Source organism: Papaver somniferum, chromosome 10 (genome assembly GCF_003573695.1).
Source record: "Papaver somniferum cultivar HN1 chromosome 10, ASM357369v1, whole genome shotgun sequence".
Lineage (NCBI taxonomy): Eukaryota > Viridiplantae > Streptophyta > Magnoliopsida > Ranunculales > Papaveraceae > Papaver > Papaver somniferum.
Window position 1 is genome coordinate 13,830,952 of NC_039367.1, and position 72,089 is coordinate 13,903,040.

At 36.8% G+C, this 72,089-nt stretch overlaps 2 protein-coding genes across 3 annotated transcripts; both read left to right on the plus strand.

The window, feature by feature from the left end:
• The first annotated feature begins 28,571 nt into the window (after positions 1-28,571).
• Positions 28,572-32,239, plus strand: LOC113318808 (rac-like GTP-binding protein 3). Of its 2 annotated transcripts, none has more exons than XM_026567059.1 (8): positions 28,572-29,028; positions 29,195-29,282; positions 29,426-29,535; positions 29,629-29,692; positions 30,960-31,024; positions 31,145-31,210; positions 31,332-31,432; positions 31,915-32,239. In XM_026567059.1, the coding sequence occupies exons 1-8, from the start codon at positions 28,924-28,926 to the stop codon at positions 31,955-31,957; spliced, it is 642 nt and encodes a 213-aa protein (XP_026422844.1). In that variant the 5' UTR covers positions 28,572-28,923; the 3' UTR covers positions 31,958-32,239. The 2 variants fall into 2 exon arrangements, with proteins under 2 accessions (XP_026422844.1, XP_026422845.1); XM_026567060.1 differs by having other exon boundaries at positions 28,573-29,028; positions 31,918-32,230.
• A 23,396-nt stretch (positions 32,240-55,635) lies between these two features.
• Positions 55,636-61,683, plus strand: LOC113319234 (alpha-dioxygenase 1). The gene is made up of 10 exons (XM_026567506.1): positions 55,636-55,778; positions 55,879-56,142; positions 56,277-56,426; positions 56,533-56,666; positions 56,756-56,969; positions 57,108-57,253; positions 57,419-57,646; positions 57,826-58,028; positions 58,111-58,354; positions 61,300-61,683. Exons 1-10 carry the CDS (start codon positions 55,656-55,658, stop codon positions 61,523-61,525), a joined length of 1,932 nt encoding a protein of 643 aa, XP_026423291.1. The 5' UTR covers positions 55,636-55,655; the 3' UTR covers positions 61,526-61,683.
• Positions 61,684-72,089: the final 10,406 nt, after the last annotated feature.

Sequence of the window (72,089 nt, forward strand, 5' to 3'; positions counted from 1 at the left end):
TGGGGACTTCTAACCACGTCATACCTAAGGGGGACTGAGCTCGACAACACATTGATCGATACAACCTCTGACTTCAATATCATCACCATCAAGACTCTGAGAGCTGCAGGAATTTTGAAGCAAGAGGCTACCCACTCCCCAACCACGGTCAAGAATTCGGAAGGAGAAGCAATGAACGTGTACGGCTACATTAACCTCAAAATCAAGGTGGGAGACGTTATAACGCATAACAAATTCCACATTATCAAAGAACTAGGTTATGACATGATCCTGGGGCGCTCGTGGGTATTTGACAACGAAGAAAAATTGGGAGCATCCCCTCTGCCAGTGTCGGCACCCGAAATAGTTTCCAACAAGCCGTCCAACCTGCTGCCGTATCAATAACTTACCAATGGAACTCGATCACCCGGAGAAAGCCCGCTGGCGCTCGCTCATAGATTCCAAACATAAGTAAGCCTGGTCAAACAACCTTCTCTACAACCAGTCACTTCTTCTCTTAGCCCGTCATGGGGACTTGGTCCAATTATCAGTACGGACATTGTTAAGAGATGTGAGTGGGATGTTGGGCCTTTCAAGCGCTTCACCAAGGATTTGAAAGCCGCAATCGAAGATGACGATACCAAGAGTCAAGCGGTTACATGACGCCCAAAGTTTCAAATTGGAAACATGGTAGTCAAGGCAACCTTATTTCAAGTCGGAAACATAACGGTGAAGATAGTTTTTCGGACTGATTCACCCTAAGAAAAGGAAGACGACCATATCTGGTGGCAGATGTTCTTTTGGGCGGTTACTGCAAACTCATCAACACTGACAAGTTGGAAGGCATAACAGTTCACTTGGGATGGCTCAAGCCCTTCAATACCTAAAGCACGGTGCTACTTCCTCCTCCAGCGTTCTCCCTTTAGTATTTTCTTCAGCAATTTCCCTTTCCACTCAATATTTGTATTACCTCCAAGATGAATGCGCCGCTTGCATTCTTAATTAGGTTTCCGATTTCTATTTGAAGCATACTTTTCCTTTCAAATGAGTTTTCTGGATAAAAAAAAAACAAATAAATCCCGAAACATCGTGAAACCATTACCCATCAAATCACGACCAGAAAAGCCGAAACCCTGCAAAAGATGCCTTACTCGAAACTTTGAAGGGAATAATATACAAGGAATCATCAGACGACATGAAAGGTATGGAATATCAAACAACCTATTTTGGTAAAGGTTTTGGATCCTTTCGAAAAAAGTATTCAAAGAAGCTAAATAAGCGGGATGTTATTTGGCGAAACCCTAACTTCGCCATGAATACAAAGAAGATAAAAATGAGTGTGAAATATCAAAGCGGCTACACGCCTAAGAGAAACGGCAAAAAGGGAAACTGGTCATCAAAAGCAGACGCCAGGATCGCCAACACCTCTGTCAGAGCCCCTTCAAGCACATTCCCCAACAATCCTTCAGACAACAAACGTTCCATTCAGAAGCCGCCTCCGTAACAGCAACTCCAACATCCCACCCGGAAACCGCCTCAGCAGCAACAGTTTCCTCCTCCTGTCCAACGCTCACTTCGAAAACCGTCTCAGCATATGCCACCACAGCTTCCCCAACGTCCCTGACAGCAGTTTCGGCGTCCACTCCAAAAGCTTCTTCGGTTTCATCAACCACAACGGCATCTTCCTCAGAAGCTTTCTCAGCAGGCTTTCGAGGATGTCTCGGTTTATCCGCACCAGAATCAAGGATTATGACACCATCTCGGGTAGGGAAATTAAGCTGGCTCTCCCCTAGAAGTTTCACTAACTCATTCTTCCGCCGTTTCAACCGAGAGGCGAGTCGTTCAGCCCTAGCACTGGGCTATGAAGAAGTTTCGTTGCCCTGAGGCATCTCAACGCGCTGGGATACTTCACCATCTCCCTGCTTTTCCTCCATGTCCACCAGAGTCTTGAAATCCTGAGCATGCATCCGCACTCCACATAAATAGGTGGAAGGCATGTCCTGAATAATTTCGCTAGCTTCACGAAACAGAAAATTAGTTTTGTCCAATGCCTCCTCATGAGAAGAAGACCAGTTTTCGTCGATCCCAAAGATTCTCCCCGAAGAGTCAGAGGTACGGTTGTCACTGGAAGATCCCATTATGTACTACAAAATCAAAAGATGGGATTAGTTTTCGCCCTATCTGCACCAGTAATCTACACGAACAAGAAAAAAGAGTGAGGAACCAGGAGAAAGCACGAGACGATACCTGTAAAGAGGATATACGTGATTTCAAGACGATCTGTACGAACGAAGGATTCAAGATCGCCTCTTATATTCAGCAGAGCGATGAAATACGAAAAAGGAAAGCTTTCTACTAGTCGTGAATTAAGGCGTGATATCGGCTGGAAAAGATATTTATCAATGCGTGTCAATTAGGGCTTGATAAAAAAAACGTAGAAATACGTGTTTGGAACACGCTGGCCTGCGTTATCGCTTCTGCTCAACTGCCAGCCCCGGAACTTGGAAGCAAAACCGGCAGTATAACATGAGGAGGAGAGCTAACACCTTTCATATGGATGTGATACTTTAAGATATGAATAAGGAAAGGATTTCCTATCTGAGCCACGCATGGAAAGAGGCAATCAGACCTACAAGCGACGCCAAGCCAGCGCCGTGCCAAGTCAGCGCTCATCCCAAGCTGATCCAACAATAACGGCTCCATTCCAAGCCAACCAACGCCAACGGCTCCGTTTTAAGCCACATCATTCCAACGGCTTTCCAAGCCATGCCGGAAACGCCAACAACTCCGTGTTCCCCAGCCTAGCCAAGCTGACGCCAACTGTTTGCATCCCGGACAGAAACCACCACTACCACTCCGCGGCCTAGCTAGCAGCACCACGACCAGAATCTACGCAAAGCCACCAGCGCAAGAATCACGAATTCTCCTTACCTCCCGAAAAAGGTTAGACGGATCTTCCTGACCATCTCTTCATGACTTGCCGTTTCGATTTTGTCCTTGTATGTCATCATTTTATGCTTACCTCGCAACAAAGTCCATGTTCCGAGCTAAGCAGGGGACTTAATGTTGATGGTGGTTTTTAGCTTAGGGTTAAAATCGTAAAACCTTAGTCAAACAGTGACGTCAAACTTGAGTAATAATGTCTCCACTAGCACATTTATTGAACCGTCCAGCATGTCTGCGTAAAATTACCGGGGTACCTTTTTTTTACGTATATGTCATGCTCCACGGTAGAGCCCTCGGTACTGACTTGCATCATCTCTACACATGCCAGCCACACATGCTACCCAAACGTGCCAATGGCATGCTATGCCAGCCACATCTCCGCGCCAAGGCATGCCAACCATGCCAGCCGCACCACGGTGCCAATGGCATACCATGCCAGCCACATCTCCGCGCCAAGGAATGCTAACCATGCCAACTGCACCACAGTGCCAATGGCATACCATGCCAGCTGCACCACAGTTCCAATGGAATACCATGCCAGCCACATCTCCGCGCCAAGGCATGCCGACCATTCCATCCGCCCCATAGTATCAATGGCATACCATGCTAGCCACATCTCTGCGCCAAGGCATGCCAACCATGCCAGTCGCGCCACAATGCCAATGGCATACCATTCCAGCCACATCTCCGGGCCAAGGCATGCCAACCATGCCAGCCGCGCCACAGTGCCAATGGAATTCCATTCCAGCCACATCTCCGCGCCAAGGCATGCCAACAATGCCAGCCGCACCACAGTGCCAATGGCATACCATGCCAGTCACATCTCAGCGCCAAGGCATGCCAACCATTCCAGCCGCGCCACAGTGCCAATGGCGTGCCATGCCAGCCACATCTCCGCGCCAAGGCATTCCAACCATGCCAGCCGCACCACGTTGCCAATGACATACCATGCCATCCACACCACGGTGCCAATGGCATACCATGCCGGACACATCTCCGTGCTGAGGCATGACAAGCATGCAAGCCGCACCATATTGCCAATGGCATTCCATGCCAGCCACATCTCCGCGCCGAGGCATGCCAACCATGCCAGCCGCACCACTGTGCCAAAACCATGCGGCCCTACCACCATGCCGCTGGCTGCCAAACGGATGGTTGCAATAATCAACAGCTACCCTTCCATCTGAGATGCAGATCTCATCCATACAAGTTCGCCACCTAACGCATGGCAACTTTCGGCCCAAGGCCAAAAATCACAGTTTATGCCAAAACCCTAATTTTGGCCGCGCCTAAAACATGCCAAAGCCATGCGGGCCTACCACCATGTCGCTGGCTGCCAAACAAAGGGTTGCAACAATCAACGGCTACCCTTCCATCTGAGATGCAGATCTCAGTCGTACAAGTTCTCCATCTAACGCGTGGAAACTTCCGTCCCAAGGCCAAACGTCACGGTTTATGCCAAAAACCTAATTTTGGTCGCGCCTAAAACATGACAAAGCCATAGGGCCCTACCACCATGCCGCTGGCTGCCAAACGAAGGGTTGCAACAATCAACGGCTACCCTTCCATCTGAGATGCAGATCTCAGCCGTTCAAGTTCGCCATCTAACGCATGGAAACTTCCGTCCCAAGGCCAAACGTCAAGGTTTATGCCAAAAACCTAATTTTGGTCGCGCCTAAAACATGCCAAATCCATGCGGCCCTACCACCATGTCTCTGGCTTCCAAACGGAGGGTTGCAATAATCAACGGCTACCTTTCCATCTGAGATGCAGATCTCAGACGTACAAGTTAGCCACCTAACGCATGGAAACTTCCGGCCCAAGGCCAAACATCACAGTTTATGCCAAAAACCTAATTTTGGTCGCGCCTATAACATGCCATATCCATGCGGCCCTACCACCATGCCGCTGGCTTCCGAAGGAAGGGTTGCAACAATCAACGGCCTCCCTTCCTCCTGAGATGCAAATCTCATCCGTACAAGCTTGCCATCAAACGCATGACCACTTTTGGCCCAATACCAAGCACTAATTTTGGCCGCACCTAAACTATGCCAAAACCCTAGTTTTGGCCGCGCCTAAACAACGCCAAAATCCTAGCTCGGCCGCGCCTAAACCATGCCACTGGCTGAAAACGAAGGGTTGCAACAATCAACGACCACCCTTCCTCCTGAGATACTAATCTCAGCCATACAAACTTGCCACCAAATGATTTATGGAAATCTCTTGGCCACGGTGCCAATTCTTGGCCACGACGCCAAAACCTAATTTGGCCATGCCAAGAGCATGCAAGCGCTGCAACCATGCCGCCGGTTGCCAAACAAAGGGTTGAAACAATCTATGGATACCCTTCCTCCTGAGATGTAGATCTCATCCGTACAAACCTTCCACCAAACGACTCGTGGCAATGTCTTGGATGCGATGCTAACTCTTGGTCACGGCACCAACTTGGCTGTGATGCTAACTCTCTGGTCACGGCACCAACCTGGATACGATGCCTATTCTTTGGTCACAACACCAACTTGGCTACAAACGCCAAATCCTTTGGCCATGCCACATGTAGCAACATGCTACACGTTTTCCACGAAAACACTCGAGACATCAAAACATGTCATAAGTTTGGGGATGCTCATCAGGGTATTGGTCTGGCGGTTTACAGCGTGTGACGTACATTGCGCCCGTTACAGGAAAGTGTCATAAGGGTGAGGCGGTTAGTATATACAAGAAGTAATGGTGAAACGTTTCCTTCATTATGGAAACATCAATTCCATGCGTTACCCGTTACCATTTTCTTCAATTTACTCAACCGTTCCCACTTCTTACGAGACCAGGGTACGTTTCGTTGCGACTTGTATAAATAAGTCTCACCTATTTCCACCAAAGACAAGTTTTGTCCAGGAGAATACAACACTCAGTAATCACTTGTTATCTTTCCCGTATGTTAGCTTTCCACTTTCTGGTACAAGTCGTCAAACAACTACTCTTCCCGAATCAACTATTATGGTCTCAACACTCTCTTCGCTTCCCTCCCTAGACCAACCCTTCTCCTTCACTTTGTGACCGAAGCAAGTCTGGAACGGACATTTCTTGGTTTAGGCCGGATTTGTACAAATTGATCTCTCGAATCAAAGTACTCTCTTGCAGTACATTATTTAGGGTTTAGACTCGTTTTTCTCACCCACACACTCGAAATTACCGAACTCCGCAGAAACCGTTTTCACCCTCAAACAGTATGGTCACACAAACCTAAATAAACGTGCATTTCATTTGTGTGTAACAAGCTAAGTTTCGATCTAACGGTTGAAAGATATTAGCTTGATTCTAATCAGGTTTTCCTCTAACGGTGAATATCGAATGCTTTGTTACTAAGCTAACATTAATTGGAAACCCTGATTTGAAAGACTATATAAAGGAGAATTCTAACAACTGGGAAACCTAATCCCCATACCTCCTGTGTGATACTAGTTGTATTAGATATAGTCGATTCTCCTTTAACCTTAGGTTTCTATCGAGACTCTGTAGGTTAACAACTTGAAGACTTCATTGGGATTGTGAAGCCAGACCGATACTACTTTTCTTGTAGTTGTGTGATATGATCTTGTTGTTTATATCGTATTAAGTACAATCGTAAGATTGGCTTGAGATTGATTTCTCCGATAGGCAAGATATAAAAGAAGTCACAAACATCTTCGTCCCATCGTTTGTGATTCCGAAATATCTTCTTTCACTAGTCTATTAAGATTATTGTGAGGTGATTGATAATTCTTGGTTGTTCTTCAGGAATATAAGTACGGGTTATCAATTGGTTCCTGTTCACCTTGATTTTTCAAAAGACGGAACAAAAACTCACTGGTATTTCTGTGGGAGACAGATTTATCTATTATCGTAGACTTTTCTGTGTGATACAAATTTGTTTATTAAAGTCTTCGACTTTGGGTCGTAGAAACTCTTAGTTGTGGTTGAGATCATCTAAGGGAATCAAGTGTGTAGTATCCTGCTGGGATCAGAGACGTAAGGAGCGTAACTGTACCTTGGATCAGTATGAGATTGATTGGGGTTCAACTAAAGTCCAGACCGAAGTTAGTTTGTAGTAGGCTAGTGTCTGTAGCGTCTTAATACAGTGTGTGTTCAATCTGGACTGGGTACCGGGGTTTTCTGCATTTGCGGTTTCCTCGTTAACAAAACTTCTGGTGTCTGTGTTATTTCTTTTCCGCATTATATTTTGTTATATAATTGAAATATCACAGGTTGTGCGTTGAATCGATCAATTGGAAAATCCAAACTTTGGTTGTTGATTGAAATTCATTGATCCTTGAACGTTGGTCTTTGGTACCGTTCAAGTGATTTCTCTTGTATTCAGTTAGACTCGCAGATTTCTATTTGCTTGAGTAAGTATTGAATTGAGAAAGTGAGATATAACTCTTTGATATAATTTCATAAAGATTGAGTCTGACTGTCTAGTTGATTCTCTTAAAAGTACATTGGAGTTAGTCCATACAGATTGCTAATCGAAATATTGGGTGTGGTTGTTAGACCCCCACTTTTTGAATTGGTATCAGAGCAGGAAAACACGTTTAAAGACCTTACAAGTCTATGTTTGTAGCGATCTGACTCTATGGACAAGAATTTTATCTCGATAAACGTACCACCAGTCTTCGATGGCTCAAACTACTTATGGTGGAAAATTTCTATGCGTGCTTTTCTTCAAGATCGTGATTTTCAAACATGGGTACGTGTTGTTAATGGCTATGATCCTCCGGTTAATACAGAAGGCTATGTATTTACACCGAAGGATATTTGTAGGTATAGTCCAGAAGAAATTCTTGTTGCAAAGAAAAATTCTGACGACTTAAATGCTATCATACATGCTATTACCCCCAGATCTTCAGCACCATGTGACTACGTGCACCAAGTATAAAGAAGCTTGTGATATCTTAGAAACCGTATTTGAAGGAAATACCAGTGAGAAAAAATCTAGGCTTCAAAACCTAAATTCTGATTGGGAAAACCTTCGTATGGCAGATGAAGAATCATTTGATGAGTTTAATCACAAAGTGTCTGAAATTGTTTATGCATCTTTTGCATTGGGTAAGACTATTCCTGAAAAGGACATTGTGACGAAAATTCTCATATCGCTTCCACCTAGATAAGATTCTAAGAAGTATGATCGTTGAAGGAAATAATCCCGCAATGCTATACAGAAATACTCTGGTTGGGAAGCTAAAGATCTTTGATCATAATCATACGTCCAAGTCTGGTAAGGATGCTGCTTTCAAAGCACTAAAGAACACTAAATTACTTGATAAAAGTAAAAGTGTTTACATCTCTGAAGATGATCTTTCTGAGGCTGATTCTTCAGATGAATATCTTGACAAGTCAGTCACGTTGATCACAAGACAGTTTAGGGATCTTCTTTTGAAGAGAAGTAAACGGTTCTCCAGAGATAAATCCAAGTCATCAGATAAACCACATAATCGTGTTCCTCCTAAAAATAAGGATAATGATGATGAAGAGGATATGCCTTAGTGCTTTAAGTGTAAAGGCTTTGGTCATTTTGCAAATGAGTGTCCAAATCTAAAGAAATACACTGGGAACAAAGGTATTGTTGCAACTCTTGATGAAATGTCTGACAACTATGATTTTAATGAAGACAAAAAATCAAGTGTTGCACTTCTTTGTGAAAATATTGATTTTGATAATTGTAGCAATACATACATCAATCTTGATATTCTTTCAGAAGAAAACTCAACCAATCTGGAAGATAAAATTGACCTTTCTTTTGGAAGCTCTGTGTATAATGTTTCAGGTTCCACTATGTGTCTAGCAGCTTGCACATCTCAAATTCCTAAATTATGTCCAGGATTGACGTTTTCATATTGTTCACTCAAAGGTCATGAACTATCAAAGTGCTACAAGTACAAACACAAGTTGAGACATGTCAACAAACTTCAACGAAGAGCAAATCGATTGGCAAACAAGCTCAAACTTACTCAAAATACTGCTAAGGTATGTATGATTGTATCTTCGTCTAATAATTTAGTTTCCAAGGATAAAACAAGACCATTAGAGAAGAAAGTATGGTCCAATTGTTTTGATAGACAGAGGTCTATGGATTCCTCTCAAGAGGAACACGGTGGACAGATTGTTGTTCACCGCAACACAACTTGATTGTGTTGATCTTGTCACATGTTCCTGATCAAAAGAGACAAGGTTTTGCACCTCTCAGGCTTTAGGAAAAGTTTGTTTTTATTTTTTCTTAGTTTTGAAATTGGAATTCCTTGTCTATCAATAAAGGAGGGTTATTCTCGACAATTCTACTCTTTCTAGGGTTCAGAATTGTGCGTGCACGAACCTGTTAAAGGTTGCGTAACCCTACATTCCTTTTTTCCTTCCCTGAAACTTCTTTTATCTTAAGACTACTTGTTGAGTTAAATTGTGATTTCCTCTCACAAAACAATACTCTTATGGATACTCCAAGCATCATGTATTCTGATGGAAAGGATGTTAATATGATTGTCAAGCCATCAATCATGAAGGAAAAAGAGAAATCTCCGTTTCCTCCAACTTTGAAAAGGAAAAGAAGGAATGTGAGGAAGCCAAGAGTTGTTCCTTAAAATTCTCAGAATTTTTCTGATGTTCTTGAAGTATTGAAGAGACACGAAAGGAGATTCAACAAATAAAGTCTTTTGTGCTTAAGACTCATGAGATTCAGAAGGCCCTGGTTCGACATCAGTCAAGAAGGTTTATTGATATTAAATCATATTTTCATGAACCTTATGTCCCAATGGTTGTTGACGACAAGGAGTTTGGGGACGATAAAGAATTCTTCAAAGGTCTTAACATCTAGTAAATCTTCTGATGAAAATTTTATTCTTGTGTTTTTAGGAAGAATAACTAGTTTTTGGAATATCCATTATTGTGATTACACACAGCTATGTCCAACGTTTTCATCTTCATGTTTTTCGGTTTATTTGTTTAAATTCTAAAAGTTGTTTGGAAGATGATTTTTGCAGTATTAATATTTTTGGTTTTACATATTGCAAATTTATTATAGGATATGTGTGTTTGCGTCCGTGAATTATGATTGTCCCATAAAGTTAAGTCATTCATATGTCGATATGCATGTATTGATAAAAGAATGAATGAACTTTTGACATTACAAAAGTTTTAAACCTATTATATGCCAGTATGCAAATATTGATGGGAGATAGGATGAGCTTTTGCTTATGAGGATTATGTCTATTGCATGTCAATGTGCAAATAGTGATGGAAAATAGAATGAATCCTTGTCTATTCCGCAGTATTGATTTTCCCTAATCCATATTTTATGTATATACTGTCGGCTCCGTAAGTTCTCTTATGTTGAGCATTTCCGATTAAATTAATCATGGGTCTACTTGTGGTTAATTTAATTGAGTATTTTTTGGATTCAAATTCATATTCGTATGTCATTTGTTATGTCCAAAGAAATTCTTCTTTTCTTATGAAGATAAGGTCGCTCTTGTTTTTCTTTTGGGAATGACATTTTATGGGGGAGAGTTATTAATTGAACTTGCGCTTAATTGCCAAATCTTTGTGGGGAGTGCGGCTGTGGAATATTATAGGAGTTATCTTGTATCTTTATGAACTCCTTGATGAAAGCATTTAGCTTCGGCTATATGATTGCATCTAAAAAGTTGATATGTGCTTTCTTTTGGACTTGAAATGTCTCTATGGAAATTTCATCAGGATCCCACTAGTTTTCGTACCTTTGCCAATTTAATTGACAAAAAGGGGGAGAATTAATGTGTAGTTCACACTACAAATACATATGGTAGTCGGATTATTATGTAAGGGGGAGTGGTTTCCATGTGAGATGGAGTATTAACTAAGGGGGAGTTATACATATCACCATAGTATTGTTGTCGAAGTTGTGATACAATTGAACTTTGATGTTGTGTAATAATACTATGACATTGCGTAACAACGATTGAGAATTCTTATTTTCTCATTGTTATAGCTACGGATTTCCAACAACGATGATACTAAACTTACAACCTTTGGGATCATTGGAGTATTTGGAAGTGACGAATATTTCGAGTAATGTTTAAGAACCAAGAAGATCAGGCACGTGGAAGAGAAGCTACAAAAGTTTATTTAGCTATTTTTGTATTCCATATGTATTGATAGTTTTGTCACTAAAATTGACAAAGGGGGAGATTGTTAGAGTACTGCTCGGTCGAACTTGCATGCGTTGCTATCTCAAGCATGTTTGTCAACGTTAGTGATGAAAACTATAAATCTTGATTTCTAGTCTACTTATAGCTAAATCTCGGACTAGGATAGAAAGTTTACTTGATCTCAAGACTCCATGGATATCATCATACAAAGACGAAGAACTACTCAAGGAACTAGTGGAACTTCATCGACTAAAAGGTATGTGGAGACTTGAACTTATCTATCACTCAAAAGTCTATCTACTCTATCTCATATCTTGAAACAAAAGTCGTTTTGCTATATAGACTTTGATTATACACATTTGCTATTTTGAGCCGAGATTATCTCTCTTATCTATTTCTCGAAATATGTGTTGGTAAGCTTTCGCTTTGGCCAAGTTCATCTTTACTAGTGAAGAAAGTCATATTAAGTTTCAATTACTTGAAAATTGCTTTGACGAAAAATAGTGTGTGAATAAAAACTATATAACGTCCTCTAAGAATGTTTCAATGATTAAAATGAGAGTATAGATTATATAACCATGGTGTGTGGTAACTCATACGTGTATAAGTCCTTATTCCTTGAACCAAAGTATGCGTACTTTGCTGCTCAAGAAAACCAGAACTAGAGTCCGCGTAGCAAGATCGTGTACTGTCGGAACTTCACATCCCATGAATTTCTGCTGGAGTTTGTGAACTGAAAACAAACTTATTCCGGGTACTTAAGTCCACGTACCAGTATGCATACTTAAGTTGGTTATTTTCTACAAACGATTATTCGTGAACTTAAACTTATATAAACTAAGGAATACAAGTTTGCAAACCATGGCTATAAAATTCATGAATTGATTCGAGTGAATCAAATCGTTTTTGCTTCGATTGTGTCTTGTATACTTCTATAAGATCTAATCAATTGAACAACTCTCTAACTAGTTCATTTGAGTCATTTGAACTAGTTATGGTAAAGAAGAATATGGTTGATATGAAAGTGCTCATATGGCTAACCATTTGGTTAACTACTGTTGAACCAACTAAGTGTATGTGTTTGGGGACGGTTATACAAATCTAAATAAACGTGCATTTAATTTGTGTGTAACAAGCTAAGTTTCGATCTAACGTTTGAAAGATATTAGCTTGAATCTAATCAGGTTTTCATCTAACGGTGAATATTGAATGCTTTGTTACTAATCTAACATTGATTGCAAACCCTGATTTGAAAGACTATATAAAGGAGAGATCTAGCAACTGGGAAACCTAATCCCCACACCTCCTGTCTGATACTATAGTTGTATTAGCTAGAGTTGGTTCTCCTTTAACCTTAGGTTTCCGTCGAGACCCTGTAGGTTAACGACTTTAAGACTTCATTGTGATTGTGAAGCCAGAACGATATTACTTTTCTTGTAATTGTGTGATCTGATCTTGCTGTTTCTATCGTACTAAATACAATCGTAATATTGTCAATGTTAGAGCATTGCTCGGTTGAACCCACCAAGCGTTGGTATGTCAAGTTTGGTTGTCATATTTTAGTGAATCAAAACTCATGTTAAGAGTCGCTAGATTATGTACTAGAGTCAACTTCGTATAGGTTATCTTGAAAGTATTAGGATATGAGACATTACAAGTATTGCGAAGACTTGAAGATGTGAAGAAGCAAGGAGCTACAACGACAACAATCATCCTTCCACTTGAGCTTAGTGATATTTGACTTGAACTGTTTCATTCCCTAACGTATCTTTCAAGTCGTGCATATTGAAAACATAACTGCGAAGCATATTTGAACTCTAGATAGACATAGTATTAAGGAATATAATACGAGGTTTATTTCTTAGCCATTAAAATTTGTAGATAAGACATCCCCATAATCATTTGAATGCTATTGTGAATATGTATTGGTATGAGGTGAGGATTTCATCCTAGGGAACAATGTTTTACATGTGTTCTAAGGAAGTAAGTTCATAAACTTGTTTGTGAACTGAAAAGGAAATTTCCAGGTGTTATTGGTTTTGTTATTCGTTGCATATCTTATGAACAACCAATATGTGTGATTGAGTATAACCGCTCACAACTTGTTTGTGTTCTTGGAAGAACTATTCACAAAGGCCTGACTTATGTATTGGTATGACTTTTGTTAGTGAAACCGATCTTAAGTAATCTCCTGAGATGGTATGATCAAGTTTGTGTTTTGTCTGACAAAATATGGGAAAGGGGAACCGATCCTAGTAAGAGGTGTAGTACATCACAAAGAGGAACCGATCCTTGTATGAGGTGCAACAAGTTTTTTATAGCAGAAAGGGGAATCGATCCTATGGACATGTGCAACACGTTTTTAGGCAAAGGGGAACCGATCCTATGGACATGTGCAACACATATAAGTTAGATACCATATATATGTGGGGAACCGATCCTAGTACCTAGTCAACCGAATTTTTGGAAAGCTAGTGTGACTATGCACAATACTCACATGTAGGTAGAACCAAAACTTATTTTGGTAGAACCGTTAAACCCATGATTGTGATTAAATGTTTGTTTGATCAATCATATAGTTCTTGAAAGTCAGATGAACCAATTCTAAACTTGTTTGGAAGTGTGGAAAATCGGTTTCAAGGCTGTAAGTGTGAAAGAGAAGTTATAAAGTAAGGATGTCGACATACTTTGAACACGTGCTCTGAATGTTTATTTCTTTAATTGTTCAAAGTTATTCCTTAATAGCTAAAGGAAGAAAATCACAGGATCGAAACATAACTAAGTTAAGAATCTTTTCATTAAGGTTATTAATTTCATTTTGTAGGGAAATATAAGAATTAGTAATGTGCATTTACTAATTATATTTTCCGAGAGATATCGATCATTATTTTTGGACAGACCATTTCCAGGAATTATGGAAACCGAATTTGTTCTTTTATGAATATCTTGAGAATATTTTTGGTTTTGGAAATTCCTTGGTGTCCAAACTTCCTTGTCTATAAATACTTGAAGTTTGCCTTTCTACCAAACCAATCCTTCGTAACAACAGACTTCCTCTTTTGTTGTTGTTACTGGTGTAGCCGCCTATTCGGAGAGGAGAGTAACCTAATTAGGCAAAATCTCTTACGAACGCGCAGTTTAAAGTCTTCTTTGGGATTGGGAAGCTCTAGTGTGTACCGTTGGTGGGAAACTAGATAATTGCGATTTATCTTTTATTTTCGATTGATTTGATTGACTAATGGTGGTTGAAATCTGATTGCACCTAATTTGTTTATGCTTGAAGATCTTCTCTTCTGATATAAGATTCACTCAAACTAGTTCAAAGTTTCGACAAGGATCTTTAGATTGTTGTTAGTTCTAAAGACGATCTTGTGATAATCCATTGTTAACAGACTCCGCTCTGTGCGTGATTGATAACAAGAGATTCAAGTGATTGTGTGCAGGTTTTTATTGAAGATTTAAGAAGATTTGAAGACAAAGAAGATATTGAAGATCTGACTTGGGTTTATAATATTTGGTGTGCATAATATTTGTTTCGGTTAAAGAGGATCCAATTAATAATCGGTTTATCCTTGTGGTAGATTGGATTGATTAATTGAGTAGATCGGCATCAACACAATTCTTTGGATTAAGAGTGTTGTTGGATTAATCTTAAACGATTACTTCGGTAATTGAACATAAGATAGATCTAAGTACCTGACGAAGGAGTTTATGTTAAGATAAATGGAAGGGCCTTTGTCTGACTCATATCACTTGGTTGAATAGAGTTGCTACCAAACAGATTTGTTGTTCCTTTACTCTTTGGAATACGAACCAAAGGAATTGTTCTAAGTACGTGACTTATTTATAAGTTGGAGGTGTGGGAATATAGACGGACCTAGGTGAACTATAGGTTTAGTTGCTTGGTCTCAACTATACGAAGTTAGGTGTAATTTTGTGTAGCGGCTTAATTATGAGAGTATTCAATTATGGACAAGGTTCCGGGATTTTTCTGCATTTGCGGTTTCCTCGTTAACAAAATCTTGTTGTGTCATTTACTTTATATTTCCGCATTATAATTATTTTATTATAATTAAAGTAAATCGCACAGACGTTAATTCTTATTTACTTGATAAGCAATCTTATTGTGTTTGGTTAAGTCCGAACCTTTGTATCAAGTAAACATACTTCGTTGTTGTATTGTCTCAATCTCGTATCCATAGACGATCACACGAAGTGTGAACCGATTAGTTATATTGTCTCGACTCAGTCCATAGACAATCACTTTCGGAGAAAGGACTTATAGGTAGGAAAAGTATTAGCATGAGGTATATTTGGGTACCCTCGCCTTTTCAATTGGTATCAGAGCAGGCAAACACGAAAAGATCTAATATTCTGTGTTTGGTGCAATCCAACCTATAAGAATGAATCTAATGAGTGATTCAGTTAACGTACCACCAAGATCTAATGGGACTAATTATCCATTATGGATATCGGCTATGAAGGATTTTCTTCAATCCCGAGATTTTAATTCATGGTTATTAATCGAAGACGGATACCAACGTCCGATAGATTATTCGGAGTCTGAGTTTAAACGCTTAGCGTCTTATACTCTTGAAGAAAGAGTTCTTGCAAAGCAGAATTATGATGGTTTGAATGCCATCATACATGCAGTTAGTGATGATTTTCTACATCATGTTCTGACTTGTAGAACTTCTAAAGAAGCGTGGGATATTCTTGAGACTGTATTCGAGGGAGATGAATCTGAAAAAGAAGCTAGACTTCTCATCCTTTAATTTGAATGGGAACATCTCAATATGGATGATAACGACACTTTCGAGGAGTTTAAATCTAAACTTTCTGAGTTTGTTAATGCATCCCTTTTCCTTGGAAAGGCAGTACCTGAAAAGGAAATAGTGTGTAAAATTCTCAGATCGTTACCATCCATATACGAGTCTAAGAAAATGCCATAATAGAAGGAAATGATCTTTATACACTTTCTCGAATCTCTCTTGTAGGAAAGTTAAAGATCTTTGATAGAGAAATTCCGCTGAAGAATCAAACTGAGAAACGTCGCCAAAAGGCTAAGGCACCCGTTGAAAAGGAGATTGACTCAACTATTGTGCTTCTAGCGCAACAGATTAAGAACATTTTATCTATTGATGAACATGTTCCTGATACATTATCAGTTTGCTATAAAAAGGGTAATGATGAAGTTCAATGCTTCAAGTGCCGTAGATTCGGACATATGGCAAAACATTGTCCCAGCAGAAGAACTAGAAAGTGCAATAGGACGTATGTCTCCACTCTTGATGATACTCCGGAGGAAGAATCCAATGAAGAAATATCTAATTGCAATGCATTTCTTGCCAACTCTAATTGTGATGATTCCGGTGAGTCTAATCAACTCCTAGAAAAACTTGAGTTGGGAAGTAAGGAAAATAAAAGGTTAAGCCTGGAACTTAAAAACCTTTTGAAGTTTCCTTCAGATAAAACTTGTATGGTAAAATCTGAAAAAGAAAAATTTGGTGAAATTCCAAAAGTATCAGAAACAAGTACTTCTGATAATATAACATCACGTTCTTTAAATGGAGGAAATAACCACACCACAATCTCTCGTGGAAACCTCCATCAAAACAAATTTATCAAGACTCTTCTTAAGGGGATAAAGTTTTTGAAGGCTGATAAGTTTATTAGATCTCAAAGAGAAATTGCAAAATATTGCAATCACAAGAAAAAGAAAGAACGCAAGGAAGCACAATCTATTGTGCTTATAAGTCAGCCAAAGGGTGTCTTTGTTACCTATGGTGAGAGTGATTCTTACCTCAACACACACTGATTGTGTTGAGTCTTGCATCCTCACTTGTCGCCCAAAATTCTGATTGTGAAGAAGCATAAATCTGGGCAAGTTATTCATGTTTGTTTCTTTAGTGAAAAATAATGAATATTTCGTATTTTCGAAAAAAAATAGTTTCGGTTTCCATAAACCAAATTATTCCTTGATATTCTCCTATCTTATATAGATTCTTCCTGTCTGAAAGAAGTATCTTACTGCAATGGAGAAACCAGTAAAAGAAGAGTCATCTCTTGATGATTTAGCAATCTGTGTATCATTTATGACTGAAACTCATGATGTTCCTCTTCATGATAACTCTCAAGACTCTCTAAGAAAGCATATTCACTCTGTCAAAGGTTGTGTTAGATATCATGCGCTGATGATAAAGGATTCAAAAGAAGTACTAGATAATGTTCATTCTCAACTGATGGAGATGAACAAATCTACTGAAAAGGGAAGTGCTCAAAGGAATTTGAATCCAGTTTTTGAATGCAATCTTCACAAAAATTGAGAGAGAAAGAATAAACATCAATTTTTGATTTCTTTCATTGATTGTATTGGTCTATTATGAATAAAACTATTATGAATAAATTTATTTGATTGGTAATTTTTCTTGTGATAGTTTTCGACTTAAATAGAATGTGCTTAAATGCTTTTATCTTATTTCTATGTATGTTTATGGGATGTTTGATTTCGGTTTTACTACCTTAATATTTGATCTCATATATTGTGAATCCTTGTGGTTTGGGTGACTTTTTGATTTAGCGGGATTAAGTTCTAGCCCATATTGGTAGGCATAATCAAAGAATCATGAGGGGTTCTGGTAGAAACAATATGTGAAAAAGTCACAATATGTTGAATCGGTTTTGGTTTAGCATAAAAGCATATGTGTTTTGACGATTTTCAACGTTTGCTTGCAATTGTTTAAAACGATTTTCAACCTTTCTCTGATAAAGGTTGGTTGTTGTTATTCTTTTGTTTATGCATAAGGATGACAACATGATGATATTTCGATATGAATTCTCCCTGGACGAAGATCCAAACATATTGGAAAAGTGGATGCGAAATTTGAGGTAACAATCTTGTTAGTTAATTGTTTTCCTGTTTAAGAAAAGCTTGAGTTTATATCATATATATTTATTGCTTTTGCTTAACAAAATTTCGGTACAATTGATGTTTATTCCATGATGTGTGTGTGGATGTGTGTGATTCAATTGGTTCCGGTTAAGAAAAACTATTGTTATCTTGCGTTTGTATGGTATCAATTGTTTAGGCTGACAAAATTTTGGTGCAATTGCGGTGCTTTTAATTTCTATGTTGTTTCAATTGCTTCCGTTGAGGTGAATAATTATGCAAGTTGATTTATGTTGGTTTTTATGAATTATTTATGGTTTAACGAAATAAAAGGTGTACTGGATGAGTTGTTTAGTCCAATTCGACTCCGGATAAGAGAAACTAAGTTAATTCTGATCTTAGTTAGACTTATCGAGGTGAGGTTTCGGTTATTCAAGTCTAATCGAATGCCTTAACAAGAAATGCTAGTTAACTAACCTCGTACTTGTCTTGTTTAAAATTGAAAGGTCTAAGTTTATGGATAATTAGAACCTGATGAGAAAAATAGAGTTATCTTTATTTTGGTCTTATCCAATTAAGCGGTTGTTTTTGAAAAATCGATTTAGCAAAGGGACTAAGGTGCTTAGTTGATTTTTGTTTTGCTAAACTAAAGTGGAAAAATTGTTCCGGACAATTGTTTCCTTGGTAACATATAAAAATAAAACTACGTGTAGTTTCGGATTTGATATTGGTTATCAGAACATGATGTGTGGAACCCTCGTGCCTAACTTTACAGGTTGCAAGTCTATTGAGATTTGTAAGATTCTTTTCGTGTTGTCCTTTATTTTTTCGTTTCTTTGTTATTTTTGTGACAAAAGGGGGAGAAATATATGAAATAAACAGGTGATACTGGCATCGATTTTATATTGATTGGTGTCGCTAAGGAAAAGAACAGTGGTGCTTGAACATTTATCTAACGAAAGAGTGAAAGCACAGACTAAGGGGGAGTAACATGTCATATGAATTGGTATAACAAAGATGTGCGGATTGAATATATACCTATCTTCCTTAGGGGGAGTATTTGATTTGTTATTGTAATGTCAACAACGACATTTTCAAGGATTCAATGTAAGCAGTTTTACTGTGCTGTTGAGTTCAGGAATTAAGCGTATGTGTAATGAATTCTTGTAATTTGTTTATCTATATGATGTAAGAGTTCTGTCACTAAAATTGACATGTGCAACACATATAAGTTAGATACCATATATATGTGGGGAACCGATCCTAGTACCTAGTCAACCGAATTTTTGGAAAGCTAGTGTGACTATGCACAGTACTCACATGGAGGTAGAACCGTTAAACCCATTATTGTGATTGAATGTTTGTTTGATCAATCACATAGTTCTTGAAAGTCAGATGAACCAATTCTAAACTTGTTTGGAAGTGTGGAAAATCGGTTTCAAGGTTGTAAGTGTGAAAGAGAACTTATAAAGTAAGGATGTCGATATACTTTGAACACGAGCTCTGAATGTTTATTTCTTTAATTGTTCAAAGTTATTCCTTAATATCTAAAGGAAGAAAATCACAGGATCGAAACATAAGTAAGTTAAGAATCTTTTCATTAAGGTTAACAATTTCATTTTATAGGGAAATATAAGAATTAGTAATGTGAATTTACTAATTAGATTTTTCGAGAGATTTCGATCATTATTTTTGGACAGAGCGTTTCCAGGAATTATGGAAACCGAATTTGTGATTTAATGAATATCTTGAGAATATTTTCGTTTTTGGAAATTCTTTGGTGTCCAAACTTCCTTGTCTATAAATACTTGAAGTTTTCCTTTCTAGCAAACTAATCCTTCGTAACAACAAACTTCCTCTTTTGTTGTTGTTACTGGTGTAGCCGCCTATTCGGATAGGAGAGTAACCTAATTAGGCGAAATCTCTTACGGCCGCTCAGTTTAAAGTCTTCTTTGGGATTGAGAAGCTCTATCGTGTAACGTTGGTGGGAAACTAGATAATTGTGGTTTATATTTTGTTTTCGATTGATTTGATTGACTAACAGTGGTTGAAATCTGATTGCACCTAGTTTGTATATGCTTGAGGATCTTCTCTTCTGATATAAGATTCACTCAAACTAGTTTAGAGAGTTTCGACAGGGATCTTTAGACTGTTGTTAGTTCTAAAGACGATCTTGTGATAATCCATTGTTAACAGACTCCGTTCTGTGCATGATTTATCACAAGAGATTCAAGTGATTGTGTGCAGGTTTTTATTGAAGATTTAAGAAGATTTGAAGACAAAGAAGATATTGAAGATCTGACTTGGGTTTATACTCTTTGGTGTGCACAATACTTGTTTCGGCAAAAGAGGATCCAATTAATAATCGGTTTATCCTTGTGGTAGATTGGATTGATTAATTGAGTAGATCGGCATCAACATAATTCTTTGTATTAATAGTGTTGTTGGCTTAATCTTAAACGATTACTTCGGTAATTGAACATAAGACAGATCTAAGGACCTGATGAAGGCGTTTATGTTAAGATAAACAGAAGAGCCTTTGTACGACTCATATCACTTGGTTGAATAGAGTTGATACCAAACAGATTTGTTGTTCCTTTACTGTTTGGAATACGAACCAAAGGAATTATTCCAAGTACGTGACTTATTTTTAAGTTGGAGGCGTGGGAATACAGACGGAACTAGGTGAACTATAGGTTTAGTTGCTTGGCCTCAACTATACGAAGTTAGGTGTAATTTTGTGTAGCGGCTTAATCCTGAGAGTATTCAATTCTGGACAAGGTTCCGAGGTTTTTCTGCATTTGCGGTTTCCTCGTTAACAAAATATTGTTGTGTCATTTACTTTATATTTCCGCATTATAATTGTTTTATTATAATTAAGTAAATCGCACAAACGTTAATTCCTATTTACTTGATAAGAAATCCTATTGTGTTTGGTTAAGTCCGAACCTTTGTATCGAGTAAACATACTTCGTTGTTGTATTGTCTCTATCTCGTATCCATAGACGATCACACGAAGTGTGAACCGATTAGTTGTACTCACTCCAAAGACAATCACTTTCGGAGAAAGGACTTATAGGTAGGAAAAGTTTTAGCTTGAGGTATATTTGGGTACCCTCTCCTTTTCAGGAAAGATATAAAAGAAGTCACAAACATCTTTGTCTCATCGTTTGTGATTCCGCAATATCTTCTTTCGCTAGTCAATTAAGATTATTGTGAGGTGATTGATAATTTTAGGCTGTTCTTCGGGAATATAAGTCCGGGTTATCAATTGGTTCCTGTTCACCTTGATTTATCAAAATACGGAACAAAAACTCGCAGGTATTTCTGTGGGAGACATATTTATCTATTATCGTAGATTTTTCTGTGTGATACAGATTTGTTTATTAAAGTCTTCGACTTTGGGTCGTAGAAACTCTTAGTTGTGGGTGAGATCAGCTAAGGGAATCAAGTGTGTAGTATCCTGCTGGGATCAGAGACGTAAGGAGCACAATTGTACCTTGGATCAGTGTGAGATTTATTGGGGTTCAACTAAAGTCCAGACTGAAGTTAGTTTGTAGTAGACTAGTGTCTGTAGCGGCTTAATACAGTGTGTGTTCAATCTGGACTAGGTCCCGGGGTTTTTATGCATTTGCGGTTTCCTCGTTAACAAAACTTCTGGTGTCTGTGTTATTTCTTTTCCACATTATATTTTGTTATATAATTGGAATATCACCGGTTGTGCGTTGAATCGATCAATTGGAAAATCCAACCTTTGGTTGTTGATTGAAATTGGTTGATCCTTGAACATTGGTCTTTGGTACCGTTCAAGTGATTTATCTTGTATTCAATTAGACTCGCAGATTTCTATTTGCTTGAGTAAGTATTAAATCGAGGAAGTGAGATATAACTCTTTGATATACTTTTATTAAGATTGAGTCTGACTGTCTAGTTGATTCTCTTAAAAGTATATTGGAGTTAGTCCATACAGATTGCTAATCGAAATATTAGGTGTGGTTGTTAGACCCCACTTTCTCAAATTGGAAATAGGAAAACCGAAATTAGTTACTTTATTGTTATCTTGAGAATATTTTCAATTTTGGAATTTCCTTGTTGTCCAACAAACCTTGGTCTATAAATACTTGAGTTTGCATTTCTTGCAAACTATCCTAAGAGCCAGGAAAACTTCATTCGTGTTGTTTCTGGTGGAGTCGTATATCTGGAGAGGAAAGTACCCTAATTAGGAGAATTCTCTAATGACAGCTAGTTTAAAGACTTCCGTGGGATCAAGAAGCTCCACGAATACCGTTGGTGGGAAACTAGATAATTGTATTGTTATTTTAATTTTCGATTATTGATTTGATTGATTAACGGTTATTGAAACTTTGATTGCGCCTAGTTTGATTATTCTTTAGATCCTTCTCTTCTGACATAAGGGTTACTCAAACTAGATCAAAGTATCGACGGGATCTTTAGAACTGTTTTTACATCTAAAGACATCTTGTGATTATCCATTATTAACAGACTCCATTCTATAAGTGATTGATGACAAGAGGATTCAAGTTTGTGTTGGGCAGGTTATTTAAGAAGGTAATTGAAGATTTGAAGACGAAGAAGATTTATCTAATTAATTTATGTATCTTGTAAATTTGTGCACATATCTTGATTGGCTGAGATCCAACTAGATCTTGTTTATCTTTGATAAACTTGTCTTGTTAGTTGTGTAAGATCGACATCACTTTATATTTTCTCTTTGAGTTATATGTTGTTTGATTCCAAATCCGAAAATTAATTATTTCGGTAATTAAGATTCAATTGACATAACCATACAAAGGAGTTTATTAGATTAAACATAAGAGCCTTAATTTGTCAACGACTCAACATATCTTTTCTTAAAGATTGAATAGAGTGGTTACCAAACAGATTTGTTCCTTTAGTGTTTGGAATACAATCAAAAGGAGTTGAGTACATAAAGAATTTACTTGGTAAAGCAACTCGAGATAATGAATTATGTCTTGAGAATCACGTGAGTGACGAAAAGGTCGAAGACACGGGGATAATGAGGGAACTAAGTAACTATGGTTAGTTTACTTGGTCTCAACTATATGAAGTTGGCTTTTGTTTTTTGTATAACGGCTTAATTCTGAGAGTATTCAAAACTGGACTAGGTCCCAAGTTTTTCTGCGTTTGCGGTTTCCTCGTTAACAAAATTTTGCCGTGTCATTTATTTTACTTCCGCATCATAATTGTCTTATTATAATAAAGTAAATTACACTTGTAGATTAATCATAATTACTTGATTTTGATCATATAATCAATCGGTCTTGTACCGTAACTATTGTCAAATGAATATCAAGTTGTCATATAGTCTAGACTTTGTCCATAGACGATCACACTTGATATCGTACTTATAGGTTGAAATAAAAATATTATGGTGTATTTGGGTACCCTCGTCTTTTCACTCCGATACATAATCTTCTACTAATCTTGCTCCTTATCGGTAGCTTTGTAATTTTACAAAAATTTGTAATCTCTTGGTAGAAATTTTTTCGCAATAGCGTTCTCATTCTTTTCCAAGTACATACCGGAGGTTTGTCATATTTAACACGATCTTCACAAAGTTTTTCCCACAAGAGCCCCTCCTTTGAGTTTATAAGCAGCAAGTTTCACTTTTGAATGGTCTGGAACTTCCATAAAGTTAAAGAATGCTTCTACCTCATAGAACCAATCCAATAAATCCTCGATTTTGAAACTTCCATTGAAATTTGGAATGTAAGCTTTCAATTTATATTATGGCAACGTTCCATGCGGACTTTTTCCCGATCCACCTCTTATCTTGTTCATCTTCATGGTAATCATCCTCATCACTGTCAAGTTGGGACAAAGATCTCTTATTGTTTCCATAACTAAGAAAACTTTCATGTTGTTTCTTCTTTACCAGACGAATCCTCCTCGTCATCAGTACTTATATTCCATAACTAAGGAATTTGGAATATCCGTATTATGAACAAATTTTTTTTATGTACCTTACTAGACGAATCCTCGTTGTCATCAGTACTTTAAGATTTATTTTCTTCAATTCTAAGATGTTTCAGAATCTTAGTAATAGAGGATTGAATATCAGTTCTAAGATCATTTTTTTTTGTCTGACTTCTCGATTTTGATATCAACTGAATTTTCTTCTCCCATAGTTGTGAAGGTAAAATATGTTTAGGAAAGAAATAAAGTTAGGGTTTTCAAGGAGATAGATTTGCGAAAGCGATTACGAAAGACCGAAAATCTAGATGAGATACTAGAAATATAGTCTCTGGATACCAACTAATGCAGCACTGTACTAAGAAGAAAGCAATACGGAGATTGTTGGGATGCGAAAGAAGAAAAGGGATGTGAAAGGGATGAATAATAGTAGCAACAAAAGAGATTTAACAGTTTTAATGTATGATAATAAGATATCTAAGCACGCAACAAGATCTTGTTTATATTTTCATAAACTAGAGATCTACAATAACTCTAAAACTAAAGAAAGAAAGAACTAAAATAAGGCAGTAAGCTGCCGACTTCTAAAATTAGGCTATTAAAGCAAACTTCTATCCTGCAAACAAGAGATGCTCTACATCAAAATTAAATGAAGATGAGGAGTATAATTATTGATGGATAAGGGTATTTGTGAAGTCCGTGATTAGATATTATTCGGAAAATTTCTTGTTTGGTGGTAAGCCCATACGGTTATTTATAGTAGGTCCAACCGGATTTTACCCTTATTCTAGGGTCCAAAGTTCTTTGAAAACATGGAAATGACTAATATACCCTACTGTTTAAATACGTGTGAAATAACATACTTCTACCAAATCAGGATTTTATTTTATCTTGAGGTCCAAATTTAATTAAAACATATAAAGGACCACAAATTTTAGTACATATATGCTATACTGTTTACAAATTTGAGTACATATCTGCCATACTTCTTACAAATTTGAGTACATATCTGCTAAACTGCCTACAAATCTGAGTACATATCTTCTACACTGCTTACAAATCTGAGTATATATCTGCCGCACTGCTTACATATAGAGTATGTATCTGTTGGACATACTGAACCTGTAAATGTAACCAAAATATAACAATATTAAAACATAGCAACAAAACTAGCATCCGTTTCAGTATTTCGCATACGTACTCATGGATCAAACCAAAATAAAATGGCAAAACTATGAATAAAACAGAATCAAAAGAAGTTTTATCAGTGCGACATATACGTATTGCGGATTCATAAATTAAAAACTCGGTTGCATGTCAAGAAGTGATGAATCCATGAATATAACCGAATCAAAGCACATACTTCAGTATTCCATATATGTACTCCCGGATCAAACCAAAAAAAAAAAGAGAAAACCTATAGATTCATAGTAAATACAAAAAGAAAACAATACGTCATGTATGTACTGATGGTTAATACACAAAAGAAAACTGAAAAACGAATCAAAAACCATAAAAATATCAGATCTACTAATGAAATAAACATAAAATGATTTTTTATTTAGATCTGAACTTGTTTCATCAAAATCCACCAGTATATCATATACGTACCATGATTAATACACAAAAGCAACTCAAAAGCATATCAAAAACAACCAAAATGAAACTAAAATCAGCTGCATGTGAAAACCAAGTAATGAATCTATAAAAAACAGAACCGAAACACTTTTTTTTTCAGTATTCCATACATATACTTCTAGATCGAAGAATAAAAATATCCAAAACTACAAAAATAACAAAATTAAAGCATAATTTTTCAGTACACCGTCTATGTACTGCTGATTCATAATCTAAAATTCAGCTGCATGTGAAAAACAAATAACGAATCTATGAAAAATAGAATTGAAACACTTTTATTTGAGTATTCCATATATGTACTTCTGGATCAAACAAGAAAAATCTCCAAAACTAAAAAACAACAAAATTAGAGCAGTATATTTCAGTATAACAAATATGTATGTTGATTCATAATATAAAAATCGGCAGCACGTGAAAAACAAGAGAACATCATGAAATCGAACTACCAAAACCGGAAAAAGAAAATGAAAACATCATGAAATCAATCAGATCTTCAGAATTCAGTTGAGAAACAAAACAAAAACAAAGAAGAACTGGAGATAAGATTATATAACATACCCGTAAACCACGAAACATCTTCGGAACACCGCTGAATTGGGGGTCCCGGAAAATAATTAGGGGCCCCTAGCTACAGGACAAAAAAGGTCATGAAATAGTAAATGGTGGTTATCCCTTATCCCAATTTTTTTAAATGGTTAAACTACCTCCAAATCATTAGTGGTAATTAAGTTAATTAGTTGTTAATTAATAGTTAGATTAAAATCAGATTTAGGGTTAAAATTTTGATAAAAGAAAAATTGTGTTTTTATGTTGTGGAGAAGAAGAAGGTGATTTTTTGGGGGAAAACTTAGGGTTATTCAATTTGAGTGATTCTAGTGGAGGAAGTGATGTTGTGAAGGTTTAAACAACACACATGATTGTGTTGATGGTAATGGATTGGATATATGATGAAGACATGTTAATAGAGGAAGCTTTGAATAATGGTGCAAATGAAGATCTTGTTGCTCAAAATGAAGGAACCAATCCTCAAAATGAAGAACCCGAAGCTCAAAACAATCAGGTAAACTTCCTATACTCTTCAAATTGTATGAATGATGCTCCAAGTTGACGATTCATGTACTCTATGCAATTACTCAGAGTGAGGGTCGTTAAGTCGAGAGGGTGATAAACGAACGACTTTAAGGAGTCGTCAATTACTTGACACAACCTTTGACGACTCAAACCTGCAACTTTTGCAGGTTATGAAAAATCGTCAACCAAATGTGATATAATTGACGCCTCCAGCTAGTTAGGTCACATAGAGTCGTTAACTTAATATGTTCAGAACCCAAGGACTCTAAAACTTTTTACTCTGTGAAGATGTTACTCTTAGGGTCGTTAATTTGGCATTCCTATATGCTGACGACCCTAGCGAGCCATTTCATAGTATAGTCGTCATTTCATAGATCAAGGGTCGGCAGGCAAAATTTATAAAACCAAACGACCCTTCAACATCGTTAACGACTTCAAATATTTGACATGACGACCCTTCAACATAGTTAACGACTATAACCATTTGACATGACGACCTTTCATATCTTTTAAACAGAGAACAAATTTTGTATCATATAGAGTCGTTAGTTTCATAAGGGGGTCGTCAAAATAAAAATCGTTAATGCTTTAGAAATATATTGACGACACTATCACTATTTGGGACAGAGAGGTGGTTCTGCATAAGACAAAGTCGTTCGTATTTAAAAAGGGTCGTCGAGAAGAATCGTTAACGATTTAGAAATTCCTGGACGACACTATACTCGGGATGAAAACCAGGTTTAAGGTCGTTATCTACTACACCCTAATGGTTAACGATTTTTCATCAATTGAACATGCATATCAAAAATCATTAAGCAATAAAAAATCGTGGTTAACGACCCTGGAACTGTAACTGCAATTTTGCAGTTGAAAACCTAATTTTTCAATCAACAAATCAAATTAAACGCAAACCCAACTTAGATTAGGGGGTTTTAGTTCACTTACGACGATAAATCAGTGAGATTTTTTTTCTTCTCAGAAGTCGTTAATCGAATGGGAGACAGAGGGAGGGAGGGAGCGGAGAAGAAGAAGAATGGGAGGAGAAGAAGTTTTGATTGAAATGAAGATTTGGGGCCAAGGTTAGTGGTTAATGAGACTTTTAGGGTAGTTATTAGAGAAGGTTAAATTGGTATTTTCACAAACATTTTGGAAGCCTTCTATCTTTTATAGGGGGTATAAATTGGGTGAGTCCCCTAATTATTTTCCATGGACCCCAATTAAGCCATGATATTACCCTAGGTCTAACATTCATAAACGACATCAACAGAGAAGAGGAGAGGGAGACAGAGAGAGAGCAAATCTGAGAATAAAAAGAATATGGAGAAAAGCTGGCTTATATTTATAGTGAAGGCTATTTTGAGAATTATTAAAATGCACGTAATAGATTACACATGTGTATAGGACTTGGGCGTAAAAAATTTGGTCCATTTTCTTTTTCTTTTAATTATGGACCTCCGATTACTGGGCTTTAATGGGTGGACCTGCCACTAACTAAGAACACTACGTATAGGTAATTCTTACATATTTTTAGTCTTTGGATTTTTTAGTTTCACTTTTTTTCTTTCTTTTTGGTTGTTGATTTGGACCAGATTTGTTCGTTCCATGAATGGATTCTTGTAAATTGCTTTCCTTTTTACTATATATGGTAACACTTTGAACTCAAAAAACTAAAAAAGAGAAAGAAAAGTTTTGAAAGGATAACTTAATTTTTACAACTGATCGTATCAAAACAGATTTTTTTTTCTGCAACTGATACTTCAAACAGGTGCAACCTCAAAATAACCCAAAGGAAAAATAAAACGTCACGGACGACGCAATACCACTGGGAAGTTCCCTTAACGATTCTAGATGTTTTATAACATATATGAGTACAGAGAATCAGTGGGTAAAACCCGATCCACAATGAAAGCTCCTTTACTTGTAGAGTACACACTACACACACACTGTATAGTTATGCATTTCCCTACCACCATTCCACCACCACCTGCAATTACCCACCTCTCAGGTTTCATACTTTTTTGTTCTTTACAATCAATTCTCTCTCTCTCTTGAACAGAAAGAGAACCCAAATTCTGAAATTTTTTAAAAACCTTTCAGTAAAATCATTTACCAGAATCACTAATTATATCTACAGAGACTCACACGGAAAGTGTCAAGAATCATGTGATCTTTTTCTACCTTCTTTTTTTGTATTCTCTCTCTTTTTCTTAAAAGTGAAAAACACACCCACAACCACACCCATTGTTTCCCCTTTTCATTTTTCTTTTCTCTTCTTATTCCTCTTCTTCAATGGCTTCCAGTGCGTCTAGGTTTATCAAGTGTGTTACTGTTGGTGATGGCGCTGTTGGTAAAACTTGTATGCTTATCTGCTACACTAGCAACAAATTTCCCACTGTAGTTATCTCATCTCCTTCTCGTATTTTCTTTATCTTTAAATTTCAGAGTTTTTATGTGTTTTTGGCCATTTCTGGTTTTGGGTTTTGCAAATTTTTATGATTTTTTCAGTTTTGATTGGTGGGTTTGTTTCAATTTGTTGAAATTATGTTTTACTTGTTTTCAGGACTATATACCAACTGTATTTGATAACTTCAGCGCGAATGTAGTCGTCGAAGGAACGACTGTTAATTTAGGCCTTTGGGATACAGCTGGTAAAATCCTACTCCATTTTAATGTTAATTACTTTCCTTCTTAGTTTAGCTAGTTACCAATTTTTTGAATTGATTTGAACCCTTGAAAAATTCTGTTTTTGTTTTTGAACTGTTTAATAAGAACCTGGTACTTCTCTTTTCAGGGCAAGAAGATTATAATAGATTAAGGCCTCTCAGCTATAGAGGAGCGGATGTTTTCGTCTTAGCGTTCTCATTAGTTAGCCGTGCCAGCTATGAAAATGTACTTAAAAAGGTAACCACTTCATGAAAATCCTGCAATATGGTGTAGTGGTTAAATGTGTTTGTAACTATGCTTAGCTGATTCTCTTACTAAGTATTATTACAGTGGATCCCAGAGCTTCAACATTTTGCGCCTGGAGTTCCTGTTGTTCTTGCTGGTACTAAATTGGGTAAGTGCAGAAAAATTGCTTATTGGTTTGCTTCACGTCGTGATGTTTTACTGCATAATTTGCTTTGTTAGATCTGCTATTACGGTTACCACTTATACCTGATATCCCCCTCCTAACTGGATTATAATCTGCCATTCTGATAGGATTCCTGTTTTATCATGTTATTTTGGAGTGAATTAGTGTTACTAGTTAGCTACAATCTTGTGGGTGTTATCACACTTATTAAGACTCAATTTTTCTTTCTCTTTTATCTGCTTCACAATCCTACTATATATAGTATGTTGTTAAATAACGTGAGAATTAGAGAAGTAGGAATTACCAATCGGTACTAATATTACTAAAACTTCGGTTTAGGAAATACAGCTAGCGGTATAAACTTATGCGTATGACCAATCTGAAAAGGCAGGTCTATGATGCTATTGCATATGTTTTGCTTTCTAATATTTTGGTCAAAAAATTTCCCTTTCTGAACTCACATTTATAGATATCATAAAGAATTACTTGAAAGATGGTAATCGCAGCAAGCTCCTTTTTTGTCCTTGATTTTACATCATCAGTCTGATACCTTGACTCCAGCTTTTTTCATTGTACCGGGCTATCTACGAAGCTTAAACATATGTACACCACTCTTGGTTCTCGTCACTATGCTTATTATACATGCATATATGATAAACAATTTGTTGAAAGGTTGTCCATCTACTCCGACCTGAGTCTCGCAACTAAACAACCACATAATGTAGGTCTTGGATCTCTACTCTACTAGTCATTTGTGTAGGTAATTTGAACTGCAAGTCCTGGAGAAGTATGTTAGTGTTTTTCTGTTTTTTACCAGTTACACGTTTAGATGTTGGGGGAAGATATAATTAAAGACGTATTTATTGGATCAAACTAACAGGGCACCAACCTTAGTGTAACTAGGTGATGAACCATGGAAGCATTGTCTGTATTTCTCACAAGTTCAACAACAGTCACTAATTCTAGGCTTGTACATGTGCAAGAACAAACCATCAGGTGTTGAGCAATTTTGCCAATTCGATTGGTCACCTTCTCTCGTACCATATCCCTACAATACCATATAATGCTTCTTCTAAGTCAGCTTTAAAGGCTATTTAGCACTAGTGGACTTAGGTCTAGCCTATCATTATGGTCTGTTAATGTGTTAATAATATGTATTGATGCTTAATGGGTTTGTCCTTGCTCATTGCGGATATCTATGTGAAATCACTATATCCAGTTTCGATGAATTAACGCTTTAAAATGGACACAGATCTTCGCGAAGATAAGCATTATATGGCTGATCACCCAGGATTGGTTCCCGTGAGTACTGCACAGGTGTGATTGCTGCTCCATAAGTTCCAGTTTTAGATGGGGTGAACATTTATGGTGTGGCCACTTCTTGTGATGACTTGTGTCTTTGTCGAATTTGAGAATAACAGTGTTCACTACTATCAGGGTGAAGAACTAAGAAAACAGATAGGGGCGGCTTATTATATTGAATGCAGTTCAAAAACTCAGCAGGTAACAGTATTTTTTGTCGTTTCCTTGACCACATCAGCATCAAACTGCAATATGTTGCACGCCAATCTTCTGGTAGTACATCTAAGTTCTAATTGGTATCCTTTGCTCTCCTAATGAACAGAATGTGAAAGCAGTTTTTGATGCTGCAATCAAGGTAGTGATAAAGCCACCACAGAAGCAAAAAGAAAAGAAGAAAAAGCAACGCCGGGGATGTTCACTACTGTCAGTAACTCCCAATTTCTCCTTTGTCGTATACGTTTATGTTGTTACTTCTCTCATTGATGCTACTATAGTTTCTAACCTGGAACTGGTTCCACTCCATTATTTATCATTTTGATGGTTAGGAGCTATGTGATACAGTGATATGCTTATTTACTTATAGAGCCTTGTCCATCCTCTTGCAATTTAAATTGGATGATTGACGACTTGTAGTACATATGCGGGTGTGACTGCTTAGTGTTCCACCCCAATTTACTTGCACCTATTGCTTAAGTTATGTAGATCAGATCAAAAATCTTAATGAAGGATTGCTTTCTCCAAACATGCATAACCTTTGTACAGGAAGGACCAGAGATGTCTGAAGTATTTCTGTAACATACTTTTCGAAATTGATCCTCACACTTGTCTATTCTCTTTTCTTCCTGAATTATGGATTACCATATAGCATGATTTGCTAAAATAGGCCTTTTTTGTTTCACTTCTAGCAGGAGTGTCGTTTGTGGTAGGAAGCTCGTGTGTCTGAAATGAGGTTTTCTATCCCGATCTCTAATCATCTCAGTTGGGATTTCCACGACCTGTCGTCGCAAGTTTGGATTTAACTTCCATCTCTCCTTTTGGTTAACACTACTTGATGATTGGTTTGGGCCTGAACGGTTTCATGCTATATAGTTCTAATCTCTCATATTATGATCCTTGCAATTGGCTTTGTTTGAAACACTAATCTTTATGTATTATTTGATTTTTGATGTAATTAAGTGATTACCTTGTTATCAACTAAAACAACGTCCACTAGATTCTTTACTTTCATCGTAGAAGACGGGCTGGCTATGTATCGATTTGTCTTTTCTAACGTTAGGACCATTGCGGGAGAGCTAGTTCGCGGGGAGGCCTCACCTAGATACAAATGTGCGTTCCTATGGATGCGCATTTTAGCCCGAGAAAGGGAAAATTGGCATGTTGTTAAGTGCATAAAACTATCCTCCTTGAGCCCAAGACGTGACAAACAACCTAACGGTTCCCGGCGTCTTAATTCTCAACTGGGGAAGAGTCTTTACCCACAATTAGTAACTTTAATGCGTTTGGTTTACCACGGATATACTAATACTCCCTCGGTCCAAGACGCCAAATCACTTAGATTAAGAAAACAATGTGAATTTTATAAATATCCACTGTCTTTCCTATTTTACCCCTTATTTTCGATGAAAACTGAATTATTAAATTGATGTTAGTGTAATACTACTATCATAAATAGGGGTTTATTTGGAAAAGTTTTATAGGAACTAGAACTATGCCTTTGTAGATGGACAACCAGAAATTAGTTCTCCGCTTATATAACCTGGACAGAGAGGTATCTTGCTTTTCATGGCAAAGATAGATAAACTTATGTTAGTTGATGAAGTCGACCGGTCCTTGTGATTGCACATAGACCTTTGGAAATCCCTCTAACGTCATCTCAATCCAGGACCGTAAAGATGCAGCAGGCCAGGAAATGAGTAAGTTTGGTGTTACCTTAGAAATCCCTCTAATCCAAGGTCGCCTAAGATCGTAAAGATGCATGCTTGAAATTGAGGAAGTTGTTGAGATTATTAGTCCCACATTGTTTGAGTTATCTAAAATCCAGCGATTTATAATTTTTAGGGCCACTCCACTTATTGCCAATTGGTTTTGAGTTGGATGCCCATATTCTAACAGAAGTTTAGGAATCTCGTCTAAGAAATTGTTTTTTCTTTCTTTTTTTTTTTTTGCTAGGAAAAAAAATGTATATTGAATAATTCTTAGGCTACGCTGTCATTAAAAGATCAAAATACCATTAAAAGGTACTAATGAAGAATAACTCGTGAAGAGACGTAACAGAATACCAACAAGAGTACTAAGCGATCCGCAGATTGGACGAATGGTTTTTGGGATTATAATCCAACCATTTGATAGGGTTTTTTCTTCTTGAAAAAGAGATCTTCTCGTAAAAATATGAAAATAATATGCATAAAGTCTTGAATCTTGGTCACCATACTTAAATTTCCACCTCATTAAAATCATAAATAAACACCATGAGAGTGCATAGAGAATCTCCATAAAGGAGAAGCTACAAACTAAAGGGGTGAAAAGACCCATAAGAACACCATAAAAATCTCCTAAAAGCAATGGAGATTGAAGAAAATACTTAAACTAACCTAACCTAAACTACTTGTTAACTAAAAAAACAAGAAACAGATAGAAATCTGCTCAGATCTGGGGAGGAGCCAGAGAGGAGAGGGAATGGATAAGTATTTTCCCATCGTCATTCTCAATTCATGCCTTCAACCATTCAGCAATGTTTCCACCCTAAAAAAAATACTAGTAACTTCATTGCACGCCTATTTAGCTAATAGGTGCGCTACATTATTACTAGATATCCAGGCTTTCAAAACAACTAAGCAAATTTAAACAGTCTAGGATGACTAAGTTTGTGGTCCACTTCGCAGCACTACTCTTTCCATTTAATGCCTCTGTTACATTGTTAACAAGTAGAGTGAACGTGCTTTGCACGTAAAGCACAGAGTTTCAGATACACCTTCACTTAAGTTAGACCTTTTGCTTAGCATGATATGCAAGCACGTTTACTTTGCTGCATAAGTAAGCCACAGTTCCTTTTCCTTAGACAAATGTCGCAACCAAGGTTTTAAAAAAAATAAATCGGTCATAGAGAAAATCAAGTGACTGCCTTGCTTTCTTCACAAAGGTTGAGGGAACCGCAACCACAACCGAACAACTATTCAAATATTCTTCGATATTACAGTCTTCACTCGGGAGAGGATGAGTTTGACTCTTACGTTCCTGCCTTGTTTGGAGAAAATCCTTAGCAAATTTCTACAAAATTAATTTAACTTAGTAAGGCTGACATATTCACAGTTTGGAAAGATGAACCTTAGGCTCTCCAAGTTAAGTCCACCAACAATAGGCTATCTCGTCACAGTTTTCAGGCCGAAGGCCTTGGCTTCTCCCTGGAAAGTTTGAACTTGGCAAGCGAAAAGATGGTCCATGAAGCGACACTGTGAAGGTGAAGCTCGTCTCGTTGCACATGGAATCAGCCAGGATTAACCCGGAAACTGTTGCACAACATATTTGTAAGTCTCAACACCTGTGTATATTAAAGATGAAATTGTTGTAATCAGTACACTCACATTTCGATTAATGATGACCTTCTCCAAGCTGGTTAGTTTATATGTAGACATAATACCAACCAAATGCAGGCTATAAATTTCAACAATCCTTGTCAATCATTGTGTTCAAAATTGTAAATTTCAACGAACCAAATACAGACTCTATAAGAAAGGAATAATGGCAAAGAAGTGACAATACAGCAAGCGAAAGAAGAACAGAAGTTGATAAAGGTTGCACTTTATATCTCAATGTCAGCTAGAGTTCGCAGAAAAAAGACTCGATGATGACAACTGGTATTATAGCCTCAAAATAACATCGCTTCAATTGTTTACAGCCTCATCTCATGTCAACAACCAAGTTCAGCTTTAAAGAACACCCTATGGAAAATAACCTATTGTTTGCTTACTACTGTCAAACTATGAACCAAAACACCGGTGTCATAAGCAAATACTAAACCATGAACAGAAATAGATCCTCATTAACATTGAATAAAAAAGAATTCAGGACATCTAGTGAGCTATCATTCAATTTTCAAAATACGACTCAAAATCAATACAATTCAGAACGGCTGTCTGGGCCATCAGTTCGTCACAAAATTCATCTCCAAGAAAATTATACCAAGTCCAAAGGCACAACGGGATGCATTAATCATCATACGAACGACACAACCAAAATGGAAGTATTCTTATCTCTGAATTTAACTCTTAGAAGTGTATGATTAAATGAAATTCATCCAAAAAAGCGCGAATATTCGAACTGTCAAATACAGTAACATCCATATTCGTAAACATTGATAGAAATTGACATTAGAAACGTAAGTTTTAATGTTATGGTTTGCTTTTTGGTTTGCCTGAGCAACTATTAATCCATAATTGAAACTCAAAGGGGATCGAATCATTGACATCACCCAAAATCTCCTACAGAGGGTAAAGCAACGATGAAAAGCCAAACTGCACCACAGAAACTGGAAAGCACCAATCCACGACAGCAGGAAGAAGAATTACTGACAACAGCAGTGAATAAAATTTCTTCCGGGATCAAGGATTCAAGATGCAGTACATGGTTGGGGTTAACCCCAATCTCTATTCCTACAGCTTGTGAATTGTCAATCTAATGATCTGGTAGCAAGGCAGCAACATGAAGTCATGAGCCTGGCCAGTATAAAAAAACTGCTTCATACATCGATTTAGCCTAAATTCTAAATCGAGACAAACCCTAGAATTAAATTATGTATACAATCAGAAGGGATTTTCAGCTACAAAATTGGGTGCAATCGAAGGAGACATTGGACCTTCAAATCAAGTAGCATATATATGTACCATGAGAAAGATGAATCGAGAATTTAACTTTCAATTTGCGACATAATCGATACAACTTGAAATTAATAATCGAAATTGGGATATATGTAACATGCCTGGAGTAAATTGAGGCATGCAACTGGAAGATTTAACGGGAAGTAACCATGTCTGCATAAGATTTAGCAGACATGCAATTGAGGCGATTTCCTTTCAGGCAAAGCTTGGGAAATTACGATGAAACGATTTCCAAAGAGCAAGATGAACTAACCATGACTGCATAAGACAGTGGCGGTGTTGCTGGTGATGATGATAGTGGTGGGGGCGACGGTGTTGGTGGCGGTGATGGTAACGTGTCATGTTCCCATGACTGTGAACCGAGTCACTCGACTGAGCCAGGCCTTACGACTCACTAAGCTAGCTAGAAAAGATACGAGTCAACAGTTGTGCAATAACTTTATTTCCTCGAGTTTCGTTTTCCTTCTCTTTTACTTCATTGATATATTCGGGGTCGTTGATGTCTTCTTTTTCTCAGATTGGTGAGTTAAATACCCAATCATTGTAAAACCCTAAATTCATTAATGAAAAACCGATTTGCTTTCAATTTGAAGGTTAGGTTCTGCTAGCAGAAAGAAAGCAGCTTGCTGCTGGATCTAGTTGATCAATTACTTGTAGTTGTACACCAGTACACTACAATTGGTATTAGACTTCCTTCCTGGAACCTGTATCCATGGCTATCCAACAAAAAATTGCAGATCTCACTGTTACTATGAATCAACACACTCAATCCATCTCCACTATCGAATCCGACATCGCTGCTTTAAAAACATCGAGTGCTAATGTTGAATCACAACTCGCCATCATTCTTAATCTACTCAAAGAAAATCACCAACCCCAATCCGATTTACCGCCAGATCCACATAATGATGATGATACAGAAGCTTCAAATCGATCTGTTAATGGATTTCGACAGATTATCAAAAACTTATCTGCTCCACCCAGCAAGTTCTCTCGTACACCGAAGATCGATTTTCCGCGATTCAATGATTCTAATCCTCGCAGATGGGATGTTAAATGTGAACGCTATTTCGCGTTTCACAAATTTCCTGATGAAGATCGAGTCGACATGGTCGCCATTCACTTCGACTCTCAGGTCGATTCCTGGTGGGTCAACTACGAGCAAGGTAAAGAATCTATCCAATGGAGTGATTTTGTTCGTGATTTATGCATTAGATTTGAAGATATTTCTCAGGACAATTATGTGGATAGTTTCAACAAATTAGCTCAAACTACAACTGTAAAAGAGTACTTTGATCAATGGGAACATTACAAGGGTTTTATGGTTGCTAACAATCCTTCACTACCAGAGAGTTTCTATACCCTCAATTTCATTAGTGGTTTGAAAGATGACATACGTAATACTGTGACAATGTTCAAACATGCAACTACTTCTGAAGCCTTTTTCTTAGCAAGGATGCAACAAGCTTCATTGCACCATCATTCAAAACCACTTAAATCTTTCTCTAGACCCTTTTCACCCACACCACCTAATGTGTCTCATCCACCTTCCTCTATTAAGCCATTTTTCTCTTCTAGACACAGAACTCATCCACTACCCCCATTGTGACACAGCCTACCACACTAATGAAAACTCCACCTGACAATCCATTTCCTCCAATCAAAAGGCTTACTCATGCCCAAATGCAGATGAGGAAAGATAAGGGCTTATGTTATAATTGTGATGAGTTCTATAGGAAGGGCTATAGGTGCAAAACTCAGCAACTTTTTATGCTCATTTATGATGAAGAAGTGGAGGAACATGAAAAACTGATTAATGATAATTCCACTGTTGCTTCCACTTCATCCCCTGATTCTCCTATTGAGATATTTATGCATGCCTTAACAGGGAATGTTGTTCATGACACCATCAAAATTACAAGCCACCTACACAGACATCCCATTATGGTTCTAGTTGACACTGGAAGCACACACAGCTTCATTGATTCCTCACTTGTGGACAAACTTGGCATTCATGCTTCTCCAACAGGTCCAATGCTAGTTACTGTCGCCAATGGGACAATCTCATGATCAAGGGCATATGTCAAAACCTGCATTGGGATTTACAGGGTTATAACTTTTGTTCTAATTTAAGAGTCTCACCATTAGGGGTTTTTGATATGGTACTGGGAGCAGATTGGCTACAACAATTGGAAGACATCACTTTCAACTTTGCTCAGCTGAAGATTTCTTTTATGCATCATGGTAGCTACATCACGCTTCAGGGAAGTCCTTCTAAACCCTCCCTTAATATTATTTCTAGCTCTTCACTGAGAAAGTTTCTCAAAAATAACACCCCCACATTAATTGGTCAGTTCTTTGCAATTACCATTAAAGCCCATAACCCCATACATACTCCAGTAAAATAAGTTTTGGGCTCTTTCTCTGATATATTTGCAGAACCAACTTCCTCCCTCAACATAGAACATTGGATCATAAAATTCCACTTAAACCAGATTCAGTACCATCTGCCCAAAGACCCTATAAAGGACTTTATATTCATATATCTATAGTGGAGCAAATGGTTCAAGAAATGCTTTCTACATGCATTATTCAGCATAGTAATAGTCCTTTTGCTTCTCCTATTCTACTGGTGAAGAAGAAAGATGGTACATGAAGGTTCTGTGTTGATTATAGGAAGCTTAATGAGCTGACTGTTAAGGATAAATTCCCAATTCCTTTGATTGATGAATTGTTGGATGAACTCATACGAGCTGTTATCTTCACCAAAATTGATTTAAGATCTGGCTATCATCAATTAAGGGTATTTGGTCCTGATATATTCAAAACAGCTTTTAGAACTCACCATGGCCATTATGAGTTCAGAGTCATGCCATTTGGCCTTACAAATGCTCCTGCTACATTTCAGGCCTTAATGAACGACATATTTCAACCATTCCTTAGAAAATTTGTTTTGGTCTTCTTTGATGATATTTTGGTTTACATCTCTTCTTTGGCAGAGCATGTTGAGCACCTACAACAGGTCTTTACCCTCCTCCGACACCATTCCTTATATGCTAAACTATCTAAATGTGTCTTTGCTCAACCTCAGCTAGACTATTTGGGGCATCTCATTTCTGCAGAGGGAGTAGCTGCTGATCCTGACAAAATTGCAGCTATGCAATCTGATAGGATTTTTGAAAGTTGTTGTTGTAGTAATAAAGATTCGAACTCTAAGACTTGTGAAGATTAAATTTAAAGATTTAATGAAAATAATAAAGGGAGAGTTACTGGGATTAAGAGTTTACCGAATTCATAACATAGGGTTCAATTTATTTATTCTCAACAATTAAAGCTCGATAAATAAAAAATATGGACTCTGATTTTTCCAAGGTAGATTCTCAAAATATTAGTTATAAATCGTAAGCACGGGACATCAAACATTTAAGCAAGCATGACCCATCAAATAAAATGATAACTAATTAATCAAAATCATAATTCTTTTTTAATTAGTGCAAAAGTCAAATAGAGAATAAAATAAATTTACCCATGTATGAAATTCGGATTCCTCCATCGACCCAGTGTAGGGGTATAGCTTCTCATGATAAAAACACACTCAAAAATATAATTCATAGCTCAAATGTTGTTTTTATTAAAGAAAACTAATAATACAATGAATCTGCAACGTTGCAGAGTCGTTACAGAAGTCACCGTTACAATGTAATTCAAATACTGTTGCTGAAACTGCTGTTACAGAAAACTATAAATGGAAACCGTCGTAGAGAAACTCTCGCTAAGATGTGAACATGCGACAATTCATAAACGACAGACCATAAGTGTAGTTTGTTATTCTTCGTCTTCTTATTCTCTGTAGCAGCATAGAAGTTGCTCTGCAACTCTCTATTCTTCTCCCCAAACTTTCGATATCTTTTCTATGCACCCAACCACTCTATTTATACTCCACAACTCGAGAAAATCCTTGTAGTAACTCCATAGATTCCTCCTTTACTTCGCTGCATGGTTAAGGATTTTATTTCCATTCTTCTTCTTTCTCCTCTTCTCACACGTCTCTGTAGCTGTTGACAGACTCCAACACGCTGAATTCTTCTAGCAAGATGAGTTAATCTCATGTTGTCCACACGTCAATTTTAGTTATACTCAGGAAATCTCAAAAATACCCGAGATATTTTCTTCTCTATTTCATTCTTCCAAACGTCTTTGGGTTGTCAAATCTTTCTCAATCAATAAAATATATGTGAATCCTTGGAGAATATCTTCTTTCACGGCTCTTTATGTTCCCAAAATAATACCAACAGAGAGTAACAAAAGTATTTCTTCCCTGTTTTATTTTAACCGAGATTTTAATCCGTTTTTAAGCTCCCCGAAGACGCCATACAACACATGTATATGGTAAGAAGATTATCATGCACCAAACCCTTGAAAATATCCACGAAATACCAGAATAATCTTCCCAAACACCTATGAAACTTTCCTCCCTGGCTTGTCGAGTAAATATGGGAATTGCTCATTTTTTATCGATTCCACGGGACTTACCAATCCTGTTTTGAAACAACAAAATATTCCCAATCAATTTGAACAGTGAAACCCGACAAATACTCCACCAAATCTCTCCCATAACTCCCACAGAAACCCGAGTTTATTCCGACTCTGTTTTGCATTACACGAATATCCAGCCCAATTCTTTTGAAACTAAACCTATTACCAAGCCTGTCTTGATCAAACATAGTAAACCCAAAGAGTTTCAGTGGTTGAATCTCCTTAAAACGCGTCCAATTCTCAAACTCTAATTTGTGCCACAAAATTCCCGCCAAAATTCAGTTTTGAAATGTTGAAGATGAAGTGCCCCTAACCAAAACGTGGGCGCCTTTAGCATATGGGGGTACCCTGGGGGTGTGAGTAGCAGGTGGGTGACCCTTAGCAACTGGGGTCCCCTTAGTAATTGAGGTGCCTCTTAACCAACATTGAGAGTCCAAATAACACGTGTTCGCCGGGTGCAAATAACATTTTTTCGAGCCAATTCTCCACAAGAGCTTATTCTTCTAAAAACAACTAAAACAAGTTTATTAGTGATATAATGAGCCCCAGCTAATACATTTATGGGTGAAAATGCGTCGCACTTTCGTGCTTATCACAATCTTGGCCACTATCTACAACTTTGAGACAGTTAAGGGGATTCCTAGGCCTCACGGGTTATTATAGAAGGTTTATCAAAAATTATGGTACCATCTCTAAACCTCTTACTGATATGCTCAAAAAAATGCATTTCAGTGGTCACCATCAGCACATGAAGCATTCCAGACTCTCAAAACTGCAATGACAAAGGCACCAGTCTTGGCATTACCTGATTTTACAAAACAGTTTATACTAGAAACAGCTGCTTGTGACAGAGGAGTGGGAGCAGTACTTATGCAAGAAGGCATACCCATTTCTTTTTACAGTAAGGCTTTGGGTCCTAAAGCTTTAGCATTGTCCACCTATGACAAGGAATTCTTGGCCATTGTTATGGAAGTGAAAAATGGAGGTACTACCTTTCCCACAGTAAATTCATCATCAATACTGATCACCAAATCTTACAACATCTCATGGACCAAAGGCTCTCCACTTCCTTACAACAAAAATGGATGGTGAAGTTATTGGGCTTTGATTATGTCATCAAATATAAAAAGGGTCAAGACAATACTGTTGTTGATGCATTATCAAGACTCCCAACCATCTCGGCAGCCTGCAATGCACTTTCATTAAGCACCCCTCAGTGGACACATGATATCATATCCAGTTATGAAGGAGACCCTGTGGTTCAACAACACATTACATCCTTACTCATTTCTCCAACTCAGCCAAAATATTCCTATTCAGAAGGCATACTGAGATTCAAGGGTAGACCATTTCATTGGTTCAGGTAATGATATCAGAAACTCCATTATGCACTCTTTACACTCCTCAGCCATTGGAGGACATTCAGGAATGCTAGGCACTTATCACAGAGCCAAATCTCATTTCTTCTGGCCAAAAATGAAACATGATATTATGCAATTTGTATCCACCTGTGAAGTCTGTCAATGCAACAAAGGCACTACTACTTTTCCTAGTGGACTTTTACAACCATTACCAATTCCAGACAAGGCATGGCAAGACATTTCAATGGATTTTATTGAAGGCCTTCCTATATCCAACAGGAAGAGTGTCATCTTAGTAATTGTGGATAGACTAACAAAATACAACCATTTCATTCCATTAAGCCACCCCTTCACAGCTGTGTCAGTTGCCAAGGAATTTCTCAATAATATATTCAAGCTTCATGGATTTCCCAGTTCCATAGTCAGTGACAGAGACAAAATCTTTGTAAGTCATTTTTGGCAAGCTTTATTCAAGTCCTTAGGCACAACTCTCAAGCTCTCTACTGCTTACCATCCATAAACAGATGGGCAAACCGAGAGAACTAATGCCTGTATAGAGCAGTACCTCAGGTGTATGACTAGATCTAAACCCAAGAAATGGACACAGTGGTTAGGTCTTGCTGAATGGTGGTTCAACACAAATTACCACTCTAGTCTGAAGATGACCCTATTTCAAGTCTTGTATGGCTATCAACCTCCTCATCTCATCTTTCCCGTTATATATACAACTTCAGTTTCCTCTGTGGAAAGTAACCTGAAGGAGAGAGATCTTATGTTGCAGCTTCTGAAGGAAAATCTATCCAAGGCACAATCTAGAATGAAGTTTTTTACAGATCAGAAGCACACAGATAGAGAATTTGCAGTGGGTGACATGGTCTTTCTTAAACTTCAACCATATAGACAGTTTTCAGTTGTCATCAGAAGGAATTTCAAGCTCTCTGCCAAATACTTTGGTCCATTCCCAGTGCTTAAAAGAGTTGGTGCAGTGGCTTATAAATTGCAGTTACCAGTTGGGTCTCGCATCCACCCTGTCTTCCATGTGTCTCAACTTAAGAAACACATTGTCCTGAACGCTTCTACTTTACCATTCTTACCTGTGGTGGATGATAATGGTCATTTCGTTGTTGAGCCAGTAGCTGTCTTGGACACTCGTATTACTCTCTGAGGTAACCAATCTATTCCACAAGTACTCATACGATAGTCTAATTCAACAGCTGCAGATGATACCTGGGAAGACAACACTCACATACATGCTCAGTTTCCAGACTTTATCCTTGAGGACAAGGATCTTTAAAGGGAGGGGCATTGTGATGTTCCCATGACTGTGAACCGAGTCACTCGACTGAGCCAGGCCTTACGACTCACTGAGCTAGCTAGAAAAGAAACGAGTCAATAGTTGTGTGATAACTTTATTTCCTCGAGTTTCGTTTCCCTTCTCTTTTTCTTCATTGATGTATTCAGGGCTGTTGATGCCTTCTTCTCAGATTGGTGAGCTAAATACCCAATCATTGTAAGACCCTAAATTCATTAATGAAAAACCAATTTGCTTTCAATTTGAAGGTTAGGCTCTGCTGGCAGAGAGAAAGAAGCTTGATGCTGGTTCTAGTTGATCAATTACTTATAGTTGTACACCAGTACACTACATAACGATGGGTGGTGATGGGACTGAAGATGAGAGAAATCGATGCGTTTTGGAAAAGAAAGTGGAGGGCATTTTGGGGTAGTAACCAAAAAAAGGACACAAACATTTTTTGTATGACAAGAATCTTATGCGGAATATTCCTCTCATCCAACGGTCCAACTTTGAAGATGGCAGATCGGACTGATGTGAGTTAGGTTGGAGGATTTTTCATTTCTCTTGCGCTCATTAAAGGGAGGGAGATATCTCCCTCCAGATGCAGATTACGTATATCCCTCTCTTCAGCCCATGTAATTGCCTGCAATGATCCCAATGGTTCTGCTTGTTCATCATCAAAAGCCTAAACTGGAATGGTAGTTATGCCTCTGCACTTTCCTGCAAAATTATGGAAAATTAGTCCAATTCCACACCTATTTGAATCTTTATAAAAGCTAGCATCAAAAGTTGATTTTCTCCATAGGAGAACTTGGTTTTTCCCATCCTGCATTCCTGTTAATTCTAACATTGCCAATGAGTCTGTTATGTATTATAGAGATTTATCCCACTCACTTGTATACTGCTTGGCCTGAACCACATCATAAATCCTGCATTTGTTATTATTTTCTCCATACAAATTTGAAATCCTATTCCAACGGCAAACCATTCATTGAACCAAATATTCGTATCTTTTGTTATTGATGATGTTAGCAAAATTAGGCTCAAACGGATTCCAAACTTCTTTAGCATGGGAACAATCAAAGAATAAGTGCTGATATAATTCCTCTTGACACCTGCAAAAGGGACATGTGGATACTATATTTGTAAAAAACCTTGCTGCTTCTCACTGGAAAACAACCATGTATACATTTCCATAAAAGCATAAGAATTTTAGGCGGCAAACAAGTTTTCAAAAAAAAAATCCAGAGGAAATTGGAATTGGTACAAAGTTAACATCAATTCTTTCATTGGTAATAATTCTGTATGCCGATTTCACACTGAATATACCATTTTGAGTACATGCCGATCTAATTATGTCAATCCCACAACTAGAAACCGTAATCTACAAGATTTGGTCGACAATGTAATCATCAATTTCATTGGTACAGATGTTACATTATTTGACCACATCTTAGAGTCAACTACCGTGTTCAATCTAGGGATCTACTTATGCTACCAAATGTTAATTTTACTACCATCAAATAAGTGACCAATAATCCACTTCTTATATTTAATATTTTGTTTTCTCGGCCTACACTTAACGTTTTTTCACTAATGAAGACTTTGTGAATGGTCTGGACCAAATAAGACCTGGATTTTTAAACGTCATATCTTTATAATTAACTATTAATTAATTTAGTTAGCACCAAACTAAATCTAGATCAAACATCCAAATTGAATCACGATCATACACTTAACAAACGCGCAAGTTTAAAAAATCAATGAAATTTTATTTAAAAAAATAGAAAAGTATTTTATTGTATATTTGTAAATGATTATGGTATTCCTCGTAAGATTGTTGTAGAAAAAATTTTTGAAGGCTTAAAGTAAATTCAAACAAATTTTGGAAGTTCTAGTATCTACTCCACTTAAGGAATTTTTCAAAAATTTGTTTAAATTGACATTAAGCTTCGGAAACCTTAATTATACAATAATTTTGTGATCTCAAACCCTATAACAATCTATAAATCCATTATATAGTTTTCTCTTTCATGGAAGATCTCTTTTAGCTTTGTTTAGTTTTCAATGATTTTCACGTATTCAATCAATATTTGTTGTATGCATGATCTTGATTCAGTCTGGGTGTTTCATCTAGATTTTTAATTTATATAAAAAATGACAAAGGAACCGAGTCTTTAGACTCCATAAACATACTCTCACATGGTAACGGGTTGGTCTAAGCCTGTTGATGCGTGTCGTAGGTACACTCAAATTAGTGATATTAATTCCACTTAATTAAAAAGTAATATAATGGAAGTCAAGTTCGTTCCCGCGGAGAGCAGGGATATTTAGTTGTCAAAAAGGTCAAGGGGATTTTTTTCGTATATTATTAAACAAAATAAATAAGAAAGCAACTAAATTTGAGTTATAAACAATAGAGAGAGATGATCGACGAATACTTCTTCATTACTAAAGTATCAATGAGTTAATATATTTATCAATTTGTCATTAATCATGGATTATCATCACCGTGGGAAAACAACTAGAGCAATGTTATCCTCTAAAGTCCCCTGACCACTGGATATCGAAGTGCTAATATCAGATTCTATTTGTCCAAACCACCAAGTAATAGCGCACTTAAGGTGTAACTTGGTTGAATGCTTTATGTTCTGTGACTTAGGTCAATCCTAATAGTTAGACTCTTAGCGCAAGATTCACTTTCTAATGTGGTTTTTACATGCGACTGCTTTACAGAACCCCTCTGCAAGGTCTCATATTTTCTACTTGTGTAGGGTTATTCAACAATTACACGGATATCATAACCCTTTACTAGTTGTAGATCAATCAATAAACTGATATAGTTGGCCAATTAGAACAATCGATCAATCATAAACATTTATCATAGTAAAAACAAACAATAATTATATGAAGAAATTAAAACAGATTTATATATTAAATCAAATTAAGTCTAGAACATAGAATTTATCCTCAATCAAGTATGTGTTTAGCTATTCATGCAATAATATGTTATCTATCAAGTTTCCCAATCCAGTGATTCCAAAAATTAGAGCATCATTTAAATTATGGTCTTAAACTGATCGTTTTTTCTATTTTTACTTGGAAACCACCTTAAATGTGGTCCTCTGTTTTTTATTTTTTTACACTTTTGATTCCCTTTGTAATATACTACTTGGTTGAGGTCGAGACCCCTTCCTCATGCTGACGGTTGTTCTTTTTAATGCGTTAACAGTTTCAAAAGAATATATTATTTCAAAAGATTATTTTGAAAATACATTTGATAAAACTTCTTCTTAAATACTGGCATGCATATATAAGAAAGTCTAGTGGAGATGGAAAAATTATTAAATGAACGGTTTCACCCAACGGAACCCCCACAACGAAGAGGTCAAATGACTAAACTGGATAGGAAAAAGGCCCAAATCTGAGCATACCCCGTCCCGTCTCAAGTTGGGTCGGTAGATTTAACTTGAGACGATAGGCTCAATCTTGGCCGACAACACAAGCCATAGACAAGCATCGTCCGTGATTTGGGCGATCGACCAAGACAAAGCCGAGATATAATTATTTATTTTTTGGTTAGTTACTTTGATTAGTTCATATATGTTTTTTAACTATATATAAAGCAGGTCCCATTTTCCAGATTTATCAGATTACTTATCAAAAACTGATCTCATTTAACTTAAAAGAGATATTTATTTATACAGAAAATGGGTCTCACTAGTAAAGCTGCTCATTTTTCCATTATCCAAAATCAAGTTTGCCCATTCACATGGATACGTAATTAGTAAAATTATCTAGTTGCACTAGACTTGCTCTGATGGGGTAAGTTAATCTTCGAGATATTCTTGTAGCGAAGTTATATTATACAAGTACTCAATCAATATAACTATTATTCTCTCCGATTCATAAAAGCTGAGCTAGTTCAAGTTTGCACAATTTTAGAAGAAAACATAAGAAAAAATCATCTTTTAGTATTTTTTTCGTCCTTATTTACCTTCTTGTGTTAGAACTTTGAATTAACATATCTCACAAGTTGAAAGACCGTTGCTTGTAAATTTTATATCGTTAGAAATATTTTAAAAAACCTAAGATTTATTTTTTAATTATTAGAAAAACATTCAAAAACATTAGTTATTAGTAATGATCTCTTTAGAAAAATAGCATACAGAAATAAAATAGCTCAACTTTCATGAAACATAAAAAGGAGAGGAAATAACTCAACTTTCATGAAACCGAGAGAACATGAAACTAAAATTTATATTTTTACCCAAGTACTATTTTTGTAAAAAGTAATGTTTAACGGGTTAAACGAGAAAACTCCTTCAAAACAACATTGTGTGGAAAATAACCAGTCCCAAGGTTAGATAATTTTTAAATATTTCCATAGTACGAGGGGATTAATAGATAATCGCTAAAAGGTCTAGCTTAACAGTAGTAAAAATCTTGATCTAGTTAAACTGTAAGCACTATCCTAAATATATTTGTCAAGTTAGCTAAATTGAAACTTCAATAGGGCGGCTGATACTTTATCTAAGTTAGCTAGAAAATATAATCTCAATCGGGAATGGGATCATCATCCTCCTGACCATATTGCTGCTAAGTTGTATCTGATGTAATCTTTTATCTGTACAATATATTCAGTTTTACTTACATAAAAAAAAACCTTGCATTTTTAGGGGCGACCCCGAAAGAATTAGGGGCGAAATTTTTATTTCCAATCCATAGACACAGTTATGGGACGTCCTAATGGTTCAGAAAATACCTAAATGCCCTTATATAATCGGTAGTTAGTGTAGTGGTATTAGCAACCGACTATTAGTATGTTCAAGAACGAGCTCTTGCAATAATCGGTAGATAAACAACATAACATAACTAATGATTGTTAAAGTGGAAAACTCGAATTTCATTTGTTTTGCAATCGGTAGATAAACAACAACATAAATGACTTAATATCCTACCGATTATTGTAGTGCCAAATTTCGAAAAATTAGAGATTTCGGCAAAATCCAAATTTGGGGCAATTTCATAATCGGAGGTTAGTTGAGCATAATAACTTAGCGATTATTGTAGTTTCAAAATTCGAAAAATTAGAGATTTTAGTAAAATCAAAATTTGGGGCAACTTAATAATCGGAAGTTAGTCGAACATAATAACCTACAGATTGTAGTAGTTTCAAAATTCGAAAAATTAGAGATTTTTGTAAAATCAAATTTTGGGGCAACTTGGTAATCAGAAGTTATTTGAACGTAATAACCTACAAATTGTTGTAGTTCTAAAATTCAAAAAATTAGAGATTTTTGCAAAAACAAATTTTGGGGCAACTTGGTAATCGGAAGTTAGTTGAACATAATAACCTACCGATTATGGTAGTTCTAAAATTCAAAAAATTAGAGATTTCTGCAAAATCAAAATTTGGGGCACCTTAATAATCGGGAGATATGTTAATTCCAGTGCTCTCCGATTGTAGTAATCGTTTGTTTACGGTAAACTCGTAGCCTCCTATTATTGGGTATGTTATGAGATGATGAGTTCTATGTTTCGTACACTCATGTTACACCTCGTCTCAACGATTAGTCTTTCAAAAAAATAGAGCCGTTGGAACTCTCATCTATATAAGGAGGGTATCCTATTCTCCTATATGCAACACAAAAACATATAAACTCTCTCCAACATCAAAGAAATCATCTTCAAGATAATGACCCAACCATTCATCAATCCTAAAGAGTTCACGGTTGAAGAAGATTTATCTCTATGTAGGCGCTATGTTCAATTCTATCCGAAGCGAAGTGAAGAACGTAAGCAACGAGGTGTAATGAGTATGAGTTATTTGGGGAAAATTCACGAAATTTTTTATGTCGACACCGCTAACCCAAATAACCGTCATGTAGGTGATCTTTTCTGTCAGGTTGGTTCCATAAACGGACATGTCGAAGAATTCGTCCATTTAACTTATCTTGTGAATCAATATCGATTGAGAGGCAAAACCAATGATGAGGTTACAACGCGATCTCTCGGGGAATGACGGAGATGGAAATAATTAAACTACCGTTACGAAGCTCATTTCTGAATCATTATGGCGATTGACAGATTTAATCCGTTTAGGGCTCGTCCAAGACGTCCACGACGCTAGTCACAAGACTTTGTAATAGAATTATGGAAGTACAATCGGTAGTAAAGATTATGATATATCTACCGATTACTAAATTTTTTTTGTTTCAATCTAAAGAAATTTTATCTGTTTAGCTCTCTTTGTATGGGGGAGACCCTTGTGATATTCAAATTTTATTAACAATCGGACGCATGGTTTAGAACTTAACTTCCTATTATGAGCTTCACATTACCGTTACATAAAGTTGAAATGATCTTGACATTGCAAATTGGCACCAACGACTATTTTTTTTTTTTAAATAAACTAGTTGTGCCTCGAATAACACACTTAATCGGTAAATAATACATATTCTTATCTGCCAATTATTAATGTTCAATGAAACTCTGTTAAAAAAATACAATTAATTGGAAGTATAAAAAAATTATTAACTACCGATTATGAAATCATAAGTTAATTATGTAACTTAGTCTTCCGATTATAAATTATCCATATAAGCACTGTGTACGTATTTTCTATACACTCTTGTTACAGTAAGCAATAACGACTATATTTTCAAACAAAAGAGAAGGTGGGTCTCCCATCCATATAAGGAGGGTAACCTCTTCTCATTTATGCACCAAACTACACATTTATAGCGTTGTGTAAACTACAAATAGATTTTCCATTGTATACTTTTTCTAATTCATTCTGTATCTCAACTTACAACCATGGAAACGTTTGAGCAGATAAGATTTGGTCATTGCCAAAATTATCATGATACAAGACGTGAAAATGTCATATCCGGAAGGATTGGACCCGAAATCTTTTGGGGGAAGGTGTATAGACAATTTGTGCGAGAGAATGGAAATCCAAATAGATCTCTCCAATAATTTCAAAATCGGTACCAACTTATCCAAAAAGGGGCAAATGATTGCATAACGATACAAATGCGGATCTTTAACACTAGCCACTTAAACTTGTCGATCCAACAATTTGTAAATATTTGTATACTTGTTTTACATAACATTGGGTCGCTATATGTTCTTACTAAACAATAGGAACTTAGTATTCTTTTTGTATTGGCTGGTTTATGTAGGAGACACTCGCAAAAAGGCACTACTTAGAGGAAAAAGGGGAAGAATTTATGTATGATGGATGTTATGAATTCCTGAAGTCCGTGGTCACAACATAGGGAAAAATGGTAACAATCAGAGGTTATTATCTTATATTACCTACGATTCTGAGAATATTTTCCAATTTTATTGTCAGAATTTGGTGATAATCGGAAATAAGTATGTTATGTGATCTACCGATTCTGGGAATATTTTTGAATTTTATTGTCAGAGTTTGGTGATAATAGGAAGTAGTTATGTTATGTTATCTACCGGTTCTGGGAAAATCTCAAAATTATTGCCAGAAGATTTAACAATCGGAAATTAAATGTGCAAGACTATTAACCGATTAAGAGATTGTTTGAATTTCTTTACAAGAGCCTTATATAATCGTTTGATATATCATATGATATAACTACCGATTATATTATATATCTTCACAGGATTTTCAAAAAAACATGTAAAAAAAGGCGGTTCAAAGTACATCTTCCAAACATAACGATCAAACATCATCATCATCTGATGGGATCAATTCAAGTAGGCTATTGGGAAAGTTGTTCATGACGCGAGCCTAATCAAGCATGTTGGACTCGTATTGTCTCACCCAATCCTTACAATGATTCGTTGGAAATTATTCCACCCAGCTAGCCAACGGAGGTAATGAACAATATTTCTTTAACCTTAAACCGATAAAATGTATTTCGTTGACAAATGCTATGACGATTCTTATATCTTTAACCGATTCATCACAAACCGTCTTAGTCGGGTAAATATAACACTAACTCCATACTTTGGAGGGGAAAAAAGAAGTACCTCGCAATTCAATAGTCCACTAGGAGATATCCACATATAGGCATTGTCATCCAATACTTGGCACCGATTTTCTTTAATCCCTTTCGGCACTTTACACACGCACATAATTCTTTGAACTCTTGTTTTTTGTCGTATCTATCTCCTCGCCTCATCATCTCCATATAGAAATCCTTGTCCTTCATTAGTTGTACCGCCATCTTATTTCATAAATATTGGCATTGGGTGACATCTTCGATAACCGCCTCGTCAAATTGACCGATTTGTTTCTGTGGCGACGTGAAACCCAAAATTTCCATCCCCATCAACCTCGTCGGTGGACAAAACAAATGGAACAATGAGTGGAGGGAGTTTTTCCAAAATACTCTTCATATAATGTATACTTGGATCGATTTTTGCTCTTCCATGAAGATCCCTAGGACAACGAAGAGTACCCTTCTTCTCTTTTATAGTCACCATTTCCGTTGGTTGGGGTTGTTGCGAGGCGCCCATTTGCTAAATAAATCCTAAGCTAGTTCGGGTGTCCACCAAAACAACTTCTTCCGCCGTATCAACTTTACTTACTTGAGAAGGCTCTGTAGAGACCTATGGTTTCACTTGTCATGCAGTTGCATAACCGTTATCCTTTCTCGGACGACCTCTTTTCTTAGGTTCCGTCTCATCTTAAAATTCGGCGTCCACATGCTCGTGACTAGACCGATCACTTTTAGTAGACAAATATATCTTCAATTCTTTTCTTTGGATGGTCCTTGATACTTCGGTGTACGGCCTACCAATTCCCTTTTGCTTAATAGGTTCATCAACTTCCCTTAAACAAGGGTGAAGGGCTTCTTCAAAATCGTGCATCAATATGCTTCTTGGTGTCGGTTGCTACAGAGTAACGCTTGGCGATTCTTGCACATAATTCCGTCTCCAAGGACGACGAACCATTAACTTCCGGGGTGCTTGGATAAAAAGTTAATTGCATACAAAATAGATGAATATCATTGATGTCAATTATTTCAACGTACCTAACCAACTTATGACGACACGGGAGTCCAATACCTATCATATCCTTGCAAACATAAACCGTATTCTCGTCATCATAAGCTCTATAAAGCTTCAATTGTTTCATCATGTGATCTATTGCCCATTTTGAAACTTTGTGAACAATTCCCCTTAGAAGCAATCTTTCCTCTTTATATTCCAAAGGGTATCTATGTCTAATAAATTCCATACAACCCCTAATCCTTGTGAGATCACGATTGGTGTATTCATGGATTTCTTCTTGGATCGACACAACACCATTTTGACTACCGAGTAGTATTTTCTTTAATCGGCCATGAAACCCCTCATGCAATGCTTATTGCCTCGTTCTTGAAGTTTCGATATATATATGTCCATGCAAACACAAACCTCTCCTTATGTGGTGCCAACCGTTGTGTTTTACAATACTCAACGGTTTTTGGATAGTTAGTGCCCCATTCATCCTTAAAATTCTGCAAATTTTCCTCATTAATTATCGACAAAGCGATATTGTCCCATGTTTTCATAAATAATTTCCACTTCACTCCATCCTATTTCCACTTTTCTTCAAATAACCCTTTCTCTTCCTCTCGTTCTTCCACGATTAATTTTCTAATGCGTTCATCCCCTTCCTTCGACCTCATGGTACCCTTCCTTGGTCTTTAGATTGAAAAAGATGTTTGCAATTGGATAAGAGGTTGCATTGAATGTGCCACGTACATTGCAAGTTTTGGGCTTCCGGAAACACTAACTCTATTGCATTCATAAGGATTGATCATTATTCGTTACAATAACCCTTGAAAAATCCTCGCCGTTATAAATGGACCTCAATGTCCCCAACATCCAAATGAAATTCACATTGTTCTCATGATCCATCAAAACCCCATGCAACCATAAATGTTTTTTTTTTCGGAAGTGTGGCAAACAATGTTCAACAACGACATGTTATATTTGTTTGTCTTATAAGTAGCATCTATCAACAAAATTTGATGAAAGCATTGTACCAATTGGATCATCAAAGGATGTGCCAAGAAAATACGAACCAGTTTACCATACTTTTCTTCCTTTCACAACGTGTAGTCATGTAACTCCGTAACCACTCCGATTGTTGCATAATCGTTCTACCATCCCATTCCGTCCTTTTGAACGTAGCTAGCGCCGACTTGATCATATAAAAAGAAGACAAGTTGTTGGGATCGTCCGCCTTTATCTTACTTAAGATTGCACTCGCTTTACAAATCCTTATAGACATCACCGTATCCATTTGATGTGGTTTTAACTTTGCAACCATTACATGCCCAACTAGACTTATATGATCATCGTGGTTGTGACAAGCATTAGCAACTTTAAACATTTTCCACTCTTTACCTTCCCTATCATCGGGCTTATAGAAGACAACCTTAAATGGGCATCCAATCTTTTTTGTATGACTTCTGTATTTCCTATTCGTCTTCCTTACGTAATTATGATCATTTCCCTTGTGACTCTTGTTCTTCCCACCTCGCTCACATATCATTTCAAACCGAATGAACTTCACGCAAGGGTTCTGAACTACCACACACGTATTCTCTTTTGCCTTGTTGATAAGCCATTCCTTTGCCTCCACCTTACTTCCAAATTACTAAATGCGCATATAAGAAAACATACCTCATAAGCATAAACATTTAACATACATTATTTGAAGAAAAGAAAAGAGTTGTCACGAGTGTACCAAATCGTTTGCTTAGTGGTGGGAAGTATCAGCCTCAAATAAAATTCATCATCAACCGCTACAATAGCCTACGTACGTCAAACACAAGTTAAGCAATAATATTCGGAAGCAAGAGATAGAAATTTTCTACTGATTGAGACACAATCGGTAGTCAAATACGAATATAGACTACCGATTACTTAGTTGGAAAAAGTATACGCCTTCTGTATAAAAAAACTTGAATAATCGGAGGCATTATTCTTTGCCAGCACCCGATTACAACATAATCCGGAGATAAATATACCCAAAGTACAACCGATTATAGGTTGTCAAATTCGAAAATTTGAAGTGCTTTTTTTCTTCTGGGGTGACAACCATAATCGGTTGATAAATTCATTTATCAACTACCAAATATTAAATCTGTAGAATTACAACTTTTTCAATTTTGGAGGAAGTCGATTTTGGGGCGACAACCATAGTCGGAGGTTAATTTTGGAGGAAGTTGATCGTAAAAGATGAAACCAATTATTATAAGTTTGTGGAAATTCGTTTTTGGGGAGACTTTGACAATCGGTAGTAAAGTAAATATGGATAACTACCGATTATGAAAAATTAAAACTTTCGATTTTTTTATTTATTTTTCATAATCCGTAGTATTATACGTCCACGAAACTACCAATTGAAGATATCTGGTGTCTCATTAACTTATAATCGGTAGATATTGTACTCCACTATCTATCGATTCTGGGTAGTTCACGACATTCAATGCATGTATAAATTGATTTTCTCATTTAAAAACGCATACAAATGCACACAACATGGGTATTAGAGTTTCTTAACACAATACCTGTATGTTTGATCCATTATCAACTTCGATCTCATGTGATTCTTCATTTTCTTCCATGAAATCATCGTCTATGACTTCCTCTCCATAAAAGTTTGGATCATCCAACAAATACCCTAAATTCTTCTCTAAACGGTAGTGAACCTTCAACATTATATTCTTCACCTTATTCTTCACACCCATCCATATTTGTTGTTGATTTATGAAAAATGGATTTCAACCTGCCCCTCCCCCTCTTTTTCTTCTTTCTAATCTTCTTTTTCTTCTCTCTCCCACTAAAAACTAAAACTAACTAACTCCCAAAATCTTCCTTAAACTAAATGTATAAACTTTAACTACCGATTATAACATGCGATTATATATACATTACCAACCGATTACGAAATTAACCACCAATTATGGTTTACATAACATAAAAAAAAAAGCAGAGCAAATTTCACTACCGATTATTAAAAGTATATTTGGCATTTCAAAAAATAAGAGATAAGGGTGGCTTCATTTTAGGTTTTGGGGATCCGTTTTGTCTTATTAATCGCTCCAAAATTTTTCGGAGTCGCCCCTAAAAATACAAGGAAAAAAAAAGGTCCTAAATCCTAATTATATTTGTCTATCCTTAAATTACCAACTCGTGTTGTTTTACAAGTATAACTTAGAATTTTCAAGTCATGCATTGGGTCCCTGTGACCAACTTGTGTTGTTTTACTACTAGTATAACTTGGAACTTTCAAGCCGTGCTTTGGATCCCTATGGCGGCTCTACATATTGGTTGATCCGGACCACCTAGTCCTAGAATATATTACGCACGTTTCCTAGTGCGCAGCGTAGAGATTAGTCGGCTGCTTATCCTGTTTCGCAACTCAAATCACGTCTCCTGAGTTTTCTAACGCTAAACCTTGACTAGCTGGTACGATGTTACGATGTTTCGTTCATTTCTCCCTCTAAATAAATCTAGTGTCTACATATATCCTTACGTGACAGCGTAGAGTTCATAAACACATTAGTTTTTGGATCAGCAAGAAAACAAAAATTATGCCTGCAGTTACAATGGCATCTATCAGGGTCCTCTTTAGTGCACCATTTCTACATTTCATTCACAAAGATTTGCATCAAGTTGTGGCTTCCATGACTCTCGTTGACAGGCTTCTTTTCCTTGTAATTAAAAATACCTTGATTTTGTTTACGTTTGATAAACTTAGCTATTAACTCATCTTAACTAACAGTACTCATTTTAAATTACCGAGTTATTTTGCAGATTATGCACTTCATTGATAAACTTGGGATATGGCATAGACTACCAGTGTTCTTGGGTTTGGTTTATCTGGCGATTCGTCGTCATCTTCACAATCAATACAACATTCTTAATGTGGGTCCAACTCCAGTCGGGGTTCGGTTCAACCCCATGGATTATCCTTATCGAACAGCCGATGGCAAATACAACGATCCTTTTGGTGATGGTGTTGGCAGTCAGGGAACTTTCTTTGGGAGGAACATCCCCCCTGTCAACCAGAAAGATCAGGTAACGAAAGGGTTCTAACAAGAAATCTGTGGCTAAATGTTTAAACCAACTAGAAAACATACGTAAAGCATGCATGTATTATTATTTATTTTCTCGTATTCTCAATTAACTATGGAACTGATTGATGAAAACAGCTACTGAAGCCCGATCCGATGGTCGTTGCAATAAAGCTTCTAAGAAGGAAGAGCTACAAGGACACAGGAAAACAGTTTAATATGATAGCTGCTTCATGGATACAATTCATGATACACGACTGGATAGATCACTTGGAGGAAACGAACCAGGCATATATATAACCAAATTAAGCATGCTTTGCTGTGAAATTCTGTACGCTATTCATAAAAGATATCAGGTATTTAATAAGGACCGATTTCAACTAAATGTATGCAGATAGAACTTACGGCACCAAAAGAAGTGGCAAGCCAGTGCCCCCTAAAATCGTTCAAATTCTACAAAACCAAAGAGGTTCCTACCGGTTTCTACGATATTAAACAGGGTTCTTTGAACACACGAACACCTTGGTGGTATGAGTTTTGATGCTTTAATTGCGACCATGATTGTGAGTGACAGCTAAATTAAAATATTTCTTCCAATTATATATGGGTTTTATCAGGGATGGGAGTGCAATATATGGGAGTAACTCGAAGTGGTTAAGCAAAGTGAGAACATACAAAGATGGAAAGCTGAAGATATCAGATGACGGACTTCTCTTGCACGACGAAGACGGTGTTGCGATATCTGGAGACGTTCGTAATAGCTGGGCAGGTGTTTCTGTCTTACAAGCCCTCTTTATCAAAGAACACAATGCGGTTTGCGACACTCTCAAGGTATATCTGCGTTTTGTTGGTGTATCCTTAAATATATCTCACACCACAATATCAACTTTCCCCGGATGAATTAGCCCTGTCGACGAGATTGTTTGATACTTAGATTGATTCTGATAGTAAATTAATTGTTATTTGCAGAGGGAGTATCATGAGTTGGACGATGAAGATGTATACCGACACGCAAGATTAGTTACTTCAGCAGTGATTGCTAAAGTCCACACCATTGATTGGACCGTCGAACTCTTAAAAACGGACACTCTAGATGCTGGGATGCATGCCAATTGGTAATGAGTTCCTGAATACTTTCTACTGCAAGCAACATGAACATGCTTTTGGACATCATTGGAACATTGTGATCGTAGCGCATGGGGCTGACTTGTCCCACCCGAATTTTAGCTCAAAATTTTGTCCCGAAAAAAAGAGTGATCTTTTTTCGTGTTTAATTTCAGGTACGGATTGCTGGGAAAGAAATTCAAAGATACATTCGGGCACGTAGGTGGGGCTGCGTTGGGAGGACTAGTAGGACTGAAGAAACCTAACAATCATGGGGTCCCGTATTCATTAACCGAGGAGTTTGTTTCCGTTTATAGGATGCATCCGCTTCTACCGGAACATCTTGTCCTAAGAGATCTCTCTGCTGCACCTGGTCCTAACAAATCTTTGCCATCTACTGCCGAGTAAATTCTTCTCTTCCATAATCACATTTGCCAAGTTTCGTACCCGGCAAGCTTAATGTACACTAGGACTGTTTGCTAGCATCCTAGGAAAAAAAAAGAAGAAGACTGTTAGCTAGCATGTCTGCCTTTTTTAAGTACGAAGTTGTTGTCGTACTAATACACTGTTAAATCGTAATTAGGATACCAATGTCTGACCTGATTGGGCTAAAAGGAGAAAAAGCTTTATCAAAGATTGGATTCACAAATCAAATGGCATCAATGGGACATCAAGCATGTGGATCGCTTGAACTATGGAACTACCCTACATGGATGTGGGATCTGATTACGCAGGACGAAAATGGGTTGGAAAGGCCCGATCATGTTGATCTCCCATCTCTAGAAGGTAAAACTTAATGATAACTAAACCTACTATTTCGATGATATCATCATTTAAACTAATACGGTGTTTAACCGTGTACGCACAGTCTACAGAGACAGGGAGAGGAGTGTTGCGAGGTACAACGAGTTCCGAAGGGGAATGCTAATGATACCCATATCTAAATGGGAGGATCTGACAGACGACAAAGAAGCAATTGAAGTGCTGAACGAGGTGTATGGTGATGATGTTGAAGAGCTTGATTTATTGGTGGGGTTGTTGGCTGAGAAAAAAATTAAGGGTTTTGCCATCAGCGAGACAGCTTTCTTCCTATTCACTATAATGGCGACAAGGTAAATTTGCAACTGATGTTACACTTAACCGGTGATAGACTAATATTCAGTTGGAGTTGGTTACATATAGCATAGTGGATGTCTGATATATGTCACAGTTCGACCCAAACCAGATTAGCTAGATATCATGCGTACCGAATATTGCATGTCACTACTTGACCCAATCACATGAGCTAAAAGTCATTCACACCGTATCGAATTTCAAAAGATCTTAACGAACCGTTTGAAAAACCACATAAAAACCGTGTGTCTCACATATCCTCTCATGGTGGGACTCCAAAATGGCCCCCGCTAATTCCCAAAGCCATGTGAGGGATGGTTTTTGTGTGGGTTTTTCCCACGGTTCTAGTAGTATCATACATCCAATTTGGCGCATGTCTAAATGGGTGACTATTTGACTGACTTTGACCGGAACCAGTTGAGCCAGCTTAAAAGCCAAAATACAAAATTTGGGATTGTGATAAGGAGATTTAAGAAAATTTTGAGGCTTGGGCATTATTTGACAAATGCTTTTTTCTTTTTCTCGAAAGTACTTTGAAATGGAAAATGGATTTGTTCTTGAAGTTAAACTGAAAGGGAACACAGGTCCATTAAGCTCATCAATAAACTAAATTGGAATCAAAATCATTGTCTCATAACTAGTTTGGCGACAAACCCACCATCTAATGAGGCCTAATATTCTAGTTCCGAGTTCTCGGTTATGACTTGTTTTCCATATGTCTTGACTTTTAAGGGTATATTTTAAGTTTCAGTAAAACTTTGCAGGTATCTTTTTTGCCAACAAAAGCTTAATTAGTACTTTTCAGACGCATTGAACATCAAATCAATTTTCTTGGGAGATTAAATTAATTTAAGATAATACTACGTCATGACTTCTATAAAATAATAAATTTGGGACCATGGAAATTTATTATTTTAAAAAAAATTCATCTGTAATATCATAAGAACCCACAATTGGGGATACCACTACAAATTAGGGAATACTCGAAGAAAAAAAATAATATATTATGAAGTAATTTGGAAAACCCCTTATCCTAAATAAATTGGTAAGATTAAATCACTATTGAGTATCCCCACGTATGTTCCATATAAACTTTAAATTTTTATTCCATCTTTTTAACTTTGATCGGGTTCTTTAAATTTTGATTATTATTGTTTTGAATTAGGAATTGAATAAAAGATTCAAGAGATAAAAAGGGACACATTAAAATGGCATCACCTGGTGCAGATTCTTATACCCCACGTAACATACTTATAAGTTATTACAGGAGCTGCTGGTTTTCATCGCATTAGATGTTGCTATTCGTTTAAATAAGAATTACCCCCACTGCAAAATCATACAAATTAGATTACTGTTCGAGCCTCAAAATCCTTCTCCCTTCAAATTCCTCCATTAATTGCAAAAATTTTCAAAGGTGCCATTGCCAGTGCTGATCTCGTAAACCAATTATTAGTATCAGAAGAGATTGACGCGATAATGCACTTTGCAGCTCAAACACATGTTGATAATTCATTGCCACACAGTCACAGACTGCGGCGTAGATAATGGAACGACCAGCAATTCCGACTAACACAGTCGTACTGCATTCAACATATAAGCTATGCCGACTAGCACAGTCGGTGTGTTTTTTTTTGATCGATCAAAAAGAATAGATCAAAAGGCACACAAGCCGTGTGCGGGCAAATACAATTGACAAAGAGCGAAAAGTTCACAAAGATAGCAACAAAACAGAAACAAAGCTAAAGAAGAGTTGCAAACCACAATAAAGACCACAGCCTACTGACACGACTAAAAAGACCATTGCCGATTAACAACTAGCATATTCATCGACATCTTCTATAATTAACCCATCTTGATTTTTTTCGAGATTGCTAAACATTTCATCACGATTAGTTTTTAGAGGCGAAAATTCTAATCCACATAGAGAACCAAATCCATCATCTTATTTGCCGAAACCTTTTTAGTCGGTATTGCCTTCATCAATAAATCAATACCTACTATACCAGTCTGTATTGCCTTCAAACTACTTTGAGTGCCGATTGCAACTGTTTATATGTTTGTATCTAATTACAAAAGTATTTCGGGTGAGATCTTGTAGATGTTCGTATGAAATCATTTGTAGTGTTCCCAAATCGGTGTGCAGAAACCAATCTCATATACCGTATCATATCGTATCAATTTTTTTTGATTTCAACAGTCTCTCGAGTCTTGATGTTAGAGGATCGTAGTCATAAGCTTCACCAGCCTTCACAAATCTGCCTTTCACCTGTTTGCTTGTGTCTTCTCTAGCTCTACAAGCATGTAAAGAACATTTTAGAATCTAATTAAGAGGATGTAATAGTCGCATAAATCATTGATTCCTAAAAAAAACAGACATTGTCCTTAATAATTCTGAAAATGTTCTCTAGCAGTCGGCAGTTGAAGAAGGGGGATACCAAATGATTTAGGTTTTTAGTTTTTATTATGGTAAAGGCATTAATAACTTATCATCTCAAAAGAAAAATACTCCTTAGTCAAAATTTATCCCAATATAACCGTGAGTATCCCCCAATTTATAAGAGTATCCCCCAATCCTAGGTTCTATCATAAATCATCATCTTACAATTAATAATATATTATTTGTTTTAACAAATAATTCCTGGTTTGGAAGTTAATAACGTAACTTGTAAATAATATCGACTAATTTTATAGAGATATTACATGACTAATTTTACATGACTAACTTTACATGACTAACTTGTAAATAATATCGACTAATTTTATAGAGATATTACATGACTAACGATAATATTATATTATCAAGTATTTTTTAAAGTATATTATATATGTGACCGAAAATGGATCCTAAAAATTAAATAATACACCAACGGTATATTTAATATCCTAAAAATGAAAATTATGTTTCATAGCAATTGATATAATGAGTGTTATATGTTGAATACAGGAGGTTAGAGGCAGATCAGTTCTTCACAAGCTACTTCAACGAGGAAACATACACTGAAAAGGGATTAAACTGGGTAAACTCCACTGAGAGCTTAAAAGATGTGATGGATCGACATTACCCAGAAATGACAAAGCAATGGATGAATTCAGCAAGTGCCTTCTCTGTTTGGGACTCATCTCTTCCTTCTCACAACCCAATTCCTCTCTACCTTCGCATTCCAAGATAATCTATTATATGAATCAATTCATCATTGGATGTCTCAACAACCAAAGTAATAAGATAACCACCATATTCCATCTTAATCTATTTCGATTCTCTTTCTCGATCCTTAAGACATTTGTGTCAGTTTTCAGTGAAAATAAAAATGTGTGTTTGCGTTAAGTTTGTTTTTGAGTTGTTTTTTTTCTCTACAAGTTATTGGAATAATATTTTTATAAGTACTCTTGCCCCAAGTCGTAATCCTCAATTTTTTTCTATTGCAATATAAATATCTTTATTTTTACTAGCTTTGTTTCTTACACCTCTATTAAAACTGGGGATAATAGAGAACAACTATATTAGAACTCACATTTAGGGGATGCCCACACAAATTGGAGATAAGCAGCCGGCATTGGAAACCACTGTAAAACTATGCCGACTACAACAGATAAATGTTGAAAAACTATGCCGACTGCTACAGTATATATCCCCCACTTTGTGAAGATATCCCCTAAATGTGGAACCATATTAAAAGCGTGAAAATAATAACTTACAGAAAGGAAAAAGAATATAATAGCCGGAGATGTCTATACTAACATAAAATATTTTTTTCCTACCTTTATATTTTCAGCATAAGTCTACGTAAATGATTGTGGGAGCATAATTATAATTTTTTGAATATTTTTTCCTTCCATCTTGTACTTGTATTTTCTATTAAAATGATCATAATCATAAATAATTTTGAAGGCATAGAGGTAAATTAGTTATATGATTATATGTAAAGCGTTACTGTGATATCTTATTTATGTTACGTGCCACTTGAATTTAATTTTCCAATTTTGTTCTATTTTTATATATTCTAAAAATCTGGATGCGGGAATATAAATAATATAGTTACAAAATGACGATGGTGGTACCTAGTACACCAACAATTTTTCGTTTCGCAAACTATATGGACAAAACCTAATAGACTTGCAAGTAGATTTAATTAAAGATCCTTGAGATTGTTTAGATCAAGGCTTGGAAATCTGTTTGCAATAGACAAAGTTACCAAAACTCATGAATCTGGAACACTTACACTCAGTTAACTGAAAAACCTGGATTACTAACCACCTCTCAAGGAAAATCTTAAACTGATCAACAAAGAAGAGTTTTAGATATCTATCTTGAGGAATCACAAAGTCTGTGACGAAGAAATGTTTGTGATTTCTATTTATATCATTCCAGATCGGAGATTGATGAAAACCTCGATGATCAATAAGAACAAGATTAGGATACACGAACTATCTGGATTTACGAATCCCTAGGTGAAGTCTTGGTGTACACGTACTAGGTATGCATACCTACATGTGTACAGAATCTCAGTAGTTCTGAAAACTCTCTTTCAATGATTTGAAATATTTCCCATCGACATAAATATGAAATATCATTGCTTGGAAAATTTCCAAATGATCACCTTGAAACAAAAATAGTTCTTGAATAATAAATTATTATTGACTAAGATTGTTAAGGATCTATGAACATCTATTGCTTGAATCATATTTCGATATATTGTACAATACAAGCTTGACTCAAAGTTTTTTCTTTGCAATATTAAATCTACTAAAAAAATCATACGACACGGTCTCATAAAGATAAAATATTAATGCCGTGAGTAAATATAATGATTCAGTCTTCGTCTTTGTCGATGGAGTTTAATTTCCAATAATGATCAACTTGAAACAAAAATAATTCTTGAACAATAAATTATTATTGACTAAGATTGTTAAGGATTTATGAACATCTATTGCTTGCAACATATTTTGAGGTATTCAACGAGACAAGCTTGACTCAAAATTTCTTCTTTGTAATATTAAATCTACTGAAAATCATACGACACGGTCTCATAAAGATAAAATTTAATGCCGTGAGTAAATATGATGATTAAATCTTCACATACCTCTTTGTCGATGGAGTTTTCCAAATTTCTTCTTTTGATCTTCAGTCTTCAGTCTTTGAGTTAGTGATATTCAACTACCATACTCTAATCCTAGTCCGAGACTTGACTTTAGTAGACTAACAATCAAGATATAGTTTTGTGCATCTAACATTGACAACAAGCTTGAGATAGTAAAACTTGCGAGTTTGACCCAAAAGTGCTCAAACAATCCCCCCCCCCCTGTCGATTTTAGTTTCAAAACTATCAATATGTATAAATAAAAAATAAACAAACCTTTCAGCTCAAAATATATCATACTTGATTTCCTTGGTTCTTCAGTATCGTCTTGAATTCTCTGTTCTTCAAGTTCTTCCATGGTTCCGCATATGATTATTTCAGCAACTATGTTATTGAAGATTCGTAATGATAACGGCTTATGAAACTACTCGTTTAGAGGTTTTCTAGAATGATAAAATCACATATTTTGTTCTTCAAGTACTTAATTGATATAATGCTCCGAAAAGCTATATGTTATAATGGAATACTACTAAATGTTTTTCCCCATTTTTGTCAACAAAATTGGCAAAGGAGAAAAACAAGGGATTATAATGAATTATACAAAAGAGTTATCGAGACAAGAGATGACATACCATCTTTTTAGTTAGACGATTTCACCAGGAAAACTTAATGTCTTAATGTAGGAGACACAAATGTACATTCTTTCTACAATTCCACAGATGCACTCCCCACAAAGATATATCAATTAAGTACACGTTCAAAGTGAACTCTCCCTATTTGATGTTATTCTGCAAAAGAACAATATGAGCGACCTTTCTTTAACTACAAGAGAAGGATTTTCTTGGACATTAACAAATTTACTCGCTAGTTACAAACAAAGAAAATTTGTATCTCATATATTTTTCTCTCTTATCGCTTGTTATAAACGGTTAGAGTATTCCTCGGTTGAACCCTCCAAGCGTTGACATGTCAAGTTTGGTTGTCATATTTTAGTTTCAAAACTCAAGGTCGCTTGATTAGATTATAAGAGTCAACTTCGTTAGGTTAGACTAGGAATTCTAGAAATATTGAGACATACAAGTATTACTCTGAAGAACCTGGGAAATCTGAAGACGTATCGACATTACTGAACACATCATCCTTATGTTCAAGGTTAGTAATACAATACTTGACTTGTTTCCATTTCTATATACGTTACTTTCAAGTCGTTTATATTGAAAACATAACACGCAAAGTTATGTATATGAAACTCTAGTATTAGAGACTTTATCATTTCATTATGATCAAAGTGTCAACAAAGAATATACAAGTTGTTTTATAACTTATATATATTGAATTACGAAGTATAATGCTTATTTTTTTTAACTTTGTAATTACGAGATAGACACTATATTTGTAACATGCTACTATATTGTGTAATAAACTTAGGATTGATTCCACCTAGAAATCTATGTTTAACTATATGGACTTAAGGAAGTAGAATTTCGAAACTAGTTCGTAGTCGAAAGTAATCAATGGGATTGGTGGTCCGATTCTTATTGGGGATCTAAAGCAGGATCAATCCCTATTGGGGGATCTATAGCATGACCGATACCTTCTTACCATGCTTGCATAGACCCTTGTCGTCACTGTTCTCACCATCTTCCATACGTCTTAGTCGTCATCATGCTTGCATACGTCCTTGCATTCCTCATTCTTTCTCATCTTGGGTTATCTCGAGGGCGTAATTTTAATTATACCCTTCTTCTAATTTTGTGGTATCTACAGTGGTCTTATAAGCCCAAATATTTTTCGTATAAGTTATAACTATAATGCCTTATTCTTCTGTTTTCCTTATTGACTATGTTAGATTAAACTTCAATGATCGGAAAAAAAATAATCTATGCATTTATATGGGAAGGAGTGTCGCATATACTACCTATGTTTCAAAAATGGATCTGAATAATGTTTGCATTTTTATGTTAACCAATTTAGCAAATTTATTTGAATGTTATATCCTGCCTATCCCATTATTGAAGTACTTTCAAAGGTTAATATAAAGTTATGCTTAAATTTTCTGATCCAAATTTCCACCAATGCCTCCCCTTTGGAGATGGTTGAGGTCGAAGCTAATCATTTTTCTTAACACAATGCCCAATTGAAACTCGGTGATCACTTCAAAAAAAAAAAAAAAAATTGGATCAATAATTTCGGATGTAAACTTGGGCTTCCAAAGAAGGGTATATCAAATTGTCGGGGTAATTCTTTTTACACATCTCAGTTCTCATCCGACAAAATCTTGCCATTTTTTCTTTCAGAGACTGATTAATGAACAAGTAACATGATGGTAGATTCTTCTTTTCAATCTTCCTTCATTCCTGGAAGGCAGATTAGTGACAATATAACAATAGCTCATGAGATTATTCATAAAATGAGAAACAAAAAAGGAAAAAATGGTTTAATGGGACTTAAAATAGATATGTCAAAAGCATTTGACAGAGTGGAATGGAGTTTCCTAAGATAATCTCAAAACTAATGGCTAGTAGAATGAAAGGCCTTCTTGATAAAATTATTTCTCTTTTCAATCTGCCTTCATTCCTAGAAGGCAGATTAGTGACAATATAACAATATCTCGTGAGATTATTCATATAGTGAGAAACAAAAAAGGAAAAAATGGTTTAGTGGGACTTAAAATAGATACGTCAAAAGCATTTGACAGAGTGGAATGGATTTTCCTAATAAAAATTATGGCTAAGATAGGCTTTAATGAGAAATGGTGTAACTTAGTAATGGAATGCATCTCAACTACCACTCTTGCTATTATGTTAAATGGCTCCCCCGCTGATTTTTCAAACCTACTAGGGGCCTGCGACAAGGTGACCCATTGTCACCCTATCTTTTTTTATTTTTTATGGAGGCTCTTTCGAGAACTATTTTGTATGCCGAGTCAAATGGGTTTCTAAAAGGAATAAAAATCACTCCTAAAGCCCCAGTTGTCAGTCATTTGCTCTTTGCAGATGATTGTCTAATTTTCTGTGAAGCTAAACCTTCTACCTGTAGAAATCTTGTTAATCTCTTCTCTGAGTTTGGTAAAGCTTCTAGTCAACTAATCAACCTTTCAAAATCTGGAGGGTTTTTCAGTAGTAAAACGAATGAAAACATTAGAAATGAGGTGACTAACATCTTAGAAGTGAATGTGATTCCTTTGAATGATAAATACTTAGGATCTCCTTTGTTCACTAATAGATCTAAAGTAAAATGTTTTGAACCCTTGGTGGATAAAATACGTAATAGACTAGTAAGTTGTAGTGATCTACACTACAAATTAGCTCATAAAAAACTCAGGATCTCTAAGGGTAGAGATCATATTTGGGGGAGGAAGAAAATGAGAGAGAATGAAGTTTTAGATTTAATTTTCAACATAGGTCGAACAAGGACCAATCCACAGAAGTTAAACCCACTCACAAAAGACAACACGTGGGTGAAGCACACGTGCGAATCAACTAAAACGGAATTTCAAAATAAACAGATTAATGTTTGATTAATGGCTAAACAGGCTGCCCCTTAACCAAAAGTCTAAACTGGATGCCCCTTAACCGCTGGTAGAGTCCTTTTGAGCCAAGATTTTCAATTCTGTGACAAATCCTCTCCCTTCTTTAGATTCTTGTCTTCAAGAATCACCTTTGGAAATTGCACCTCAATGGCTAGCTTGTCTTCCCAAGTGGCCTCAGAATCTTTCATCCCCTCCCAGTGAATCAGAACTTTCTCAACTGCACAGTTGTTCTTCTTGATAATCCTTGTGTCAAGCACCTGTAAGGGTCTTACCTTCATCTCCCCATCTTTAGATAGTTAAGGCAGAGCTGTCTGTGGCAAGATCCCTTCCCCAAGTTTAGGCTTCAGCTGAGAGACATGGAAAGTTGGGTGGATTTTGGAGTCAGCTGGGAGTTTCAGTTTATAAGCTACCTGGCCAATTTTTTCCTCAACCTGGTATGGCCCAAAGAATTTTGCTGAGATCTTAAGGTTCTTTCTCAGTTGGACTAAGGTATGTTTATAAGGTTGTACTCTCAGATACATCCAGTCACCAACAGAAAATGACCTCTCTATCCTTCCCTTGTCATCTTGGATTTTGATTCTGTGTTGATCTTCCTCAAGAGCCCCTTTCAATAAATGCTTCATGAACTGTCTCTGCTCTATGTAGTCACCAACAACAGGGTGAACTCCTTGTGTTGCTGAAGTGACACCAAACTGTGGTGGTGCATACCCATACAAGGCTTCAAATGGAGTGAGCTTGAGGCTTGTGTGGTAACTGGTGTTGTACCACCATTGATCCAAGGGTATCCAACTAACCCACTTGCTGGGTTTAAAGCTAGTCATGCACCTTAAATAAGATTCCAAACAGGCATTCACCCTCTCAGTATGCCCATCAGTTTGAGGGTGATAAGCTGTGCTCATATGTAATGCAAAACCTAGCCTAGCAAAAAGGGCTTAGCAGAAGTTGCTCAGAAAAATTGTATCTCTGTCTGACACAATAGATTTAGGAAGTCCATGGAGTTTAAACACAATGTCAATAAATACCTTTGCCACTGAAGCTGCAGTATATGGATGGCTTAATGGAATGAAATGGCTGAATTTAGTTAGTCTGTCTACCACCACTAGTATAACCTCCCTGCCTTCATATTTTGGGAAGCCAGAAATGAAATCCATACTGATGTGTTTCCAAGCTTGCTCTGGAATGGGCAGTGGTTGATGTAGGCATGCTGGACTAGTGTTAAAACCCTTGTGTTGTTGGCATACATCACAAGCTTGGACAAAGCTTTTAATATCCTTGTGCATTCCTATCCAAAAGAAATACAGCTTAGCTCTCTTGTAAGTGGCATGTGTCCCAGAATGCCCCCCAATAGGTGAAGAATGAGTGGACAGAATAACTTTCTTTCTTAATCCACCATGTTGTCTAATATAGAGTCTTCCCTTGTATCTCAACACTCCTTGCTGATAAGAATATTTTTCCACTGCTCCTTCATTTATAGTTAATTTGGGAATGAGGTCCCTTGCATGATTATTTTCCTCATAACTGTCTTGAATTTCTGTGAACCACTCAGGTTGTAGTTGTATTAGACTATGGCATGAGGGTTGCTCTTCTGATTGAACTCTGGATAAGGCATCATCTACCCGGTTCTCATTCCCCTTTTTATGCTTTAGCTCATAATCATAGCCCAAAAACTTGGCTAGCCATTTCTGCTGAAGTAGTGAATGAATTCTTTGCTCCATGAAGTATTTAATACTTTGGTGGTCTGTGAAGATGATGAATTTGTTTCCCAATAAGTAAGATCTCCACTTTGACACAGCCATTACCACTGCCCTCAATTCTTTATCATAGGTAGACATAGCCAAGAATCTGGGTCCCATTCCTTTGCTGAAGTAGGCTACAGGTCTTCTCCCTTGCATGAGCACTGCTCCCACTCCAGTATCACAGGCATCGGTTGAGATTTCAAAGGGTTTTCTAAATTCTGGCAATACCAAGACTGGTGTGGAAGTGACAGATCCTTAAGCTTTTGAAAGGCTAGCTGAGCTGAGTCATTCCACTGGAAACAATTCTTCTTCTATAAATCAGTCAATGGCTTGGCAATGAGTCCGTAATTCCTCACAAACTTCCTATAGTACCCTGTTGTGCCTAAAAAAACCCTTAGGTCTTTAATGGTTGCAGGAGTAGGCCATTTCACCATGCAATCTACCTTGGTGGGATCAGCAGCTACCCCCTCACCTGATATGATGTTACCTAAGTACTCCAACATGTCCTGGCCAAATGAGCATTTGCTGAGCTTTGCATATAGTTGGTTCTTCTGCAGAGTTTCTAGAGTAAGTTGTAGATGTTCTTGATGAGTCTCCATATTTGGACTGTAGACTAGTATGTCATCAAAGAATACTAGTTGAACTTCCTTAAGTAGGGCTTAAACACATCATTCATCAAGGCTTGAAAACTTGCTGGAGCATTAGTCAATACAAAAGGCATGACTAAATTCATAGTGCCCTTGGTGTGTTTTGAAAGCAGTCTTCTGAGTGTCCTTAGGTGACAACATTTTCTGGTGGTACCCTGCTCTCAAGTCAATTTTGGAAAAGACAAATGATCCTTTTAACTCATCTAACAGTTCTTCAATGACTGGAATGGGGTACTTGTCTTTGACAGTGATCTCATTAACTTTTGTATAATCAACACAGAACCTCCAGCTCTCATCCTTCTTTTTAACTAGTAAAATTGGGGAATAAAAAGGGTTGTGACAGGGTTTGATCACCCCTGACTTGAGCATTTCTTCAACTAACTTTTCAACCACTTCCTTTTGAACATAGGGAATTCTGTAAGGCCTTTGGTTAGGTGGTGTAGAGTTTGGTTGTAGGGGTATATGATGGTCATGAGATCTTTCAGGTGGCAATGAAGTTGGTTCTTTGAATATTGAAGTATATTTGGTGAGTATGGGTTCTATGACTTCTGGTGTTTGAGGGTGGGTCTTTATGGCTATTATGCAAAATAGTTGCCCTTCCATACCTCTTTTGTTATTTTTGAAGTACTTCTAACAAGCACTCACTGACATATATGAAATTCTGATGTCTTCAGTAAGCCCCTTAAGCTAAATCTCCTTACCTCCCCCCGTTTGAAGAACACTGTCATCTTCTTGAAATAAAATTTCACAGGACTTATAGTCCTCATCCAGTCTACCCCAACACCATGTCACATCCACCCAAATCTAAGACCCTGACATCAAAGGAGAAGTTATTTCCCTGTATGTTCCAGCTAAACTGAGGACATTTGGCATCACTGAGTACCTTGTTGACATCTTCCACAGCTACATGTAAATCTACAGTGGGTTCTACCAAGGCTCCACTGAGTCTTGCCATTTCAGGGTCAATAAAACTATGTGTGCTTCCACTATCAATCAAGACAGTGAATTCCCTTTTATTCTTAGTAACACCTTTAATTTTAATTGTGTTGTGAGAAACATTACCAGATAAGGAATGTAGGGAGATCTCCACCTCTTTCTCTAGCTCTTGTATGACTGGAGAACTACCAGGGGATTCCTCTTCTGAATTAGTTGATCCTTCCTCATATCCAACCAACATGTATAGATACTGTTTAACACATCTGTGTCCAGTCTCATACTTTTCATCACAATTATGACACAAACCTTTCTCCCTTCTTGCCCTCATCTGAGCATAGGTTAAATTTTTGATGGGGGGTAGTTTAAGGCTGCCACTACTGGTGGGTGATGGTGAGTTAGAATTTGGTGGAGTTACAAAGATTTTAGAGATGCTACTACCCATTGAGAGTGGAGGGAGTCTTGAAACAAATTTTGCCTTCCTAGCAGTCCTCTCCAATACTACTTCCTGCATCCTTGCTAAGTACATGGCTTGTGTGAGTGTTGAGGGTGAATGCATTTGGACCGCTATCTTGATTTCTTCCTTGAGTCCACTGACAAAGCTTGAAGTGAAATAGGCTTCATTCAAGTATATATTCTTAGCAATCATTAAGGTCTTGAGCTCCTCAAAAAGTTCTTTGTACTCCAACACAGTGCCTTCTTGACAAAGCTTGTTGAACTCCCCCACCACATCATCATGTCCGAGCTCTTGAAAACTAAAATTGACATCACTGCAAAAGTATCCCCACAGGATCACCTCCCTACTTACTTGATAGTCATGAAACCACACATCAGCTTTTCCTTCTAAGTGAAGAGAGGCGACCATGACTTTCTTCTCCTCATCCATTAAATGTAGTTGAAAAAACTTGTTACATTTACGAATCCAGGATCTAGGATTTTTCCCATCAAATTTAGGGAAATATAATTTGGGCTTGTGAGTATTCGAAAATTTATTAGACAAGATATTGTGATTACCTCCGCTTTTCGAATTGTTTTGCTGTTGGAAGGGAGTCTCTAGTAACCCATCACCTGATTTTCGTTGATTGAGAAATTTCTCTTCCATAGACAACATCTTAGAATCAAGTAGGCTTCCTAGTCCTGCTAACAACGCCGTGGAAAGTGTGTTCTGAGCCTCATCGATCTTCTTGTGGAGATCTTTGAATCCTTCACTTTGATTGCTGGATAATTCATTAGCACGCTTATTTAAAGCGTCGAATTCCTTCTGGTTTACCATAAAAACGTGAAGAAGGTGTGTGTCCCCCTATCCTGTGTTGTTCCCCCTTTAGCAGCTTCCTGGAAATAGGTCACCCCTTAGTAATTAGGTTACCCCTTATCCAAAATGAGAGTCCGTATAGTAATTTTCTCCCACGAGCACAAAAAACCGCTTTTCGAGCCAATTTCTCCGCAAAAGCTTATTTCTCCAAAATACCTACAGAGACATAAAAAGCCATAATAAATATAAAATCGAGCACTAATAATATATACAATTGAGATTATATAAGACACAAAAATGTGCCTATCAGCAGAGTAACATGAATCTCCCAAAGTGCCAATATGAGATGTGCACAAAATACCCATACAAGCTACATCACTCTCTAAAGAGAATCTCGCATCGACGCGTTTTGGTTAGACCGATTGAGCATGCTTAATTTCCTTAAGGGAAATCTGGACTGTCCATATCAGTCTCAAAAACGATCGCGGCCACATGATTGGCCGCATGATTTAACCAACCTAGTCAAACCCTAGCAGGAGTAGGCGATCATCGTGAT

Coding starts and splice junctions, on each gene's coding strand:
- LOC113318808 (XM_026567059.1), top strand. CDS start 28,924: ATGGCTTCCAGTGCGTCTAGGTTTATCAAGTGTGTTACTGTTGGTGAT. Junction 29,693..30,959: donor TCTTGCTGGTACTAAATTGG/GTAAGTGCAGAA, acceptor AAATGGACACAG/ATCTTCGCGAAGATAAGCAT. Junction 31,433..31,914: donor CGCCGGGGATGTTCACTACT/GTCAGTAACTCC, acceptor TTTCACTTCTAG/CAGGAGTGTCGTTTGTGGTA.
- LOC113319234 (XM_026567506.1), top strand. CDS start 55,656: ATGCCTGCAGTTACAATGGCATCTATCAGGGTCCTCTTTAGTGCACCA. Junction 57,254..57,418: donor GCTGGGATGCATGCCAATTG/GTAATGAGTTCC, acceptor GTTTAATTTCAG/GTACGGATTGCTGGGAAAGA. Junction 57,647..57,825: donor TCTTTGCCATCTACTGCCGA/GTAAATTCTTCT, acceptor AATCGTAATTAG/GATACCAATGTCTGACCTGA.